The 72,089-nt window shown below is 33.7% G+C and overlaps 4 protein-coding genes across 12 annotated transcripts; 1 reads left to right on the top strand and 3 right to left on the bottom strand.

Annotated features, from left to right (window-relative positions):
* Positions 1-13,089: 13,089 nt before the first annotated feature.
* On the bottom strand, positions 13,090-33,724 carry LOC136041369 (zinc finger protein 235-like). 6 transcript variants are annotated; one of them, XM_065726026.1, is made up of 4 exons: positions 33,679-33,724; positions 26,226-26,401; positions 19,718-19,888; positions 13,090-15,376 (listed from the first exon to the last, which is right to left on the bottom strand). In XM_065726026.1, exons 2-4 carry the CDS (start codon positions 26,269-26,271, stop codon positions 14,685-14,687), a joined length of 909 nt encoding a protein of 302 aa, XP_065582098.1. In that variant the 5' UTR covers positions 26,272-26,401; positions 33,679-33,724; the 3' UTR covers positions 13,090-14,684. The 6 variants fall into 6 exon arrangements, with proteins under 6 accessions (XP_065582098.1, XP_065582094.1, XP_065582093.1 ...); XM_065726022.1 differs by lacking the exon at positions 33,679-33,724 and adding an exon at positions 33,578-33,659; XM_065726021.1 differs by lacking the exon at positions 33,679-33,724 and adding an exon at positions 33,027-33,230.
* On the top strand, positions 31,090-39,982 carry LOC136041367 (uncharacterized). Of its 3 annotated transcripts, none has more exons than XM_065726018.1 (2): positions 31,090-31,282; positions 38,634-39,982. In XM_065726018.1, the coding sequence occupies exon 2, from the start codon at positions 38,639-38,641 to the stop codon at positions 39,875-39,877; it is 1,239 nt and encodes a 412-aa protein (XP_065582090.1). In that variant the 5' UTR covers positions 31,090-31,282; positions 38,634-38,638; the 3' UTR covers positions 39,878-39,982. The 3 variants fall into 3 exon arrangements, with proteins under 3 accessions (XP_065582090.1, XP_065582088.1, XP_065582089.1); XM_065726016.1 differs by lacking the exon at positions 31,090-31,282 and adding an exon at positions 36,223-36,380; XM_065726017.1 differs by lacking the exon at positions 31,090-31,282 and adding an exon at positions 36,241-36,322.
* LOC136041373 (uncharacterized) lies at positions 34,920-36,008 on the bottom strand. The gene has a single exon (XM_065726028.1). It carries the CDS (start codon positions 36,006-36,008, stop codon positions 34,920-34,922), a length of 1,089 nt encoding a protein of 362 aa, XP_065582100.1.
* An 80-nt stretch (positions 39,983-40,062) lies between the features above and the next one.
* On the bottom strand, positions 40,063-44,634 carry LOC136041368 (uncharacterized). Of its 2 annotated transcripts, XM_065726019.1 has the most exons (4): positions 44,365-44,634; positions 43,342-43,453; positions 41,969-42,046; positions 40,063-40,962 (listed from the first exon to the last, which is right to left on the bottom strand). In XM_065726019.1, exons 2-4 carry the CDS (start codon positions 43,451-43,453, stop codon positions 40,205-40,207), a joined length of 948 nt encoding a protein of 315 aa, XP_065582091.1. In that variant the 5' UTR covers positions 44,365-44,634; the 3' UTR covers positions 40,063-40,204. The 2 variants fall into 2 exon arrangements, with proteins under 2 accessions (XP_065582091.1, XP_065582092.1); XM_065726020.1 differs by lacking the exons at positions 43,342-43,453; positions 44,365-44,634 and adding an exon at positions 43,237-43,277.
* Positions 44,635-72,089: the final 27,455 nt, after the last annotated feature.

Below are 72,089 nucleotides of genomic sequence, written 5' to 3'. Positions count from 1 at the left end.
GTTCAAGGTATACTTGACAACTCAGGAGAACTGAGGGTATTGGTGTACCATTAAAAAATACTATGAGTAAATATTTTAGAATTTCAAAATTCAACTTGGAACCTTCAAGGAAACACCATGGAAATAAAAAGTCTACTTTTAACAAGAGCTAAGAGCTCATATGGCACTAGTGACAAGAACGGAAGAGCTCATAAGTATGAACTCTGGCAAAATTCTAAGAATCAATAGATTGCTTTAAAAGGAAAATCAGAGGCTAAATGCCGGTTGGGATTTAAAATAAGAGCTCTGAGTCCCGAGGCCCTTCTAAATATCAAATTTACTAAGATCCAATCACCCACTCTTAAGTTAAAAATACCTCCATTTTTCTAATTTTTCCTCTCCCTTAAGCCCCCCAGATGGTCGAATCAGGGAAAACGACTTTATCAAGTCAAATTGTGCAGCTCCCTGACACGCCTATCAATGTTCATCGTCCTAGCACGTCCAGAAGCACCAAACTCGAGTTTGTGATTGCTATATGTCACTTGGTAGATACCAAGTGCCATAAAAATGGAAAAAAAAACCCTTACATATATTATTCCAAAAGTGTTTCATTTTAGAAAAATTCCAGGGTAGGGAAATTGCATGCATTTATACAGTTCAAAGTATACTTGAATCAGGGGAATTAAGGGTATTGGTGCACCATTAAAAAATACTATGAGTAAATATTTTAGAATGTCAAAATAGTCTTGACAATTTATTGTGTTTCTTTTAGCAAATGAGAATGCTATTCTGATACCAAAGAGAGGTTAAGCACAACAACCTTAAAAATCATGGAATGAAATATGGTATTAGTGTACAGTTCAGTGTAATCATAGAATGAAATATGGAATTAGTGTAGAGTTCAGTGTAATCATAGAATGAAATATGGAATTAGTGTAGAGTTCAGTGTAATCATAGAATGAAATATGGTACTAGCGTGTAGTTGCGTGTAATAAGACGGAAACACAGTTAGGTTCAGAAAATAGCTTTAACAAATAAGAAAATTTGTACTTAAATCAACCTTAAAAGAAGTTTACTTTACCCCCAACCCTCTTTAATTTGCAAATACACAGCAAAAGTTACATATTAATAATACAGTTTTGTGTTTCTTTCATATTGTAGATGTTGCTCTAACCTTAAAAAACTCTAAAATACATACAGTACAAGTATCATTACCAAGTGTTACATATTATTGTATCCTTTAACCTCTGCTAATATAAAAATATATAGCCAAGCCCAATTTATGAATCATTTACACATATTCACTCTTTTGCTTCAGCACAATATATTCAAGTCACCTGATCAGTCAGCACATATCTTCCCTGACAGGTAGCTACATGTTCATCATAATTCTGGCAAGTGTGATTTGACATAATACCTATGAATTGAAGCTGGACTAAATCCAAAAACTTAACCAAAAAAAATAGATGAAATTCTTACTCCATAGTTTTAACCTACTATCAGTGAATTATATTTTCTTGTTTTCTCCTATTTTATCTATATGGTATTATTACGGAAGTTGGGGGAGGGGTTGCAGGAGACAAACTGTCCAAATTACAAAAATAAAATAAATTGGAAAAATAAAATTATCCCTGTTTGTCCTAGCATGTCACCTTCAGAAGACAAGCTATTCTGACCTTTAGCTATTTTGCCAAATTAGGCAGAAAAAAGTGCAAATATAAGCTAGAGGTAAGGAGAGATTATATTTAGACTTATGAATAAGATGTTCAACAAATACAAATCTCTCTTATGGGTAAATGTGCAGTTTAAAACATAATTTAACTAGCATAGAAATGAATACATTACTTGATGCCTTACCTTATCTCATGGGGTCTAGAATTGAGAGGACACAAAAATATTTTTCAGTCCATAGTTGCCAAAATTTTAAAAGCATGTCTAAGAAATCTATCAAGTGAGAAAAAATGCTAAAATTCTAGTTTACCTATAATTTTTATCAATATGTACATGATTCTAAACGTAACATAGCAGCAAGTTGAACATACTATATAATTTCCCTTTCTAGGAAGTCAGTTTATGGTCTTCCCTTCTGACAAAGAGTAATTCTTCACATGCACAAAATAAATTATTAGGGCTATATACCAAACAGTTTGTAGTAACAAACTGTAGTAAGGAGCGATCTGGCTCAATAGTAACCAAAACTCTAAAAAATAGAATTTTGATACCAATAGTTACATCAAAAGAATCACATTTTAATGCTGAGTTTCAAATACATAAGTTTCATCAAGATTAGTTATACCCATCAAAAATTACAAGCCTGAGAAAATTTGCTTTATTTTAGAAAATAGGGGGAAACACCCCCTAAAAGTCACACAATCTTAACGAAAATCACACCATCAGATTCAGCATATCAGAGAACCTTGTTGTAGAAGTTTCAAGCTCCTATCTATAAAAATGCGGAATTTTGCATTCTTTGCCAGAAGACAGATCATGGATGCATGTTTATTTGTTTGTTTTTTTTCCCCCAGGGGTGATCGTATTGAATGAGTGGTCCTAGAATGTCGAGTGAGGGCTCATTGTAATGAAAATTAAAAGTTCTAGTGCCCTTTTTAAGTGACCAAAAAATTGGACGGCATATAGGCCCCCTCCCATGCTCAGTTTTCCCAAAAGTCACCAGATCAAAATTCTGAGATAGCCATTTTATTCACCATAGTCGAAAAACCTAATAACTATGCCTTTAGGGATGACTTACTCCCCCACAGTTCCAGTGGGAGGGGATGCAAGTTACAAACTTTGATCTGTGTTTACCTATAACAATGGTTACTGGGAAGTGTATAGATGTTTTCAGGGGGATTTCTTTGGTTTAGTGGAGACAGCTGAGGGGGGTGGTACGTGGGAGGATATTTCCATGGAGAAACTTCTTATGGAGGAAGAGAATTTCAATGAAGGGGGCACAGGATTTTTTAGCATTATTTGAAAAGACAATAAAAAAATAGATATGAAAAGTTTTTTTTAACTGAAAGTAAGGAGCAGCATTAAAACTTAAAACAAACAAAAATTGTTATGCATATGAGGGGTTTACCTCCTTGTTATGCCTCAATCTTTACTCTAAAGTAATTTTAGTAATTTCAACTATTTATTGTATGGCCTTTGTGATTCAGAGGTCATTCTTAAGGAATTGGGACAAAATCTAAGCTTTAGTGTAAAGAGCAAGGTATTAATGAGGGTTGAACCCCCTTATACACGCAATAAAAACAAACGAATATAGAAGGTCATTACGTAAGTTAATTTGTAAGTTACGTATATTTTTTACCAATGAAAACGTTTGTAAAAAATTACAAGTTCTAGTTGCTTTTTTAAGTAATCAAAAACTTGGAGGGCAACTAGGCTTCCTCCCTTACTCCTTTTTTCTAAAAAACCTTTTGATTAATTGCAATTAATTAATATGCAAATTTTGTTTTAATTATTTATGTGCAGAGCCAAGATCAAAACATGCATTAATTCAAAAATGCCCATAAATGAAAGTAAGGAGCAACATTAAAACTTAAAACGAGCAGAAATTACTCCATATACGAAAGGGGCTTTTCCTCCTCAATGCCCCACTCTTTACACAAAAGTTTCTTACTGTTTTAAAAATAGAGTTGAGAGAAAGAGTCAAACTTTAGCATAAACAGCAGGGCATTGAGGAGGAAAAGCCCCTTTCATATACAGAGTAATTTCTGTTTGTTTTAAGTTTTAATGTTGCTCCTTACTTTCATTTAAAAAAACCTTGTTTTTTTATTTAATGGGACTAAAGGATGGGGAGGGGCGCATTTAAAAACAAATGAATTGGTATAACTGAGAGGGCATACAAAACAAAATGAGTAGATTTTCAACTTGTCCCTGTGTCAAATATGGAATCTTATTAACATTAACCACATTAAGAATTCTGCCACAAACAATTGTTATCATTTAGGGATAACCAATATCTGGTTATCCCTATAAACCAATAAAAACTTAAAAAATTAAACTTATTACATATATGAAGGGAGTTGCCTCCTCCTCAACACCTTCCTCTTTATGCTAAAGATTTAATTTTGTCACAATTCTTTCAAAATGACTACTTAAACACAATGTTTGTTTAATTGGAACAATAAGAAGTTTTTCTCAAAAGTAATAAAAACTTTAACATAGAGTGAGATGTTGAGGAGGAAGCAATGCATTTTATATACATAAAAAATTCTGTTTGTTTTAAGCTTTAATGTTGTTCCTTACTTTCAGTTAAAATAACTTATTTTTTTATTTAATTTCTGATTGTTTTTTAAATAATGCTGGGAAATTTGTTGCCCCCTTCATGGAAAATTCCATGTTACCTTCTCCCCCCCCCAACAGAAAAAAATCCCCTCTGAAAATGTATGTATACTTCACAATAACCAATACTATATGTGAACAATAGGCAATGTTCATAACTTGCAGCCCTTCCCCCAAGGACTGTGGAGGATTAAGTCATCCTCAGGGCATAGTTATTAGAATTTTCTACTATGCTGAAAAAAATGGTTATCTACAAAATTTTAATCAGGTGACTTTGGGAAAAAATGAGCATGGGAAGTTGCCCTTCAATTTATTTGGTCACTTAAAAAGAGCACTAGAACTTTTTATTTCTGTTTGAAAAGGCCCTCTCACAATATTATAGGACTAATGGGTTGTATGATTACCCCTGGGAAGAAAAAAGAAACATCTGTAATCTTTTCACTGTAGTCTTAATTCCATATTTTTGCAGATAGGAACTTGAAACTTCTACAGTAGGGTTTTCTGATACTCTGAATTTGATGGTGTTATTTTCATTAAGATGATGTTTTTTTTAGAGGGTGTTTTCTCTTATTTTTCTTTTTTTTTGATTGGTTGAATTCTTAGTTGATCAGAATACAGACCTCACACTGCTGTCTACAGGGCTCATGGACTAATACACTTTGCTCTACAGATAATGTTATCTGTAAGCAAAATTGGATGTTTATTTTTTTCAGATACAGCTGGCTAGTTTAAACATAAAAGTGAAAGGGGAAAATCTTGGATATTAACATTAATGGATGCATAAGTTTTTTACTTCCTACTATACACAAATCATCAGTGATAACTACAATTAGCCTAGTATTTAAAATATAATTTGGGCAACTCCAACTCTCTCTGCTTCAAAGCCCTGCCAACTTTATACAATTTTAGTTTGCCCCACAGAGGAGAAGGGTCAACCAGAAATGGGTGCATTTCTAGAATTAGCATTCCTAAGTGCTAAACACCTAGTATGGAAACTATGCTGCTCTACAGTATAGGGTAAACCAACCGGTACTCAGTCACAGACTAATTCCCGGGCAGAATTTTTGATTGGATTGCAACATGCCCAATAATGGGTCTCTCGAGCACCCGATCTCAGTCAGAGACTTGCTTTTTCTGAGTCACTTCCGAAAAACCTGTTTAGATATTCTTTGCTGAGATCTATGACTCAGGCTCTTTGTCTGGTTATTAGACATTTTAATGTCTTGAAATTTGTTATTTTAAATTGGATTTTCAGAGAGAAAATAGTGGATCCAGGATTTTCTTTGGGGGGGAGGGGTTCACAATAGGTTGCTTAGATAAACTTGCAAACAAAAAATGCCCGCAAAATAAAGGGAACCTCAACAATTATGCGCCGTAGGGTAGAGGAAATGGTCTAAAGTATTGAAGAGTTTGGCCTTTATTTTAATGTTTTAAGATGAACAGAGGAGGTGATATGTTGTATAATGCGGAGCATTGATTAGATGAAAATAGGCAGTAAAGTGGCCATCATTTCTCACAAAAACTTAAATTAATAAATTTTGCGCTTCTCATGCATTTATTTTCTATTATACAAATTCGCTAAAAAACTACTAGGCTGTGTTGTAAAAGCCATCCATCTTTGCAAAACAAGCAAACCCAAAAAACCAAAACAGACTACCAAAAAAGTAATGATAGGCCTATCAATTTCTTTGCCTTAGTGCCATAGCAAGACAGACTCAAAAACAAATTTTTGACAGTAAAAAGAAGTTATGATTTTAATTTCTCCTCCTTGTTACTACAAAATGAAGATCTTCGCCTTGCAGTTGGCTTTTGCAGTAATACGGACAGATTCCGTTGATAAACCTAAATTTAATTAAATAATTTTTGGCGGTATGCGACATTAGTAAAACTTAACAAAGACCGCACAAAGTGACTAAAATCTTCTTTCAAACTGGTTTACAAAAAAAAAGTCTTAATATTGAAAAATTTATGAAAAACTCAACTATTAAAAATCAATTACAAAGAAAAATTACTTTCGTCCAGGCCCAAACCAGAGCAAGCAGTCCCAACCAAAAATACAACATCATGTCATGGGGGGGGGGGGGGGGGTGCTCCTGTGCCCTCCTTGGATCCGCCCCTTTTATGAATGAAAGATTTAGCTGTCATTTGAAGACTGGGCTGCTTTGAGGTGAAGACGCTCACATGAGTGAATTGCAAATGCTTAAAACAAATTTAATCAAACAGTTTATGGTAACAAATTGTAGTAAGAAGCGACCCGGCTCAATAATAACCGAAACTCTTAAAAACGGAATTTTATATACCAGTAGTTACAACGAAATAATCGAATTTTAATGCTGATTTTAAATATATAAGTTTCATCAAATTTAGTTATACCCATCAAAAGTTACGAGACTGAGAAAATTTGCCTTATTTTAGAAAATAGGGGAAAACACCCCTTAAGAGTGATAGAATCTTAACGAAAATCACACCATCAGATTCAACGTATCAGAGAACCCTATAGTAGAAGTTTCAAGCTACTATCTACAAAAATGTTGAATTTCGTTTTTTTTTTGCCGTATTTTTTCCAGGGGTGATCGTATCGACCCAGTGGTCCGAGAATGTCGCCAGAGGACTCATTCTGACGGAAATTAAAAGTTCTAGGGCCTTTTTTAAGTGACCAAAAAAATGGAGGGCACCTAGGCCTCCTCCCACGCTCATTTTTTTCCTAAATTCACCGCATCAAAATTCTGAGATAGCCATTTTATCCAACTTAGTCGAAAAACCTAATAACTATGTCTTTGAGGACGACTTACTCCCCCATAGTCCCCGTGGGAGGGACTGTAAGTTACAAACTTTGACCAGTGTTTACATGTAGTAATGGTTTTTGGGAAGTGTATTGACGCTTTCAGGTGAATTTTTTGGTTGGGGGAGGTTGAGCGATTGTGGGGAAAAGTTTCCGTGGGGGAAGAGAATTTCCATGAAGGGGGCGCGGAATTTTCCAGCATTTAAAAAATATGAAAAACTTTTCAACTGAAAGTAATGAGGAGCATTAAAACTTAAAACGAACAGAAATTATTACGCATATGAGGGGTTCACTTCCTTCTAATACCTCGCTCTTTACGCTAAAGTATTTTTAGTATTTTCAACTATTTATTCTACGGTCTTTGTTATTCAGGGGCCATTCTTAAGGAATTGGGACACAATATAAGCTTTAGTATGAAGAGCGAGGTATTCACGAGGGGGCGAACCCCCCTCATATAAGTAGTAAAAACATACGAATATAGAAGTTCGTTACGTAAGTTAATTCGTAAGTTACAAAAACGTTCGTAAATAATTAAAAGTTCTAGTTGCCTTTTTAAGTAGCCGCAAATTGGAGGGTAACTAGGCCTCCTCTGCTCCTTTTTCTCTAAAATTATCCGATCAAAACTATGAGAAAAACATTTAGCCAAAAAAAAAATATAGGCAAATTTCGTTTTAATTATTCCAGTGTGGAGAGCCAAAATCAAAACATGCTTTAATTCAAAAACGTTCAGAAATTAAATATATAAAAAACAAGTTTTTTTAACTAAAAGTAAGGAGCGACATTAAAACTTAAAACGGACAGAAATTACTCCGTATATGAAAGGGGCTGTTCTCTCTTCAACACCCCGCTCTTTACGCTAAAGTTTTTTAATGTTTTAAAAAATGGAGTGGAGAGAAAGCAGAAAACATTTACCAGATAACCTAATTTAATCCTCACTGAAGCAAATTCATGGGTTAGCCTTGTGCAGCCGAGTGTCTGGCGTAAAATTATTAATTTATTTAGAATTTTTAATATTTATTTTTTCATTAGCGATAATACTTCGATCACAGAAATTGAAACAGATGATATTTGCAACACAATGGATACAACCAATAATGGAGCAGCAGGACCAGTCCGTAGAATCTACCAAAAGAAGGGCCCAAACCGTGAACGAAAATATCATGAAGAACAAGTCCAGCAAGCGATAAGGGATCATTTTATAAATCGTAAGTCAATCAGGGAGGTCGCTAAATTAAATGAAGTTCCAAGAAGTATGCAGACTGATCAAATTAAAAAAATTAAAAAAGAGGGGAAAGGCTGGGAGGAGCCATGGATAAAGCCAAAACGAGGACCTCCTCCTATTTTTGGTGAAGATATTGAGGCACAAGCTGTAACCTGGGCGAAGGACTGCCAAAAAGTCGGGTTTCCAGTTACAAAGGAGCAATTACGAAGCACTTTGGGACAGGTAGCGAAAGAAAAGGGTTTGTCTCATAAATTTTCAAAAGATGGGATACCAGGGGTAAGGTTCATGGGCAACTTTTTAAAACGAAACAATGACCTGACAGTACGTATTGCGGAACCGACACATGGGGGGAGGGCGACCTTGACAAAAGAGAGAATTCTCAATTTTTTCACTACCTCAAAAAGAGTAACTTCTGACAGACAAAACTTTCTGAGAATGACTACAAATCCTGCTTTATGGTTTAACTGCGACGAGACTATGATTAGGTACGATCCACCTTTGCCGGTTTTAGCACAGAGGGGATCTAAAAATTAAGGTTTTGCTGCATAAAGAATTTCGTTAAAGTAAAAGAATGCAGGGCTAAAGTCTATGCTATTTCAAAATTAAATAGAGTAGTGTGGTATGTTAAAATACTAAAAATGATTTGATTCTATAAATTGTCGTTTATTTTAATCTATAGCGAGCGTAATTATCTTTTTTGTCCTAAAATAATCTGAGTATTCTAAAAAAGGAAAACTTTCACAAATGCAATATTTATCAATATAATACAAAATAAACAAATATAAGCAAAATATATACATTTAATTACACTCTCTGGGCTAAAGATTATTAAACAAAGTGGGATATAGTAAGCGATTAAATTGGAATGCTGTAAATATATAGGCTACAGCGATAGAATAGTCAATAGTCCCAGTAATTTGGGGAAATCCAACCATTAAGAATTTAAGCCTGAATTTTTCGATGTAGGCCTGCGACAGATATCTTTATACTTTGTTTCAAAGTCTTAGCGAAATTTGTCATTTTATTTTGTTTTAGTTACGTCTGAATTAAGGCTTAATTTAGCAATTTGTCCTTATTGGTTTAATTAAACACGATGAAACTTTATTTTTGGTAATAATTCTTATAGGCTTGCTTTTTTTTTTTCGTTAACTGTGGACCCAAAAAGATTTTGACGAAGACACTTTTGACTCTAGGTTTGCTACGAAAACAGATGAAAATTTTTGACATATATTTTGACAAAATGACTGATTTAGTCTGCACAAGTTGTGTGCATTGCACAGAGACCACACCCCATTTTCTCCCCCAAAATCAGTGGCGCCTCACCGTGACGGGGAAGTGTAACAAAATGGAGTTAAACTGGGTAAGATTTGCCATTAGAGAGAAAACATAAAATAAAAGAATATAATGGCAGAAAAACTGGGGGAGGAGGCAGCTGCCCCCAGGCCTAGAACTGCCACTAAATAAAATTAGGAATTTTTCACCCAATGATATTTTAACTCATTTTGGACAAGTACACTGCTTAGATTTGAAGCCTAGATTTAATTGCTTATTGATTTTTAGAAAAGCTTATATTTCGATGACGCACCGTAGGCTATAGTGTTCACGGTGGAACACTACATTTTCATAAAGTTGATCACGAGTCCATCACTAGATCTTCAAGTCTACGAGTTCCAACAAGAGTCCATCTACAGTCCAAGCATTTCATCGAAAAATTTGCCATTGACCACCGAAGTTTGAAAACAGAAGATTGTCTTGAATTTATTAAATAAAAAAAACAAGTTTTTTTAACTGAAAGTAAGGAGCGACATTAAAACTTAAAACGAACAGAAATTACCCCGTATATGAAAGGGGCTGCTCCTTCTTCAACGCCCTGCTCTTTACGCGAAAGTTTGACTCTTTCTTTTAACTCTACTTTTTTAAAACAGTAAAAACTTTAGCGTAAAGAGCAGGGCGTTTCGAAGGAGCAGCCCCTTTCATATAAGGGGTAATTTCTGTTCGTTTTAAGTTTTAATGTCGCTCCTTACTTTTAGTTAAAAAAACTTGTTTTTTTTAATTTAATTTCTGAACGTTTTTTAGTTAATCCATGTTTTGATTTCGGCTCTCCGCAGATGAATAATTAAAGCGAAATTTGCATATTTATTTATTTGGCTAAATGGCTTTCCCATAGTTTTGATCGAATGATTTTGCAAAAAAAGGAGGGGAAGGAGGCCCAGTTGCTCTCCAATTTTTTGGGTACTTAAAAAGGCAACTAGAACTTTTAGTTTTTACGAACTTTTTCATTAGTAAAAGATATACGTAACTTACGAATTAGCGTACGTAACAAACTTCTATGTTCGTATGTTTTTATTACGTATATGAGAAGGTTCGCCCACTCGTCAATAATTCTTTGCATTAAAGCTTAAATTTTGTCCCCTGAATCACAAAGGCCGTAGAATAAATAGTTGAAATTACTAAAAATCCTTTAGCGTAAAGAGTGAGGTATTTGGAGGAGGTGAACCCCTTAGATGCGTAATATTTTCTGTTCGTTTTAAGTTTTAATGCTACTCCACACTTCCAGTTGAAAAAAACTTTTTCATATGTATTTTCTCATTGTTTTTTTAAATAATGCTAGAAAATGCTGCGCCCCCTTTATGGAAATCTTCTTCCCCCATGACAAATTCCTCCATGGAAAATTTCCCCCACATAGTCCCCTCTTCTGAACCCCCTCCCTCCTGACCAAAAAATCCCCCTGAAAACGTCTCTACATTTCCCAATAACCATTAATATATGCAAACACTGGTCAAAATTTGCAACTTGCAGCCCCTCCCACAGGGACTGTGGGGGAGTAAGTCGTCCTAAAAGACATAGTTATAAGGTTTCTTGACTATACTGAATAAAATGGCTATCTCAGAATTTTGATCCGACTACTTTGGGAAAAAAATGAGGGTGGGAGGGGGCCTAGGTGCCCTCTGATTTTTTTGGTAACTTAAAAAGGGCACTAGAAATTTTCATTTCCGTTCGAATGAGCCCTCTTGCAAAATTCTAGGACCACTGGGAAAAAGGAAAAAAAGATAGGTTTAAGATTTCGTCAAAAGTTTCCAAAATACCGTTTTCTCCCCATTTTCTACCACCCTATTTTCAGCAAATACAAAGATGCTTGATTGTGTAATTCTAGTATATTTATACAAAATTTCGACCGTGAAAAACCGGTTAAATCTGTTCGAACCTCTGTAGCTACTATGACGTATCTTAGAAACAGTGACAGAAAAAATTCTAACTTTGCCATTGCACCCGCCGTATCAAAATTGATTTATTTCCATCGTCAGCTCAAAGCTGAAATCCGGGGTTTGGCAGAAGACAAGTGTTACTGTTACAGACAAGTGTTAAAGACAAGAGGAACTTTGTCCTTTCTACTAAAACTCCCTTTGATGAAATAAGTCATTATTTATTTTCTTCTTTTTTAGTTTGCAGAGTTGATCACTCTGCAAATTATTTTGCAGCGTACATTGGAGTGTACCCTTTTATTCTATTTTGCAGATTAGATTGAAGTGAGGATAGTTGAGGGAGTTCTTTTATTAATTTTGAAGAAGACATACTATTGTAGCAACTTGCAAACTACATAACACTGAATAAGTTATGATTTCATGGTATTAAAAAAAAGGCATGTGGCATTTTCAGAATTTTATAAGAAGGTGAAAAATATAATTGGAAGGTCGTGGCGAGGCAAGTTTTTTCTTCAAAGATTTGAATACAAAACAAGAACTAAGAGCACTTATGGCACTTGTGATGAGGTCGGAATAGCCAAGAGCTCATATGATATGAGCTCTAGCAAAATTCTAAGAATCAATAGGTTGCTCTAAAAGGAGAATTAGAGGCTCACGGCCTGTCCGAATTTAAAATATGAGCTCTGAGTCACGGGTCCTTCTAAATATCAAAAATTCAAAATATCAAATATCAAATATCTTCCAAACATCAAATTTCATTAAGATCTGATCACTCCTTCGTAAGTTAAAAATACCTCATTTTCTCTAATTTTTCAGAATTGAACCCCCCCCCCCCAAAAAAAGATCAGATCCGTTCCTGTTATATCAATCATGTATCTAGGAATTGTGATTATTTTTCCCACTAAGTTTCATCTCGATCCCTTCGCTCTAAGCGTTTTCGAAATTTTAGGTTCCCCCCCACTCCACTCCCCCCAATGTCGCCAGATCCGGTTGGGATTTTAAAAAAAATAGCTGAGACACGATATCCTTCCAAATAAAAAATTTCATTAAGACCCGATCACTCCTTCGTAAGTTAAAAATAGCTCATTTTTTCTAATTTTCAGAAATACCCCCCTAACTCCCCCAAAGAGAGCGGACCCGTTCCGCTTATGTCAATTAAGTATCTAGGACTTGTGCTTATTTTTCCCATTCAGGGTAAATAAAAAAAATATAGATTGAAAAAAAAATAGAATAAAATATATATGTGATGCAACATTTTTGTATTTCTTAAGATGCAATCATTACTAATAACTGATATCCTTGTAGAGTAAAAATAGAAAGAAATAGACCGACTTTGTTTTATAGTTCATGTCTTTGGCTGGAAAGTGGTGATTTTCCGTTCTCAAGTGTGTCTGGCTAGTTGTCATTGTCTTGACAACATAATTTAAGAACTGTTTCTAGCTGAGGAAGCGTCTGAATTTAGCTGTGGCAAGATGATCTTACGATCATTGACTTATTTTATAGAAATGTAACTGACAATGAATGCCTGATTTTATCAGATTGGAAATTTACAATGGAAATACGTATTTTTTTCTGAGTCGCAAAAATTTGCCCATCCTAGGAAAATTTTATTACAAACACTGAAGTTTCGCATGTGATTAGAGTACAAGAGTTCAACTATCTTAATTGGAATTTTACCAGATTTTAGGAGACAAGTCCTAAGATTTTCCATGTCATTTTAATCTTTTATCTCAGAACTTCGTAAGTTCAAGGGAAATTTTTCATACAAGATTATTCGCAAGCCAACTGTGAAAGCTAAAAAAGCGTATCGCACAAAGCTGTTTTTCTCAATTGCTCTTAGTTAGCCTTCTGATTCTTGTAACTTTAATTTTATGAGAAATATCTAAACTGATGAAACCTAGTTGTCTTAGGATAATTTTTGGGTGGTTTAAAGGCCTACTTATCATGCGTTTAAGTTCCATCTCTGTTCAAATCACCAACTCAAAAAAAAAATATTAGAAATTAGACATTTGAACGTTTTTGCTCGCGTAGTTATACAAAAGCAAAGGTCGCTGGATGGAAAGTCTTCACTTGCCAAATAAACAGAAATACCAGCAAAGCATATGCATGACCAAAAGGCATATTGAATATAGAATCAATTTGCATCAAACAGCTTTAATTCAACATTAAATTCAGCTTTAACTCAGCTCATTAATATTCAGCATTAATAACAATGAAACAGATTTGATTTTTAAATGTCAAAACAGAACCGAATTATTCAGAATATTCTTTTGTATACATTACATTTAAACATTGCATAGAATACAAGCATTTCTTACATCTACCACATTTGTATCTAGTGTGCATCGAATTTGTACCCAGCAAATTGATATTAGTAATTTTCAAGGGATGATCATGAAATTGTTTAGTAAACCACAGACAAAAGAAAACCATTGGAAAGCAAAATCTAATTCAATGTATTTCAATTCAAGTATTTCTTATTACTTGCGAAAATAAAGACCACAAATCAAGAAGGATCCAGCTTATATTATTGCAATCGGCCTAAACTCCTGCACATACTCTTGGATTCCACTTTTAATTGCTCAAATAAGAAACGTCTTCCTTACAAATTTCACATTAAGAAGTTTTCTCATCTGTATGCAGTCATTTGTGCGCGTTCAAATAGTCTTTTCAAAAAAGCCTTTTTTACATATATTAGATTTAGAAGGTTAATCACCTTTACACAGTCTTTGTGTTTAAAATATTCAATTGGGAAAAGTTTTTGTGACATACATCACATTAAAACGGTTTCTCACCCATATGCACTCTCGGATGTGGTTTTTTTATTTGTTATTTTATTTGTTAAGAATTTTGTTATTTGTTGTTGTTATTGCTTTTAATTATTGTTATTGTTCGGTTAAGAAGAGGGGATGAGCAGCACTGTCACTGAAAGAAGTACAAGAAAGAAAGTGTTATGAATCTGAATTTTGAATCATTGACAACAAGGATTGTTTTGCTTTTTTCCATATTAAATGCGAGTCAGATTACTCTTTTGTATACATCACATTTAAAGATTGCATAGAATACAAACATTTCTTACACCTATCAAATCTGTACCACATATGTGACAGGTTTTGTCACATACAGCACATTTAAACGCATTCGCACCTGTATGTACTCTTTGGTATGTGTTTAAATTATGCGCTAGACAAAAGATTTTGTCATATACATTTCATTTAGAAGGTTTACCACCTCCATGCAGTCTTTTATGCTTGTTCAAAGACACCTGTTGAGAAAAACATTTCTCACATACATCACATTTGAATGGTTTCTCACCCGTATGCACTCTTTGATGCGTGTTCAAATTTGATGCTTGAGAAAAGGTCTTGTCACACACATCACATTTAAGCGGTTTTTCACCCGTATGCACTCTTTTGTGCGTGTTTAAATTTTGTGCTAGAGAAAAGGTTTTGTCACACACATCACATCTAAACGATTTCTGACCTGTATGCACTCTTTGATGCGTGTTCAAATTGGCTGCTTTAGAAAAGGTCTGGTCACATACATCACATTTAAAAAGTTTTTTACCCGTATGCACTATTTGATGCGTGTTCAAATTTCCCGCTTGAGAAAAAGTTCGGTCACATACGTTACATTTAAACGGTTTTTCACCCGTATGCACTCTTTGATGCGAGTTCAAATTTGCTGCTTGAGAAAAAGTCTTGTAACATACATCACATTTAAATGGCTTATCCCCTTTATGTGTTCTTTGATGTATTTTCAATTTTCTATACTTTTTACTGTGAAGGCGACTTTTCGAACATGTTATCTCTTTTTTTAAGCCTTTTACTTTAGATTCCAAAGCAAATAAATCTGAGAAACCACTGGAAGATGAATTCTTTGAAGCACCTAGTGACAAGTGACCTGAAAATAAAAAGAAGTCTACCGAGTTTAAAAACAAGTGATGAAGAGGAAAAAAGAAAAGAATGCACATCATTCGTTGAAGTCAAACATGTTTGGGGGTAACTGCAAATCTGGGTAATATGTCAACCTAGTGTTGCCAATGGTAAATTTAGTCACATTAAATTTTGATGTTTTTCATATTTTACCTTAGCTCTAGGGACCCCGTAAAATTGGTATTTTACCTCTTTTTCTCATTTACGTAATTTGCCGGTATTTTAGATATTTTACTGATTAAACCGATGTTTTACATATTTTGCTGTCATGTTTAACTGCACTTTATAGTTATCATTTTGCAATGCTACCCGAAGGCCGGGAAAACAGGTTTGGATATGACATTGTTACTGTGATTTTGACTAAAAACATTGCAGGGCAAAAAAGAAGCAATATAATTGCACTATTAATAGTATGGTAATCGCATACTATTACTGCATAAAATCTAAATAATGACGAAGACCACACTGCCTTTCCATAATACAAATACAGAAGAGAGAATAATGATGACTTTTTTCTTAAGATAGTGGACGAACAAAACCTGTTAGAATATTTTGGTCTTCAGCAAAGAGATAAACAATACAACACTTACAATAAACGTTCTTGGTTAAAAATCTATTTTTTTAAATAGCCTAGGCATCATTACTTCTCAACGAAAAGTTCAGCCAAGACTTTCGTTAAAAAGTAATGATGAGAAATTTTGCACAACAAAAAAGTACGGATCTAAAAGTCTTTTTATGAGTTACCGCAAACATATTCCAAAACGGAGTCAATGCAGGGACATGAGGCATCACAAAAGCGTAGTAGACACAGGCAAAAATACGCCTGCTAAGCAAGATTTACAGCGAACTAGTACAACAAACGCTTTTCTAAGTTTCTCCCTTAGATGAGAGCTAAGGAGAGGCCATGTCGTTTTTACGCTATCCCCTATCAGGAGACCAAGGTTCTTAATACAAGCAGATAACTGAACGCTCTGATTTCCTAACTGTACGTATCCAACATCACCGACAGATTTGCCGAAAGGAAGGACCACGCTCTTCGAAGCATTAAAATTGAGACTAATTTCGGCATATTCCCTACTAAGCACAGAAAAATTTTTTAAAACAGACGACACAGTTCTGCTTAAATTCAGAATGTCGTCAGTGTAATTGAGTATGGAAAGGTCCAAACCTTTAAAAAAAACTAATTCTAGCCTTTTTTCTGGGGTGCAACCACACTATTATACAATAGTGGTGAGGTAATCTCACCCTGGCAGAATCCTTTCCAAACTCGAGGTACGGCTTTACACATTACGCAACCATGACGAATAGGTACTTTCACGACATCACATAATCTTGCATACAGATTTTTAATACCTGCACAGCTGAATAATTGGGACTTCAAAGCTGTGCACTATACAGCAAACGGGAATGCACACCAGAATCGAAAGCACGAAAGACATTATGAGCAGCATAGACAGGAAACTCGCCACTACTCTCTATATCTTTCAGAACGTTGGCAAGTATATAATGCACGTGTTCCCGACTAAAGCCTTCCATAAATCCAAACTGGTTATCAAGAGTTGAACAAGCCTTATTCACGTCCTTAACCACTAGTAACACCAGCAATTTACATATAGCAGAAGAAACTTTTATAGCCCTACATGAACAACATTACCGGCTATCTTCATCTTTTTTCGGAACAGAAATCAATGTACCAACACAAAAAGAATCAGGACCAATAACAGAACTAAGAATGAATTGGTAAAACAAATGTAGAATCTGCAGCGGCTTATCACTTGCATTTAATAAACGAAAGCCACACAAATACTGATCATAATCATGCGCGAACTTTTTTCGAAGGTGAATGGTAGCACTATAAACATCAGAGGCCATAACTACGAAACCGATATCTGATACAGTATCAACTAGACTATCTACTAGTAGTGATTCATAGTGGGTTTCTAACACTGGATCAGGTTGATAAAATTCACTAATGGAATGGTTGATCCAGTTACTCTCACTTGGAAGCTCTGAAGCGACAACTTTTGACTTTTCCCCTGATGAATCTCTAGATTCCATTTAGGTTAGTTGTGAGACGCTCGTCCCTGCAGTCAATAATCTCAGCTTTATGATTGGCAAGACACTTGGCAAAAAGACGTTTGGTATATAACCGTATGTCATTTACATGACATACGTCATGTTAAATTGTGATGGTTAGTTGTGAGACGCTCGTCCCTGCAGTCAATAATCTCAGCTTTGTGATTGGCTATGATAAAAGGCCTTTTCTATATTCGTAAGAATGAATTGCAAGGTTAAAGACAGTAGATTATTTTTAACGGCACATAGAAATTCATTTCAGGGAACATTTGAAAATTATAACCCCATCTACTTTAGTTTATTCCATCGATTTCATACGCTTTGTTAAGTAGGACGGCCTTTTATGCCTGAAACACACTTGGTGTTTTTGACCGAGTGTTTCTTAGAGATGTATTGCCATGGACACATTGGGCAGAAAAAAGCCGTAATGGTAAAACAAACAGTAACAATGCGGCCGTCTATTATCAAAACAAAAATAATGAACGGCATTATTTTATAGCCTATGCCGAGTTGGGAGCGGACAAAATGCAAGAGGACACACTCAGCCTTTTATTTAGTGCTGATGAATGAGTGTGCTTGCAGAGGGTACATCATAAAAAAGTAATAAATTGGAATTCAACATTGATTTTTCAAAGATTTTTTTTTTTAATAGAGAAGGGAGAGGAAGATTGTAAAACGAATGCTAGATAATTTGATTGGGGAAACTCCAGACTCTCATAGAAGTTTAAAGAGTCAGGGGATTCAGCCCAAATTAGCCCCTGCCTTTGACCCTAAACAAATCAAAACCTATTTTTTTATAAATGAATAAAATGAGTATTAATAAAATTCGTACACTCAAATTAAATACTATTTTAGAAAAACTTGAATTCATTCGCGTTAAGTTAATTTCTACCTATTGCTTCTCGAAACAGAGGAAAGGTATTACCTTATTAAGTCAAGGAAAACAAGCATCTTTAAAAATTGTCATTAAAATCTAAAAAACACAAGCAAAAATAGAAAAAAAATTACTCAATTGGTCTTCTAGATACATTGCAACTCTAAAATAGCAATTTTACACAACATTTTCCTAGAGAACACCTTATTTTACCAATTTTACCAGTTACGCCAGTCTTACTTACCAGGTTTTATTTTGTGATAGTCTTACAACAATACGTCAACTTGGCAAAGAATATGTTTATACTTTTCAGAAACCTTTTTTATAACATTAGCGGTGAAGTTCCTCATATACGTCGCCATTTTAACTATTTCTCATAAACTTCAGTCACCACTATTGATGAGTAAGGTGTAAGATGCCACCAGGACATAAAGGCTATGGAGGATTGCCACCAAAAAAGCTGAGCCTATGGGGCTCTTTCAATTACAAATCGAAGTTCTAATGCCCGTTTAAGAGTCAACAGCAAGTGGAGGACAATCAACCCCGCTACCGTGGCTGTTTTCCAAAAATTCTTGCCATCAAAATTTATAGAGAAATGCTTGTTCAAAAAAACTAAAGGTAGAATAAATATACTTCTGAGATTGATAATCCCCCTTCATACTTTGGGATAAGGGCTATAAGTTCAGCAAAATAACCATTGTTAACATACAGTGTTTATAGAAAAGAAGCGTCGTTCAGACTTTGGAAGGGACTCACTGAATTGAAAATTGGAAGTTAAAGAACCCTTTTTAAGGGAAAAAAGCGTTAAGAGGGCAACCAGCTCTTACTCCTCTCTTCCCCCCCCCCAAAAAAAAAAAATTCTCCAGTTCAAAAATTTTAATGCAAATTTTGTTCATAGTTTTCTATAGGTCAAATTACTATAATTAATAAGTTGACAACATATCCCACAGCTGCTAAGGCAAGGACTGTAAGTTTTAGAAGTTACTTTTTATTAACAGGTAAGTTTTTACAAAGAAAAGAGGGTATGTTAGATCCTAATATTCAATAAAGCTTAGAGTACTACGATGAATACAGATTTATATCTTAATCTATAAAGAAATATATACAGTAAAAAAGTAGATAGTGAAAACTACAAGGAGATCTACAGCTTATGGGCTGACTGTGAAGCATTTTGAAACAATATTCGCCAAACTACTTTCACGTGAAAGTTTGAAAACTTTCAGTTTAGGCAAAAACCTGCTCCTCGGAATAAGATAAAACAACTTCCTTCTTAAGATTAGGCTCTTTTGTCCTATTTCTGTCCACTAAACTATTATCCGATATATTTGATTCTGACAAAACCAAATGTTTAAGATATACCTTTGATATCAGAACCTGTGGGTCCTGATTCCTGGATTTCATATTCAAATTTACAAGGACTTGAAATGCTGGGTATAGTGGGCAAAGGAATATCTTCACGTTTCGGAGACAAAAATTGGTTTGGAATGTGGATTGGCTTTTCACTTTCACCTGGTAAAGGATCATCAATTTCTAAAACAAAATTTAAATTCAACAGACATTGAAAAAATTCAAACAATAAAGCTATCTAAACATATGCAACTGCTTTTATTCTTAGTCATGTTAAAAAAAAATACACAGACTTTACATGTATATTGAAGATACATATATACATTAAATAAGATATATTTGCAGTTTTTTTCACAAATCGTTTTTAAAATCTGTTTTTCATAAAGCAAAAGAAAACATCAAAAGAAAACATAAAACTTTCAAATTAACAGTAATTAATTGAATAAAACAAATTGAATATTTAATAATTAAATAAAGCTAAATAAACTTCTTAGTCATTAAAAGTTCAAAATCTTCCCGTTCATCTGCGAATCCAAGTGACTTGTGGGTCAATTGCCAATCCTAAAACACGATATTCCATCTAAGACTCTAAGTGGGGAAATCTATTAGGCTTAGGTTACTTGTTCACCAATGAGTCCAAGCAAATTCAGTCCGGCGTTTTGCATACAAGTCTAACTGATATTGTCAATTTCAGTCAACCCGAATACCTCAATCATCCCCATTACAATTCCAGTAGGCTTTCCTAGTAGGCATAGCTCATATGATGAGAAGAATCTTAGTTGCCCAATTGTCTTCAAAGTCCTGTAGACTTGGTCAGTCATAAGTCGTTGAAGACCTTATTTTATTTGGGATTTCCAATTTCCTTCAAATGGCTAATAGAAATTCATAAACTATTTGAATTAACTTTGTTCCATGACTATCTTCCTTAGTTCTGCCTTACCATAGGCTATATGAATGGATGAAAGTCATTGGATGAAAGTCAATGGATGATGTCATTTCAACAAGTGAAATGACATCATTTATATATAATTCTGAAAGAGGCTTATGTCAGCTTTGCCTCTCACTCAGACTATCAGATTGCCTTGGCTTTTCTCTAATTAGCCATCACTACTTGGGAATTTTAGAATTTGATTTTTCTAAGCTTAAAAGGTTATACCCCTACTCAATTTTAAAAACCAATAGGCAGAAATTATCTAAAAGTATATTCATTCAATTTTTGTTAAAATACTATTGAGTTTAGAGTGGATAATATTGAGTTTAGAGCAAATCATATTAAGTTTAGAGCAAATAAATTTGACGAACACTCTTTTTTTTATTTATAAAAAATAGGCTTTGATTTGCCTAGGGTCGAAGGCAGGGTTAATTTGGGTCCAGTCCCCTAACACCTCAAACTTCTTTGAATTTCTGGACGCTTTCTAATCAATATATCTAGCATATTTTTTTTTTAAATCGTCGTCTCTCATCCCAGGATAAAAAGAAAATATTTTATTACTTCCAGTTTACTTCTTTTTTTTTATGATATACCTCTGCAAATACAATCATTTATCAACTGTAAAAAAAAGAAGAAAAAAAGGCTAATTGTTTCTCCTTCCATTTTCATCTGGTTATATTTTAGCGTAAGCGGTAAATTGAAAGATCGTTTATTTGCCCTTTGTTTATTGTTTTGCAAATAAACGTCGCATTGCTGCCGTCGACGTTTGTTTTACCAAGCGTGTTTTTTCCATCCAAAGTGTCTATCGTAGCACTTTCTCAGAAACACTCAGTAAAAACACCAAGTGTATCTAAGGTTGCCAACTGCCGACGTGAAAAAAGAGTGCAAATCAAAGTCAAAAAAGAGTTCGTCAAAAAAATTTGCGGACCCAAGTTAGTAAATTAAGTAAATCGAGGTCAAATTTAGTATTTTTTTTTAAATATTTGAAATTTAGTAAGTTTTTTAGTAAATTTTCCAGAAAGATGGAAACATTATTTAATGGCTTTTGTGTCGAGTTTTAAATCAATTCTGCAATAAGTAATTCATTTTTAATTACGGTTTTGAATACAATGACAGGTGTGTTCGAAGCACATGGGTGGATGGTCGGTTTCTCCTGAAAAGTGGTGAAAAACTGAACAAAAAAGGATGTACAGAACCCACTGGTGTGGTAAGTCCTCAAGAGAGAGGAAAAACTAGCCCATGAAACGTTTTATATTTTTTTTTCTAATGGGTGGACAGAAACCGCAAACTATTCAGCCCGCCAAAAATTTTTACAGGTTTTTCTAACGCCTGAGTCCTTCCAATGTAAGTAAAACACCCACTAGACCTGTCATTGTGATGTGGATGGATAAATGGTTCATATATAGGGAATCCAGAGAGCAGATAGGGAATCAATTAGACCTGTTATTGTGATGTGGCTGAAAAAAATGGTTCAAATGTAAGGAATCAAGATAGCATGTAATCTTGATAATCTTGATAACAGCAGATATGATTTTGATAGCACTATATTAAACTTTGTTAATAGGTAATGTGATTCTGATAGAACCATATTAGATTTTGGTTATGACAGACACGTTTATATTATATTTTCAATTATTTTGTTAATGTTATTTTAGATTTTGATAATGCCATGCAAGATTTTGTTGATAACTTAAAAAATTTTTAATATCATGTAAGGTTTTTATAATACTGTAGAGAATTGTCATCATATCAGTCGAGATTTCGATAATGCAGTGTAAGATGTGTGATAATATCATACAGGTTGTTTATAGTATCATAAATAATTTTGGTAATACTTGGCAAGATCTTGACAATCTTGATAATAACAGAAACGATTTCATTGTATTACATTACATTTTCGTAATAGCAGACATGAGTTTGATGACACCATGTCAGATTTTGATAATATCAGACATATATTGATAGTACAAGAAAATATTTGTTAACGCCAGGTAATATTTTGATAATACCACTTCAGGTTTTGATAATGCAATAGAGGATTTCTTTTATATCAGGCAAAATTTCGATAGTGTAGGGCAAGATGTTTGATAATATCACACTAGATTTTGATAATACAAGACAAGCTTTTGGCAATGCCTGATACTATTTTCTTAGTCACAGATAGGATTTTGCTAGAACCATTCTGGATTTTGATAATAACTTGCAAGATTTAGGTGATGTCCGAAAGGATTCTCATAATATTTCACAAGACTTAGATAATGCAGGACAAGATTTGTAATATTTAACAAGATTTTTTTGCAATAAAAGCTACTGTTGACGACCAGCCATAAATTAACATGGAGCAGCAAAAAAATCCTGAAACCGGCGGAACTGGGAGTGGAACTGGTGGAATCAAAACTGTTGGATCCAGGAGAAGAAGTTATGTAGCCGGAAGTGACGGAGCCAGAATCGGTGGAACCAGGACTAAGGCTAGAACCGGGTCGGAGCAAGTAGAATCGGAACTAGATTTGCTGTAAGCGGGGGCCAGAAATTGGGGAAGCGGAATTGGATATCACATTAATAAAAAAATAATCTAAAAAATGTCTTAGGAATGATGAGGGGTACCATAGAAAATGCCTTAGGAATGAAAATATGCATCATAGGGATGTCACGGACTGGCCGTAATGTTGCATGATAATATGTATCACAGGGATGCCATGGGCTAGCCACGGCGGCGTAAATTACCATGGAACATCGCAGTTTCACAATGAAATCATAAGTTTCCTCTGTTCAAATCAAAAGATGGTGATTTTTAGTTTATAAAGTTATTTCACGGTACATGAATAATTAGAACAAAGTCTGCGTTTTAGTTTTACTTTTTTGGGTTAAATTCCTTTCTCAAAATTTTGATCGGAAGATTTTGATAAAAAATGGGCGGGGGAGGGAGCCTAGTTGCCCTCCAATATTTTGGTTAATTAAAAACGGTCACTAGAACTTAATTTTATACGAGACATTTTTTTTAGTAATAAATATACGTAACTTAAAAATTAACTTATGTAACAAACTTCTATATTTGTATATTTTTATTACGTATACGAGGGGTTTTGCCCCCCGTCAATACCTCGCTCTTTACATTTAAGTTCAAATTTTGTTACATTTTTTAAGAATAACCCTTAATCACAAAGGCCGTTTAATTAGAATAAATAGTTCTTTTGAAACTACTAAAAAGACCTTAGCGTAAACAGTATGATATTGAGGAGAGGATGAACTCCCTCATATACGTAATAATTTCTGTTCGTTTCAAGTTTTAATCTTGCTCCTTACTTTCAGCTGAAGAAGCTTGTTTTTTTTATTTAACTTGTGAATGTTTTGAATTAATGCAGGTTTTGATTTTGGTTCACTGTACATGAATAACTAAAAAGAAATTTGCATATTAGTTTTACCTTTTTTTGGCTAAATGGCTTTCTCAAAGTTTTGATCGGACGATTTTGAAGCAAAAGCGGCCAGGTGGGGCCCTAGTTGCCTCCTAATTTTTTTGACTACTGAAAAAGGCCACTAGAACATTTAATTTTATTTATGAGTTTTTTTATTAGTAATAAATATATGTAGTTAATAACTTATAAATTAACTTACATAACGAACTTCAATATTCGAACATTTTTGTTACCTATGTGAGGGGGTTCGTCCCCTCGTCAATACCTTGCTCTTTGTATTAAAGTTAGAATTTTGTTCCAATTGTTTAAGAATGAACCCTGAATCACAAAGGCCGTTTAATTAGAATAGATGGCTCTTTTGAAATTACTAAAAATAGTTTAGCGTAAAAATCAAGGTACTGAGGAGGAGATAAAACCCCTCATATACACAATAATTTCTGTTCATTTTGAGTTTCGTTGTTGCTCCTTATTTTCAGATGAAAAAACATGTTTGTTTATTTAATTTCTGTTTTTTTATAAATAATGATGGAAAATCCAGCACCCCCCTCACGGAAATTCTCTCCCCCCATTAGAAATTTCACCATGGAAAGATCCTCTCACATAAACTCCTCCCCGACCCCCTCCTCCCACCACCAGAAAAAATCATCCATGAAAACGTCTGTATACTTCCCAGTAACCAAGACTATATGCAGACAATGGGCAAAGTTCATAACTTGCACCCCTCCCCCCGAGGACTGTGGAGAATTAAGTCGTCCTCAAAGACATAGTTTTAAGATTTTCTGAATATGCTGAAGAAAATGGCAATCTTAAAATTTCAATCCAGCGACTTTGAGAAAAATGAGCATGAGAGGGGTCCTAGTTGCCCTCCAATTTTTTGGTAACTTAAAAATGACAATAGAACTTTTAATTTCCGTTAGAATAAGCCCTTTCAAAACATTCTAAGACTACTGGGTCGATTCAATCGCCCTTGAAAAAAAAATAATAAAAACACATCTGTGATCTTTCTTTTGGCAAAAAAAACAAACAAATTCCACATTTTTGCATACAGGAGCTTGAAACCTCTACAGTAGGGTTCTCTAATACGCTGAATCTAATGATATGATTTTCATTAAGATTCTATAAATTTTAGGGGGTGTTTCCCCCATTTTTCGGAAATAGGGCAAATTTTCTAAGGCTTGTAACTTTTGATAGGTAAGACTAAACTTGATGAAACTTTATATACAACATCAACATAAAATCTGATTCTTCTTATGTGCATATTGGTATCAAACTTCCGTTTTTTAAGATTTTCGGTTATAATTGAGCTGGGTCAATCCTTACAGTTAATTACCATGAACTGTTTAAAAAATGAAAATTTGGGCTCTCAAAAATAAGTAGTTTAATTCAACAACTTTAATCCTTTCTTAAATGTCTTGTAACTTGATCTTCTCATCTGAATTTAGCATTAGTTATATTATACAGACAAAAGATTTTGTTGTCTGATCAATACCCCGCGTTGGTGGTAATATTTTGTTCATCATACCTAGATACAAGGGAGAGTGGGAAAAAATTCTTCTCTCAAATTTTAATATAAACAATTTTATAGTCAAACCCCCTTAAACAGTCATGCCTATCAGTGGCTGTTCTCGTCATAATAAAAGAAAAGGCACTAAACATACAATCATCACAGCTATATAAAAAAATCACAACTATAGCCATCGTCATACAAAATTACATGTTGACTCAAAATATCAGTCAAACTAAAACCTGAGATATCGAAGTATCCAACCATAAGTAAAATAAAATTTGAAGCTCACTTGAAGTTCAGATAAAAGAAAAAAAAAATGAATAGACGATTTGTTGTCTCCCTAAACATAAAAATTATGACTAATAAATTGAGTCTAAATGTGCTTTATGTCACAAATTAGCTAATTTTATTATCCCTCAGGTTTTAATGTTTAGATCCAAGCGTATACAGAGTTACCAAGTGTATATGTATATATATATATATATATATATAAATATAAATATATATATATATATATATATATATATATATATATATATATATATATGTATATATATATATTATATATATATATATAATAAGGACCCTTTAATAAAGAGTGAAAATTATTTTCAAGAGCAAAGCAGCTTTCCTTCATTCTGCAACAGAGAATTTAACTCAACAGCTTACCTTTTTTAACGGAAGTATACTCAGAAGCTATGATGAGTTGAGCCATATTCGGATTTTAAGGCAAGTCCATGAAAGATCTTGGAATTGAGTTAAGGCCATTTATCAGAGAAATAATACTTTTATCAACGATTGATACTGAACTCAGAATCTAGTCAAGAGGGTAGAAGCAGAAGTCCCTAGAAAAAAGAAAACCAATAATGACTAATAATATCTTTAATCCACTCTAACCACACCTATTAGCTTGCTCAAATCTCAGTTGAAAGCTGAAGGTTCAACAACTTCACCAGTCAAAAGTATTAGAATTTGATTAGTTTTGTTTTTGTGGCACTTGATATTTACCAAGTGACACATAGCAATTGCAAATTCTGTTGGTCTGTCTGTCCTGGTTTTGCTAGTTTGGGCACTTCCAGATCAGCTAGGACGATGAAATTTGGCAATCGTATTAGGGACCACACCACATTAAATTAGAAATAGTCGTTTTCCTGATTCGACCATCTAGGCGGGGGCGGAGGATTGGGAGGACGGTTAAATTGGAAAAATTAAAAGAATGAGGTATTTTTAACTTACAAATCAGTGATTGGATCTTAATGAAATTTGATATTTAGAAGGATATCGTGTCTTAGAGCTCTTGTTTTAAATCCCGACCAGATCCGGTGACAGTGGGAGGAGTTGGAGGGGGAAACCTAAAATCTTGAAAACACCTAGAGGGGAGGTATCAGGATGAAACTTGGTGGGAAAAATAAACCCAAGTCCTAGATACATGAATGACATAACCGGAACGGATTCGCTCTCTTTGGGAGAGTTGGGGGAGGGTTAATTTTGAAAAATCAGAAAAAATGAGGTATTTTTAACTTACAAAGGAGTGATTGGATCTTAATGTAATTTGATATTTATATGAACCTCGTAACTCAGATCTATTTTTTTAAATATTGACCGTATCCAGTTTCATTGGAGGAAAGGGAACCAGAAATCTTGGAAAACGCTTAGAGTGGAGAGATCTGGATGAAACTTGGTGGGAAGAAAAAGCAGAGGTCCCAGATTGACAAAATCCGTGAAATATACGTGATTGGCATAACCGCGCTGGATCTACTCTCTTCGAAGGAGTTGGGAAGGGGACCTAATTCGGTAATTCGGAAAATTAGAAAAAATGAGGTATTTTTAACTTATGAATGGGTGATAGGATCAAACTGAAATATGATATTTAGGAGAACCTCGTGTCTGAAAGCTCTTATTTTAAATCCTGACCAGATCCGGTGACATTGGAGGGGGAGGGGGAGGTGTTGAGGAGGAACAAGACAATCTTAGAAACACTTAGAGTGGAGAGATCATGATGATACTTGTTGGGAAGAATAAGCACAAGTCATAGATAAGTGATTGACATAACCAGACCGGATTGGCTCTCTTTGGGGGAGTTGGGGGATTTCCAGTGTTATGGTGAGTTCAGTGGTTCTGGACACACTAGGATGATGAAAACTGGCAGGCATGTCAGGGACCTGCACATACTGACTTTTGGAGTCAGATTTCAGAGAACCGGAGAAACAGTTATTTCTCTGAATCAACCATCTGGGGGGCTGGAGGGAGAAAAAAAATTGAAAAAATAAGGTATTATTAACTCACGAATGAGTGATAAGATTTTAATGAAATTTAATAATTTAGAAGGACCTTGTGCCTCAGAGCTCTTATCTTAAATTCCGACTGTATCCAGTGATAATGGGGAGAGGTGGAGGGGGAAACAGGAAATCTTAGAATACACTTAGAGCAGAGAGATTGGGATAGAACTTGTTTAAAGTTGAATACACAACAGGTTTCTTTTTTCTATGCTCTTTCCAAACATAATAATCAATTGACATTCAAATAAAACCCTGATGGTTCTACACAATCAAATGAATATCTTAAATACTAAAAGAAATGAGTAAAAGAATAAATTTCTTGCTTTAAGACTGTTTGTACTAGTCAGATTTCGCTTCCTACCATTGTTACACCATTTTTAATATTACATTTTGGTAAATTATACACTCAATACCCTGTAAAGATAAATAAGAAACTGAGGAGATAACAAATTTAATGTAGGAACTAGAAGAATTGACTGTGCTGATGAAACAGAAGCATTTGGTGCTAATGCATATATAACGCTCTTCAGAATGAAATGTGAAGTGAGAATGAGTTGAAATGTCAAAAGTTCAGGAATATACTTAACTGATCATACAGTTAAGTACAATCAGAAGAAAACCTAATTAGACTCATAAAGTAACTTCAAAAATACAAAGTGCTTACTTATATCATTACCTAAAGAACTTCACTTCATTATACCCCAAGCCTTCCTTAATTTACAAATACATATACAAGTTACACATTTCTATTACATTTTCTGCTTCTTCATTTTGTCAATGTAGCTTCAACCTTAAACAGCCTAAAAACACTTAAATGTATCATTTACTAAGTGCTTCACATTATTTTAACCCCTAACCACTGCTAATATGCAAATACATAGCAAAGCCCCAATTATAGATCCCTTGTGCGCCTTGCAGTACTTAACTCTTTTATTCCAACCCAATTCGTTCCAGTCCTCTGCTCAGTCAGCACATTATCTTCACTGACAACCAGCTACAGGAACATGCTATTGCAAGTAGGTATGATTTGACATAATGCCTAAAAATTGAATCATCATTGATGATTTCAAGTAAAGAAAGCAATAAGGGGATATAAAATTTGTGTTATTTGTTTGATTTTAAGATTATCTGAAGATTTAAAAGTTAAGTTAACTCTTTTCATATATCTAAGGTAAGTCCTATTATAAAGCCCTGATTCTGCATTAATTAAAATTACTTATCAGTTACCATTTATCACTGCTAATAGCCGCATTTAGCCTTAGGCTATTAAACAACTTAACAAAAACAAGGACGAGATTCTTACTCTATAATTTTAAGCTACTCTTAGTGAATCATATTTTTTCTTGTTTTCTCCCATTTTATTCTTATGGCTGTATGACATTAATTTAGCTGAAGGTCCAAATTAGGCAGAGAGGAAGCACAATGTAGGCTAGGCTGAAGGTCAGGAGAGATTAGATTTAGAGTTATGAATGGGATGTTCAATAAAGATCAATCACTCTTATGGGTAAATTCATAGTTCACAATAAAATTTAAGCACTTTTTAACCTAACATAACCTAACCTTAATATAAATAATTTTAGCACCGAGAAAATGTAGAATTGTTTTTTCAAAAATGATGGAAAAGATGGAAAATGAGGGATAAGTCATACTTTAATTAATATTCGTCATTTTTAAGAGCTCAATAAGTGCTGGAATTTGTGGTAGAAGCAGTTATTATGTTTGTAAAGAACATAAAAAAGGCATCAAGTGGTATCTTTGCTTCTCACAAAGAACATAAAAAAGGCATTAAGTGGTATATTCATTTTATAGGAAAGCCAGTTACATGAATACTATAATTTTACCTAGAAATATTTGGTGCTAATGCAGATATAATGCTCAGAAGAAAATATAGCATCAGTGTACATTTCAGTGTAAGCAGAAGAAAACACAATATATTTTGAAAAAAAAAACCTAAATTCTTACTTATTTTGTTCATAAAAGTGTTGCTTTCCTTTACCTCCACCCCTCTTCAGTGTGCAAATAAAGAACCCAAATTACATATTTCAATTGCATTATTCTGTTTCCCCTTTCTGTCAATGTTGCTTCAAACTTACAAAAAAGCCCTAAAACAATTACACACGGTATGTTACCAAGTGCTTCACAGTTACTTTACCCCCTAAACTCTGCTTATGTGCAAATACATAGCCAAATTATACATTTATTAATCAAAAAATAAATAATTTTGGGTTAAATAATCATTTTCACAAAAGGGAAAGAGACAATACATTGTTAAAATAAAGTAAATCTGTTTCACAAATGATATGAGCAAGTGTATTAGGATTATTAAGAGTTTTATGGTCTTTCCTTCTGACAAGGAATAAGTCTAGATATGCACCAAATACATTAATAAGTTTTCATTTTATTCTATAGTCCTTCCCAAGAGAAATAGCAGTTTGAACCATTGAACTGGCTAGGCTAGTCACCAAAAACCTGTCATTTGCTTTAGATGTCATGTGAATTCCCACAAAAAACAAGAGTCTTCAATTTTTGGTAAAATTCTAGTTTATTGACTTTTGGCTATCTCAGAAAGGGGTAAGGTTAGGAAAATGAAACTTTCAGGGATGGGTCTAAAGGCTAAAGTATATCCCAGGAAGGTATATTGAAGCATCTACCTCCACTCCTTCTCCCTCTAGAGGGTCCTGAAATATGTGTGTTATAAAAGTAAAACCTCGCAAAATAGATCTACTGCTTGAATGAAGTACAACAAAATTGTTTACAGCTTCACAACTTTGCTCAATCCCAATTTATAAGGTTTAAAGATATAATAATAATGATAATAATTTATTTTTGACCTGCTAAAAAAATTAAAGCAGAGTATCAATTAAAGAAACAAAATAAACACTACATAAAACAGAAAGAACAAGAAACTAAAGCAAACAAGTAAGGCCTCTGTGGGCGGGCAGATACTTATAAGTAGACTGGGGGATTTTGTCAGCAAGCTCTGTGAGCTTTGACCCAATATCCCAGAAACTATAAACAGATATGAGGCTCCTATTCCTTTACAATGGAGGCAGATACAATAGAAAATGGGAAAACCAGAAATAATAAGAACAAATTGAAACTGATATCTTTTTTATGAAAAATAGGGTAAATACCAGAAAGAAACAAAACCAAATGATCTGTAAAACCCAAATATAATTTAGCAAGAGACTTTCTATTGTATCTCAGTTTCTATTGTATCCTCAGTTAGCAACAATTTTAGAGTAACTTAATTGGATTTTCTTCTTGCAATCAACAACAGCAAGAGAATATGCTCTCACTATCTCTCTCACAAGAGAATATGCAAATATATTTCCTAAATTTTGAAAAAAAAATACATTAATATGACTCAGAATTCTACTCAAATAACAGGAATTATGCTTTCAGAACTAAAGGCAGAGAAAAAGCAACTGGTAACTGAAAATTAAGGTAAAATGTTGTTTTGTCAAAATTTCAATAGGTATAGACCAATAATCTAGGCAAATTTCAGGGCCCTCTAGAGGGACAAGGAGTGGAGATGGGTACTTTAAAACACCTTTCCTGGGATATACTTCAGCCTGTAGACCCATCCCTGAGAGTTTCATTTTCCTGACAAAACCACTTTCTCAGATAGCCAAAAGTTGATAAACTAGAATTTTACTCAACTTTTCTAAATTAACAATAATTTTGAGGGGTTTAAAACTCTTTTTAAAAATTCCAATTTCTTTCCTAAAAAAGGTCTAGCCTAGCTTTTTACTTTTAACACTAAGGGCTTGAAATGGGAAGAAATGCTTGATAGAAAAGGCATCAAGTGATATAGGCCTATCAGTTTCATACTATCTAAATTATGCTGTAGACTAAACTGCAAATTGACCAGTTTAATAAAGCCCATAAATCTGTTGATTCTCAAGTCTTAGCAACTAATATTATGATTTGATGATTTTGGTAGGATGCTTTAGATTAAAACTGGGGCATGAACACTTAATGTAATCATTTTCTATTAGGTATTTTTTTATTAAATAAGAAATTCATGAATAGATACAACCATAACAACAAATGGATGCTAGTACCAAAAAGTATCATACAATATATTTCCCATTGAACAACTGCATGAAACAAAGTGGCTTATAACCAAAGTAGGTTGAACAAAGTAACCTACTGCTAAAAATCAGTAAAACAATGTATAAAACATTGGGAGGGGAACAAGGAAGGTTACAAAAATAGTTATTGTATAGTTCAATAACAATAACAGTCCTACTATGAATGCTTAATGTTGTTCTATGATGTTATTAGAGGGGGGAATAAGTAGGCTAGGGAGTTAGAAGAAAACTAGCTCAAGAGGAATGGGAGTAATAGATTAACTATATGATATAGTAGATTAATTCAGGATGATCCAAATCACTTGAATGTAGGCTATTATGTTTTTTGAAAATAGTTCCATTGTTCAATTAGTCTTATTTAAGCAATCAACAGCATGCCACTAATTCTGTAGCCTAGATTTGATGAGATGTACAGAAATGAATATACTCGCCACCTGAGTTGCGTTTGATTCGACTCGCGAAAATTAACTCAAGATATAAGTCAAGTATTTTAAAGTTAAATTTAATTGTTTTGTTTTAATTGTCATGGCCCTAAGGCTTTAGTATAATAAAACCTACTTATATCCATTTATTTTCTTTAGACAGACAGGAGTTCAATGTTTCCTAGCTTCAATAAATTTATATGCAATTTTGAGACCAGGGGTTAGAAAGTAAATCAAAACTTGCAAATGGAACTGTGGTGTGATCAATTAATTTGTAAGAAATGTATATCAATACAAAGATAAAAAAAACAATCATGTAGACATCAAACAAGACAAACAAATAAATAAAAGTATCCCTTTACAACCATTAAATGAAGAGTCACAAATGTAGGTACCAAGTAAAAACAGTAGGGACAGTATCAGGTGTAAGTAACCTTCTACTTAGCCTACATACCCAGGGGAAAATCATGCAGCTCTATAATAATTATTGGTAATTTTTTTGTTGTTCACATATCAAGACTTTACAAATGCCTTTTTTATGTTTTTTATAAATATAACAATTGCTTAGATTTCAAGTTCAAATTTAAGCACTTCTTGAGCTCTTGAAAATGACCAAAATATTTCTAGTTTTTGGGTATAAAAAAAGCTTAAAACAATTGGTTTCAACCTTACTGTTTCATTATTAATCCATTTTTGAGTGTTCTATAATCCACAAGCACTGATTTTCCACAACTAAGTTGGATAAAGTTTATAATATTATGCTGTTTTCTTCTTCCTTGACACCAAATTTTCAATTAAAGTATGTGTTTTTTGTCATTTTTGACAAAATGATGTACTATGTTTTCAGAGCCAAAATTTGTTAGGTTAGGTCAAAAATTGCTCAATTTGAATTTGCAATAGAAGCAATTACTATATTTGTAAAGAACATACAAAAAGGCATCAAGTGGTATATTCACTTTATTTATAAGTCAAAAATATGAACAACAAAAAAATTCCCCCAACCTGCCTAATAAGCAAATATATAGCCCAAATTACATGTTTCCAATGTATTCTGCCATCTGTTACTTTGGTTTTTCAGTTCTTGTTTTGCCATAGTTGCTTCAATTAACAGCTACTAGGGTTGAGGGATAGATTGGCAGAATCAAGATATAGACCTATCATGTAAGCAAATTTCAGGAAAAGCAGTGGAGGTGGGTACTTAAAAATAAATTCCTGGGACATACTTTAGCCTGTAGAAACATCCCTGAAAGTTTCATTTTCCTAACCTAACCTCTTTCCATGATAGCTATTATAGGTATACATTTATTCAGAAAAGAAAACAAACACTATTCGCCATTCGCCTGCCAAGAAAGGCAATAAGCTTGTAAAGGCAAGCGAGGTTACCACCCTCAGCTAATTAAAAACACATTCATATCACGCTACTCAATACAAAAGAAACTCAACTGATGAAGGAAGAAAGGAGAAAAAGAGAAAGAGGAAAAAGACAAGAAGAAGACAGATAAAAAAATCAACAGAAATTAACAGCAAGTAAATCAGGGAAATGCCTTGAATAGAATGACAACCTGGAACAGGGCTTACATCAAAATTATTCACGAGATAAAAGAAACTTCTTTACCCGTGACTTGAAAGCCAGAAGACTAGGCGCATTTTTCACACCCTCGGGCAAAATATTCCAAACATGGGGACCATAATGGCGAATCACAAAAGATGCCCAAGTAGTACTCCTAAACTCATGAGTCAAGTTATCAGCTTTTCTTGTATTATGATCATGATGGTCTCTATTACAAGTAAAAAGATTTTCAAAAGTAGGGTAGAGCAGGTGATTCAAATATTTATACGAGAAAATCGCAACCTGGTAATCACGAATTTGAGATACATCCATTAACTTATTCTATTCCGATAATAATTTTACAGCTCTATTTTGAAGTTTTTGTACCCTTTTGAAACATGTTACAAAATTACTTGCCCATATAGAGCATCCGTAGCTAATATATGGATAAAAAATAGAAAAATAAATCATTTTTAGAATCTTTTTTGGGACTAGATTTTTAATTCTTCGCATCACCCCAAGACCTCTGCTTAATTTTTCAGCTATAGCATTTGAATGGTTTTTCCACGACAGGTTTTCATCAATTAAAAACCCCAAATATTTTGTTGTTGCTACTCTTTTTATCACATTTCCTAGAACCATGATTTGATCATTCCCAACACTTGACGAAAGTCTTGAGAATATCATGAAAATAGTTTTAGAAAAGTTTAGGGTTAACAAATTTTGTTGAGAAAAATTTAGAAATTCAGAGACAGCATTATGAATTTTATTATACAAAACATCAAGCCAAGGCGCAGCTAGAAAGGGCAAAGCGTCATCTGCAGATAGGATGACATTAGCCTCCAACAGGTAATGCTTCATTCGATCAATAAAAATGATGAAAAGGAGGGGTCCCAGGATTGACCCTTGTGGGACCCCGCACTCTGTTTTCTTTTTTGAAGACAAAAATGATCCATTCTGTACTATCTGATACAGGTCATGTATATATGATGAAAACCACTCAAGGCTTGAACCCCTCACCCCAATCGAGGCAAGAACTTGAATGAGCCCTGAGTGGTCCACCGTATAAACGCTTTTCTCATATCCAAAAACACAGCCGCAGGTATAAGACCAGCTTCAAATGAATCATTAATCCAATCAACCAATTTCAGAACTGCCATATCTGTAGATAGCCCTTTTCTGAACCCAAATTGGTTTTCCATTAGCATTTTATTCTTTTCAATATAATAACTTAACCGTGCATGTACAACTTTCTCATATAGCTTAGAGAAAAATGGAAGAATAGATATAGGTCTTCGATTCGATGGGTCATCTTTTTTCCCTCCTTTTTGAAGAGGAACCACTCTTGCAATTTTTAGTGCTTTCGGGAAGACTCCATGATCCAGAGAAAGGTTGATGAGATGCGTCAAGACAGGTAAGACACTCGTTTTTGCGGCTTTTATGAGTTTCAGCGAAAACTCATCCATCCCACTAGAACTCGATTTCATCGTATCCAGGAATTGTGCCACTTCCAGTTCCAAACATCTTGCAAATTCCAAGGAATTCTCATTTACAGGCTGTCTTTCAATAACAGATCCAAAACTCACAGAAGTGCGTAAGCTAGCCCGCGCTTGATCGCACAGTCTTTTCCCTTCATTTGCAAAATAATCACACAAAAATTCCGCTATGTGTTGAGAATCAGTAAGACGACCTTCCGTCGTCTCCATGGCTCTCACCTCCTCCCTACTGTGAAAATTACCCAAAAGTTTATTTATTGTTTTCCATGTATTTTTCATATTACCTTGATTTTCATGAAATTCATTTTGGAAATAAAGTTTCTGAGCTTTCCGTTTTACTGAATTTAAAATATTCCGAAACTTTTTGAATTTTATAAAATTATCATTTGAACGATCCATTAGATAATTCACATAAAGTTGGTTTTTCTTCTTTATTGAAACTAGAATGGCTTTTGTTATCCATGGTTTCTTAGGAAAATTTCTATTAGGGTTAATTCTCTGTAAGGGACATGTTTCATTCATTACATTAGTCACTATCTCACTAAAGAGGTCATATGCTGCATTTGGACGCTTTTCCTCTATTACACGCGAAAAATTCGTTTCATCCATCTTATTTGCAAAACTGTTTAGGTTTTTACTTTTCATTTCACGGTAAAACGATGCCCTTGCACACCGTTTATTTTCCTTTCACTGATTCAGCTTTATTTTACTTATTAAAACAAGAGCTGTGTTTCTCTTAAAGTCCGCACGGATGACTGACCTATTGCGGAGATCCAAAAAGTCGTTTTTCTTGCAGCGGAGAGTACAATAGCGTACATCAGTTGGCAGTGCTAAGAAAAACGTGAAGAAGCGACGGACTAAGCAAACTATTCAAATCCAAGAAAACGTTGAAAGATTTAATAAACTTTGAAAGATTTAGAAAGGTGTAGCTGTATACCAAGCAGCCTAGGCTAAACTGAATATAATAGCCTATAGTGTGAGGTATAAGTTATTTTATGTTCTAATGGGCATCAAAGCTGCACCTTTATAACTCAACAGACTAAATAATGCACTGTGAGAAATAAATTGCTCTTTGTTGTGGTGAGCTCTCCTGCTTTTTTGACCAGCCTTTGACAGTTGACAACAGATGAACATAACTAATAATCTCTGTCAAATAATGAAAACCAAGCTATACAAGATTTAAGCATACCACTATATTTGCTGTCCATTCTATCTAAATATAAATATCACAAGTAGAGGTGCAGGGGAGCTGCCTATAAATGACAGGTGTAGTTGTACTTCCCAGTAGGCTAGGCTAAAGTGAATGTAATTTTGTCCTATTGAGGCATTAGTTATTCCATATGCTACCTCTATTGGGCATCAAATCTGCACATTTATAACTCAACAGACTAAATAATGCACTGTGAGAAATAAGTTCTTCTGTGTTGTGGACAACAGATGAAGAGGTAAATATATGACTGTCCATATTATTGGCTTACCAATAAAGTGAAGATACCACTCAATACCTTTTTTTGCAACTTCCTTCTATTGCATAATTCACATTTAAGCACTTTTCAAGCTTTTAAAAATGATGAATTTTCAATTAAAATATGAGTTATTGGTTGTTTTCTGACAAAATAATGCTACTTTTTTTCAGCACTGTTTTCTTGGTTATTTTCAACAGAATAATACTAAATTTTCTCAGTGCCAAGATTATTTATATTAAGGTTATTTTAGGTTGGGTTAGATTAGGTCAAAAAGTGCTTAAATTTAGATTTGCAATATAAGCAATTATTATATTCATAAAGAGCATAAAAAAGTCATCAGGAGGTATGTTCACTTTATTGGTAAGTCAATAATATGGACAGTCATGTATTCACCTATGAAAATATCTAATCATATCTGTCAAATAATGAGAACTAATGAGTTATACCAGATTGAAACCTACCACTATATTTGCTGTTCAAACTCTGTCTCTAGGAACATGTTTGTTCTTAACTGGACTATTGCATTATTCAACCCTTCTGGAAGTATGCCCCTAATTAGTACTGGAGGTGAATAGTGCAGTAGCTAGGAAATAAACATACTATATGATTTTTAGCTCAACACTATCTAAATATTCATTTCCATCATAGGTGTACTTTTGGCTATTATTTATCTAGCAAGCATAATGAGCCCACACAAGAATGTTAATGGTAAAAAGGAGTCACAAGTCTCCATGGAAGGTATAAAATTCTAGAAAAAAAAATGTGATGGTTCAGAACAAACAATATTATGTAGTATGACCTAAGCAACTTTAAAGCCTCCTTCTGGGGTCTAGGGGGCAATTCTGCATTTTTCCATGGTTTGCCAACAACATAGCATAGGTAACCTAAAAAGCAATGCAAGTTTCTGTCTTTTCCATTGAATGCTTATAATTTATAGTCTCAAGGCTCCAGAGATGGTAAACTTTTCCTTGCCTGCCTATTCACTCAAATCAAATGATAATTACAAACTTCTACATGTCATTGGCAATATATGGCAATGATGAATGCAGGAAACTTGCACGGTGCCATTACATGATGGATAAAACACTGCATTTTCAAGAAACTGCACAGTTTGGCACATCAATTTGTGCAAGAGAAAAAGACTACCAATGTGGAAAACAAGACATCTTTGAAACAATTCTCTATTCTACATCAGATTTTAGTACTTATAGCTGCAGATAATGAAGTCAATGCTGTGAGAGAATTATTTGATCTATCTGCTTTTCAAACTAAAAAAATTAGGATTATTTTTTAATCTGCATGCAGATACATATGATTGGGCTATCTAATCAACTCTGTAGGAAATACTGCATGGTTTTACATATCATGTGATAGGAGGTTTATTGTCACCAGAATTCTAGTTCCTCTCAGATCTCACTCTCCCCCTTTTGTGGTGCTAGTAACTATGTTCCATCTTTATAATGAATTTTCGTTACTTTCGTTGCATTGTTGCCAACTTCTGTAAATCATGGAATCTGCTACCTAGGAGTTCTTGAAAGCAATATTTGACTCTTGTTGAAAATCTGAGACTCACAAATCTACAAATAGCTCTTAACTAAAAATTACAGTTTTAAACAATTCATTTCTTTGTTATAAGGTTTCCATCATAATGATGGCTGTAATTCTAGTGTATATCATATATATTAGCCTATATAAATTTGAGAATGACCTCCCTTTCAGCATATATTACATTGGCTTAAAAAAAGATAATATTGTTGCTTTCTTGCAGGCCCTATGGAAGACCAAGAAGTTCTACCTTTGCATATAGTCTATGAAATGTTCAACCTTCTTAACAGCCCTGTTCCAAGTGAAGTTTTTGAAGATATCAGAGTTCATTCTCTAGCAGATATTGTAGCTGCAGCAGAAATAGCTGTAGAATGTTTGAATGAAGCTCACACAAAAGTTGATGACTTTGTCAGTGTTGTCAACCAAATGTCAGATAAAACATTCAAAGAAAATTTCAGGCTTGAAAGACAAACATACAATGCTCTGTTAAAGGTGATGAGATCAAAAGAAGACCTAATGGAACTTTTCTACCCTAGGGAAAAAGCAGCAGTGAATGCTGAGGAGGGTGAATTTACTTTTCCACAATCTGGAACTGAGATTGTCAGAATGGGGACTGCTATCCTCATTGCATTGTGGTACTTGGCAAACCCTGATTCAATGAGAGTTGGTGGAATCTTATTTGGTGTTGCCAAGTCAACTGTTTTTAAATGTGTACACAAATTCTGCATGTTCTTGACAGCAATTAAGCATAAATTCATTACATGGCCAAAGCCTGATGAACATTTAAGATCAAGTGAGCAAGGTTTTTTCAACAAGGGATTTCCTGGAGCTGTAGGTGCCATTGATGGCTGCCACATTGAGATCTCTTGCCCAGAAAAACACAGACATAGCTATACAAATAGAAAGTGCTGGACCTCTATGATACTACAAGCAGTGGTTTCTAGTGACAAATTATTTATTGATGTTTTTGTTGGTTATCCAGGGAGTGTACATGATGCTAGAGTCTTCAGAAACTCTGGGCTGTATGAAGACACTTCATCAAATCCTATCAGCAGGTTCCCCAATAGGGAATTGTACATTCTGGGTGACTCTGCCTATCCATTGTTACCATGGCTGATAACACCGTATCGTGACAGTGGAAGGCTTACGCAACAACAAAAACACTTCAATTATAGACACTCAGCTGCACGTATTGCAGTAGAGCATGCGTTTGGCTTGCTCAAAGGTTGCTGGCGGGTGTTGCAACATTTAGATGTAAGCCTAGAGTTCATGCCCTATGTAATAATGGCCTGTTGTGTCCTACACAACCTATGTCTTATGGATGGTGACCTTGTTGAAGAATGGCAATTTAGTGAAGACACTACACCTTTGACAGTGAACACTGATGGTTACTGCAATGATACATTTTCAAGGACCAACATCAGATTTGCAGAGCAGAAACGTGCTTCTCTCATGGAAAATCTATGACACATTCCTATCCTACATCCTACCAAGACTATAGCTCTATGAGTGTAAAAATACAATTTTTGTCATTGATCAGTAAACAAAAAGAAATCTAAATTGTTCTACTTATTCATTGGGTTTTAAAATAGCTTAAAGATTAAAGGTTGAAAACAAATGAGCTAGTTAAATCAAACATGAAATTTCAGAGTTTTTATTCATAAAACTTAGGATAAAGGCATATTGACTTCTCATTGTACCAGAAAAAATAAAAGTGTAGGTAAAAATATAGGTAATAAAAAACAAAGTATAGGTAAAAACTTCAAGTAAATGAGACATCAATATTGCACAAGTTTAATTTGATGGACTTCGGGACCGACGTCTTTTCTGCTTTCTGTCTTTCATTATATCTACATAGCTTTCAAATACTGTTAAAAGACGGTTTGATGCCTCCTGCCTCATGTATATGTCTTTTTCATATAGGTCTTTCATATCTTTCCTGTATTTGTTAGCCTTTTCACTGTCCTCTTGCATAAGAACTGTGGTCACTTCAAGTAACTGTAATGCATCTTTGATTCCTGACCGCTTTTCTTTTTTTTTCAGGGGGGGCTGTCCTTTAGTCTGAAACTTTTGGCCTTTATGCTCAGCCGAGTGACTCCATTCTTCTTCATCTCCACCTTCCTCCTGCATACTAGAACCTTCTCCAGCTGATTCTCTTGGCTCTCCCAATTGCTCTCTCATTTTTTTTAGGTCAGCTCGTTTGGTCGAATCGAGCACTAACTTAGGAGACACGCTGTGATCATCCCTCTTTATGTCATCAATTTCGTCAAAAAAATCAGGTTTCTTTAGAGCGCGAGCACCTGTCTTTGTGGAATTGTCTTTCCAAGCTCGGTAGTTTTTTAGCAAATAATTATAACGGTCTTGAACCTTCCTGCAGGGGTTAGACCCAAGGTCATATTTTTCACTTACAAGTCCAGCAACAACTTTCCAGGTAGAACTGTCAACAAAGCCTTTTCCTTTGAATTTTGGGAGCATTTCCGAGCTTTTTATTATGCTCAGAAGCTGAATTGTTGCAGCCCTGTCATCCTCTGTTTTTCGTCCAAACCAAATGCCTAAAAAAAAAGTTTTAATTGTAAAAAAGTTAAGTTGTATTGTAAAATGTGAAAGTTAGCTTTGTGGACAAAATGCTTACACATCATCTACTTGAAATACTCCAGATTAATTAGGCACAGTATAATATTCAAAATGATGAGGTTTCAAGGGCAAGTAAATAAAAAATAGCCTGTACTAGCATGAGTAGGCTACAAAACCGTTTCAAGACATATAAATGTCTCTTTGTAGGAATGATATAATGAAGTATAATATACATATTAAAAAAACAAGCCTTAAATGTCATAAAACTCATCAAATCTCATTAAAAATTAAAACTGAATACAAATAAAAAAAAATATAAGAATTGCAATGTTCAATAAAATAAAGGACAAATGACATTATATCTTTCATTAGCTTAAAATGGATATTGGGTCAGCTCTAATTTATTAGCATTCTGTCTGTTTAGTCATGTGTCCTTCTTATCAGTTGAGGAGTTTTTGCATTCAGGTAGTATGACTGAATGATCTTAGAGTTCAGGCATTTAAAGCCAATTCGCATAATAAGTTTGTGAAAAAAATTATAAGTCTCTAAAAAAAAAATTTATGTTGTTCCAGCCCATTTTTGTAAGTGGTGTATACTGGTCCAAGTATTATTTTCAATGCTCTTTTTTGAATGGATTCTATTTTAAAAGATAGACTCTATAAAGCTCTATAGCACAATATAACTATGACGAATATGTCAGTATTTGGTGCTTTTAATCGCTAGGATTTCAAAAAAGTCATTTGTGATGGAAGCTTGAACCCCCTAAAAAACCTTGGGTGAGCAAATACCCCTAGGTTTAATAAAAAAAAGAGTTGTTTTCTCTTTCCCAATGTATATAAGCAATGCAGTCCCTTTTTTCATATTCTAATAAATTTTAAAGCCTAGACTGCTTTTTTCTTGAATTTTCCCATCCCCTTTCTCTGGAAAATAAACTGTATGAACATCCCATTCCCTTAATTGTGGTGAAATAATCTTAAGATTTACCAGGTTTGCAAGAGCTTCCAGGAATCACGTTTTCCTTTGTACCAGGATCTTCAACAACAATACAGGGGTCTTCAGGGCCTAAAAATGGATTATACTAATTATTTAAGGACTGTCAGCATTGGAAGCCTTTAGAAGTTAAGGGTTATAATTTTAGAGCAGAAAGGTAGCCTTCAGGTTCAAAGAAGAAGAAGCTTAAAAGTAATACCAGTTATACAATTTGTCAATGATCCCAGAAATTTTGTCCAAATTATTAAGGTGCAGCACCTTTAGCCAGACGCTTATAAGGTGTATAAACTGGGTTAAATTTTTGTTTTTTTTGTCTACTTTTATCTTTTGTCGTAAAGCTGTTTTATATCAACCTATAAAAATGTTCCATTTTGTCCATGAGTCTTGCAAAGAATAATGCATAAAAAAATTGAGTCATGCCACTTCTGGAACTTATTTATTCCGAATAAATGAGCTTGGAATTCAAAATACAATTGATTTATAAAAAACAACTTTATACAAATGAAAGTAAGGAGCAACATCAAAAGCTTAAAACGGACAGAAATGATTATGTATATAAGGTGGTTGCTCTTCCTCAGCACCTGGCTCTTTATGCTAAAGTTTTTAGTACTTTAAAAAAAAAGCTTCTTATTGTTCTTATTTAACAAACACACATAGTGTTTCAGGAGTTGTTTTTAAAGAATTGGGACATAATTCAAACTTAAGCATTAAGGACGAGCTGTTGAGAATGAACAACCCTGTCATATATGTAGTAATTTCTGTTTGTTTTAATATTTAAAGTTGCTCCTTACTTTCAGTAGAAAAACTTTATTTTGTTTATCTATTTTCTGATCGTTTTTTAATAAATGCCAGGAAATCTGGCTACACCTTCATGGGAAAATCTCTCCTCTCTACAGATTTATTTTCTAGACAATTCAATCCTGGTAAAAATTTACACTGGACAATTGCCCTTAACATCTCAATGCATTAAATTGAGAAGACAAAGGGAAAGCAAGACATGGCGAATTTTGTACAGGAATTCTGGCAAATTCCCTCAGTGTAAAATTCACTCCCTGCAAACTTCCCTCCCTGTGGAAGATCCCATCTGCAGAAAATATGCCTCCCCCCTACCTGCAAAATTTTGTAACTTAAAGTGTTTGGCCTTTCAAGTATGCTGAACAAAATGGCTACCTCAAAGTGCTGGCCTATTACCAGTAGGCAGGATAGGAAGGTTGGGATTTTCCTTCCTCTATTAATTTTGAGCAATTATTTTAAGCTTATACTTTTTCTTAGTTTCTTCAAATTCATGCCTTATTGTTTTTTCAATCACCAAACAGCTCTCAAGTCACATGAAGATTTGATTCTAGCACGACAGTTGTAGAATTTACCTGGTTCTGCATAAAGGCTAACTGTCCATTGACAGGAATGTCCAGCAAACTCACTCTCGGATTGGAACATCTTGCTACATTCCGAACATTGGATCCATGTTGGAAGGTCCATCTAAAACAGATATGGGACTTGTTTATGCTATGCATGCCATGATATTTGAGAAACTAAGATTTTGATATCCTAGATTTTACATATTAAAATGTAAATTTTTCTTTTGTTTAAATGATCAATTTCAAAAGACCCTTGGAATTCAAAACCATTTTCAAAAGACCCTTGTTTTTTTTTAACATTTTGAGTTCATATTAAGGAAAAAATAGCATATCAAGGTCATGGAGTATTATGTAATTTAGCCAATAAGTTGAGCCTCACAAGGCTCAACAATCACGTTGTGCAATATAATGTGCTGCATAATGAAAATCAGTGTCAAACTTCTGAGGTTAGATTCATACCAAACTTGCATAACTTTTGCCATATTGTATTGAAACTGTTTTTGTTTTTTCCAATATTGTTGAAGCAGTTCCAAATATATACTTATTTGATGACATGGAAAAAATTATCCCCCAGTAAAAAAAAACTTATAACCCAGTAGCAGATCAAAGATTTCTCTCAAGAATTCTCCAAAGAGTTCTGTTATAGTGCAAAAAAAAAAATGAATTGAAATCAGTATTCTCTGCTGCAAAGCATCAGAAATTTTCTAAATACCTTCATTAAATGTGTAATGTTCCTGATACATACATCTCTTAAACACCTATTATGAAATAGTTAAAGCTTAAAACTGATATTGTTAACATTCAGAAAAAGCTAACAAATAGAAAGAGTGATAGGTCTAGATAACATTTGAAGCCACACTCATCATAGTCTAAATGACATAAACAAAGCAAACAAGATACTTTCTAAATATCCCTTTCATAACATCTTAATGAGATACACAACATTACTACTAATAACTCACTGCAACTGTAAGAAATAAAAAATGGAACTATTTGGAGGTTTTGTTTTTAAAGTCTTGTTTAAGTGCCTACCTCTTTACTTCTCTTTTCCTTTCTTTACTCTTTACTTTTCCTCTTTACTTCAATTTTCACCTTTCAGAAGTTTTGAATTCAGTGCTTCTTTCTATTGATCCGACGGACGTCGGCCCCATTCACAGCGGATAAAAATTTAGCACGCCAGCGGACGACTTAGGTAAGTAGAAGCAACAAAAACGACTTCAGAGATCTAGCGGACAAAGAAAAACGATATTTATCTCCAAAGTAGTCCGCGCGTGGGTCGGCGGAGACAAGAGAAACACAGCTAAGGTGATCCGACCCGTCGGACACAATCACATCTGCTTGGGATCTTTCGAGTAATTAACCATTAACGAAGAAATTATCAATTAAGGTGGCCGAAAGATGCGAAATCCGAGTTGGAATAGTTACAAGAGGAAAACCATCATGTGACACCATCATATTAACAAAATCTGAGCTATTCACTTTTTTCAGTAAATCAATATTAAAATCTCCCATCATAAATTTATTTTTATTTTCATTGTTAATTTTATCTAATAACAATTCAAATTCATCAATAAAAAAAAAACTAATATCACATGACGGATTTTTGTAAATTAACCCCGAAATCAAATCTTTTTCCCTTATAGCCAAAGTAGAATTTTACCCCAACTTTACCTTAAAAATCCAGTTGAAACAAGAATCTCAACAAACATAGACTATATAATATATGTATTGGGCTAATCGTTCTACTTTTTTCAACTAAAAATTAGCCTATAGTATGGTTTAGTAACTAGGCCTGTTTAAGCCAGCATATGGCATGGGGTATGCCAAACATTAGAAATATAATGCAAAGAGTATGCACTGGGTATGCCAAATGCTACAAATAAATCTATTTCTAGGAACTGCATTTTCAGAACTAAAGGCAGAGAAAAAGCAACAAGTATATGAAAATGTAGGAAACTGCTGTTGAAATTTCAAAATTTCAATAATAGTAGACCTGTCATGTAGGCAAATTTCAGGGCCCTCTAGAGGGAGAAGGAGTAGAGCTGGGTACTTTAAAATACCTTCCCAGGACATACTTTAGCCTGTAGACCCATCCCTGAAAGTTTTATTTTCCTAACCTAAACCCTTTCTGAGATGGCAAGAAGTCCATTGTTTTAACAGGTTTGTCAAAATTGAAATGTTGACAAAACAACAGTTTATCTTAATTTTTGTTACCAGTTGCTTTTTCTCTGCCTTTAATTCTGAAAATGCAATTCCTGTTATGAATAGAATTCTGATCCATATCAATGTTTTTTTTCCAAAATTTAGGAAATGTATTGGCATATCTTTAAAACCTTATAATTTGGATTGAGTAAAGTTGTGAAGCTGAAAACAATTTTGTTGTACTTCATTCAAGCAGAAGATCTATTTTGCAGTATTTCACTTTTATAACACATATTTTAAAGGTCATCAAAGGTCAGGGCCCTCTAGAGAGAGAAGGAATAGAGGTTGGCACTTCAAAATACCTTCCCAGGACATACTTTAGCCAGTAGATGCATCTCTGGAAGTTTCATTTTCCTAACATAACCCCTTTTTGAGATAGCAAGAAGTCAATCAACTAGAATTTTACCAAGTGATTTTCTTTCAAGTAAAATTGATCTGCCCTAAATAGGGTGATAATCCTGTCTTCAAGCAATCATCACATTAAAGCTGCAAACCCATTGTCAACATCACAATGCAAATAAGCTGAAATAGCAGCATAGTTGACTAAGTATCAGTGCAGTATTAGCATTTTAAACATGGTCTAGCTCCTTTAGAATTATGTTTGAGTAACCTGATGTGAGCTACCTCTTCTAATCAGGATAGGGCTTTAAACTAATTTCCCAGGGATCAAAAATATGATAGCGTTTCCTTTAACTACATATCTTTAACTATATTGTGTATCAGACACAAATTTATTTTAAGCTTTTTGGTCTAAAAGATTTTTTTAAACTTGGTCAAATATCAGAGACAAAACCTTACCTATGCTTGAAATTATACTAAACAAATCTGATAAATTCTAGTAGGATCCAATTTGGTAATATTTTGCTATGTACATTTATTCCATCTTTCATTTAAATTTGATACTCCTTTCACTAACTTCAGCAAATCAACAAAAAAATTATACTTTTTGTTTATAGAACCCCCTTCTCTTTTCCTATTTGACCTAAGGTCAATGAAAAAAACTTTAAAAGCCTTAGCCTTTTTGACTTAGGGTCATAGTCTCAGAATCTCAATCAAACAGATGGATGGACAAATAGATATTGCAATGTCTGTGTTATCTATAGCTAACACATTTGATCCCAGAAAAGATTTAACAAATTTTATCATTGTCACATCAAATTTAGCATGCTGATGAACCTGATCTTTGCCTTGTAGTGTCCTTTTTCAAATAATATTTATCAAAAATAAAAAAAAAGTCTTTTATTTTTGCTGTTTAAGATGTTTATGATTTTACAGAATGTTATATTTGAGTGTGGGTGTGTGCTAGGATTAACAATGCTTATGACAGCAAAGGTCCTTCCATTTGTGGCACCACAGAGTGAATCCCTAACCCTGAACTCCTGAGTCAACTGTCATTTTTGACATATGTGAAAAAATGTATTTAATTTTTTTTTACTCCTAAAGGTGTGATTGAAAATAGTCAGAGCTTTGGGGTGTGAATCCCCTTATTTGTCCTGTTGGAAGGAGGCTAGTACTGTACCACTTCAATGGTATTCTATGAACCTGTTCTTGTTCTTTGTAATATGCCTTTACTGTATTTGGGATATACCTGTAGACTTCTCTTTGATACCCTACAATAGCATCCTTATTTACATCAGGTTGCATGCAGCTTTTGCTAAATGTTGTCAAGTCTCTTAATTCATTATACCTGATGCTTTCCCCACTGTTTTTAGTTGTTAAAAAAAAATCAAAAGAAAGTTCCCATTGAAAAGAGCCCAAAAGTAAGATTGAATTTGTCAAAGCTTTAAGGTTTGCCCCTTCAGTCTGTTTAAAAAAAAAAAACAGATTCATAATTGAAGCTTTGTTCATTTCAATCTTAAGAGTGACCTACATTTGTGACAATTCATTAAATTGTTATAAAGGGATACTTTTATTTATTTATTTGTCTTGTTTGAATTCTAAATGATTGTCTTTTAATCTTTAAATTGATTTGTACTTATGTTTAATAAGTTTAAAAGAAAGCTTATATGGCCAAGTCAGTAGGCCAGTAAAGGACCAGGTGTTCCTTTAGCCAGGAAGTACAATAGGAAGCTAGGGGCCAGCCATCCTATGCTTTTGCATGCCCTTCCTGCTTACTGCTCCACATTTCTTTGGTTAACCTTTTAAAGTTGGGCCAATTCTAGCCAAGCTGACAGAGTCACATCACTGATCCCAAAACTAAATAAACTGGTAATGCCAGGAATTAAACCTGTGCCCTTTGGACAAGGATTCTCAAGCTAGAGAGCCAGCCACTTAGGAAAAAACACAAATGTGATCACAGAACAACAATTGTTTGAAAAAGAAAATATTGAAAAAAACTCAAGCCATAGTTGCTGCCCATAAACAATATGCATTTTATTTAGACAAAGTAAATTTAAGACAGGTATCAACAAAACTCCATCAGGAATTGTATTTACCTAAGATACAATAAGCAATATGAAAGCTTAGTTTTGTGATATTCTAGTCTTGAAATAATGCAAAATAAGAAAAATTATATTTCCTATTTGTTTTCCATAAGCTCATTTGAGACTGCAATATGCCCATGGTGCACTTATAAACTCTCTGAAATTCTTTTAACAGAAAGAATTGTAAAGACAATTGTTCTGATCAGCAAGAAAAATATTAACATAACTCTCTAAACTTGGCACTTTTTAAGACAACTTTTTAGCAAAGCAAATGCAAAACATAAGAATTCAGCTAAAAGGTGGTGAAATATACGACAGATCTTATTGGTCTAAATAATCAATGCCTATAAAAACAACAGCTTTCTATTCATAATTCTTTGTGTTTCTGATTCTTAGCAGCAGCTTGGCAATGGACAATCTCAGTTCTATTAGCCTACTAGATATGGTCTAGATGGTTATGGAGACATTTACATTTTATTTTCTCTAGAGGTATATGTAGCGCATAAGTGGATATGCACTATGTTACAAATCTAATGATCACCCAATTTGCATGACCACTAGATTTCAAGGGCCAGAGAAAATTTGATCCTTGAATCTTGTGATTACCTTCGATCTTGATTGACATCATAAGAAAGTCTTGGGCCTTACTTATTGTTAGGCATAGGCCTACCAAAGACTATGGTAAATGCTAGATATATCCAGTGTCTGACCTAAGCTATACAAAATCTTGACAATTGTGCATGCATTATCTGTAAGAGAAAAATTGCTCCTCCATCAGACAGAGCAAAAGCATGTCCAGTACTTTAATTTGCAGTAGTAGCAAAGTGATTAGGAGCTAAAGGTGTTTTCAATCTGATGGTTGATTTCTGTTTCTTCTCCTACTACTGAGTTGCTGTTGAGTAGAGATTTTAGCTTCAAAGAACAAATGACAAAAACAGCTTTCGGACTGAGTATTCAGAATTAACCCTGCATCTGGATGCAGCATTCTTTAGGCCTTTTTTCGCGTCAACCAGCTGGTTTAACCAATGACAGCTTTGGTTTAACCAGCTTGTATGTTTAACGCAAAAACGGAAAAAATTACATATGGTTGAGCTCAAACAAAACTGGTTCGCGAAAACACTTTTTACTTGTCGGTTTGGGCAAAAAATTTCAAACATAAAACATCCGTATAGTGTTAAGAGTGTCATTCTGTTATAATTAAATGATTTAGCACTGGCTTAATTTCCTCCGGATTTGACATATTTCACATTAGTTTGAGGTCAGAGAGAATTGAAAAATGATCTAGCATACTCTGGTATATTTGGAGAGAAAGGAAGGGTCTGAATTAGTGGAATCTTGGGTTAAATTGTTCAGGTAATATATTGGAAAATGTTGTATTCATACTGTAAAAGCAAAATTATCTATTAAAAAGTCCTAAATGATAAGACTTTAGCTTTGTTGAGCTACCCTAAACAGAGGATAAAATTCTAGTTTGACTTCTTTTTGTTTTGATTTGGAATTCTACTAGCCTACCAGGCTATAGATTAAATTTCCAGTCAAATTCCAGTTTAGCTAGTTTTTGCTATCTTTGATTGGGGTTGTGTTAGGTGAATGAAACTTTCAGTGATTAATCCATAGCTAAAAACATACTCTGAGAAGCTATTGCTAAGCTTATGTGATTACCCTCTTCTGTTTTTAAATCTTGGAATTTTGCATACTGGACTGGTCTGTAACTATTAAAATTTTGGTAAAACAACATCTTACCTTAATTTTCAGTTAGCAGTTTCTGTTTCTCTGGTTTTAGCTTTGAAAATGCAATTCTTGTTATTTGAGTAGAATTTTAAGCCATATCAGTGTTTCGTATTTAAATATAGGGAAATGTATATCCTGAAAGTTTCTAAATCTTGGAAACTTCATAAATTGAAATTGAGCAAAGTTAGGACACTAAAAACGCTTTTTTCTTGTCATTTAAGTAGAAGATTTATTTTGCAAGGGTTTCACTTTTATAACACAAGCATTTCTAAGGGTGTGGACCAAATATTGAGATTTCCAACTGTCATCATCACTAACCAGCAATTCTATGGGATTTAATCCTTATTTCATTAGACAATGTGATTTAAGGTAATTTAAGGCAAACGTTTTTAAGAGAGAGAAAGAGTAGAGTTAGATGCTCCAAAATACTTTCCCATGATATAGTTTAGTCTCTAGACCCATCCCTAAAAGTTTCATTTTCCTAACCTAAACCTTTTTCAAGATAATACAAATTTATCTAAAATATAATTTTACCAAACAGAAGTTTAACCTAATAATTTGTAATAACATATTGTTCAGGCTAGCCTTTGCAATCCCTACAAATTTTGGCTCTTCACAATAAAGCACTATTACAGGCTTAGCCTAACAAAAGAAAGTAGCAAACTGCTTAATCTTAATAAAAAATAATCCAAAGGACTTTATATTTCTTCAATACAAAATATATATTAATTTTTGTTTTCAGTAGAATACTAGTTAAGTATAAACCAGCAAATGTTGAAGAATTTTTTGAGGGGGGACAGCTGCCTAAAATTAATAAAATATTTCTGATAAGCACAAAAATATAACAAATTAAGCTAAACTAGGAAAATAGTTTTTTTCTCACTGAACAGTTACCATAACACATAATGTGTTGTAAGATTTTTGCAGTACTTGTGCATTATAGCCACCACATTCAAGTTCTATTGAGAAGTTTAGTTTGGCTAATGTTAATGACATAAAATAAAATATGATGAATATATAAAACTTTATCAACAAAATTATGAAAACTACAACAAAGAATTTTGGAATTTGTAAATCAGCATCATATCTAAATATATTGTATCTTACATTGTGATAGATTGTTTTAATGCCCTACTGTACAGGGGTAAATATTTAAATTATGTATCATAGGCAATTATCTGAAGAGTAATCTATTAAAAGTCTCCTGAGATAACTAGGGAAGTTTTTTCTTTCTTTTTTACTTGCTTTCGCCTGTATCCAGTTCCTGATTGCCATATAAATTCCATATTCATAGTTAAATAACATAAGCCTTTGTATATAGACTATACCTTGTTGCTAATTTTTCTGGGCATAGAATGTTTGATTTGGTAAAGCCCTAGAGAAGGACCTGAAGAGAAAGAAACATAATAAAAAAAAAATTCATGCTTCATAATTTTTAGAATAATAGCTGGTAACACATTTTATATTCAACTTTGCTCTACTTTACCCCTCAATCCTCCCAATATAAAAATGTATTGCTGAAATTTCCTATTTTCCATTTGTTTTGTCAATCTGTCTCTCTAACTACATCCCATGTAGCTGTAAATTAAACAAATGTGACAAACAATAACTAGAAAAACAGGTGACAGGAGGTTAAATGCATTGAAAATATGAAATTTGAGCCATATTTCTGCACATTGGGAGGGAGATTGAGATAAAGCATAGCCTAACTTAATGATCTTCTCTTGCTATGTAGGGTAATTGGAAAGTAACTTGTATATCATGCTGTCCTTTTCAGTTTTAGTTGGATAGAAAAAATCCAAAGAAAGTCCCCTTTGAAAAGATAGGAGCCACAAAGTGAGATTGTATTTGTCAAAGCTTGGAGGTTTGTCCCTTCTGTCTGTTTAAACAAAACAGAATCTTAATTGAAGCTTTGTTCATTTCTATCTTAAGGGTGCACAACAATTATGATATAAGGTACTTTTCTTTATTCAATTGTCTTCTTTGTTGTCTAAAAGACTTTTTTTTAATCTAGATGTTTCATAAATTGCTCATTTTTACCAGAAGTTCATTTGACCTACTTTGAAATCCCTGGTCTTAAAATTACATTTGACTTTGTTAAAGCTAGGAGACATAGACCTTGTGTTTGTTTAAAGAAAGTGAATAAACATTAGTAATTTGTATTGCACTAAAGCCCTAGGGCCATCACAATTCCAAACAAAAAAGAAACTTCACTTTAGAATATTCAATATTGTCTAACATAACAGAAACAAAGAAAAAAAATTACCAAATTTTACTTCTGCACTCTACTGTCAACATGAGACATTGTCCAAAATTTTAAAATCTTGTAAAACATTCATCCCTCATCACATTCACCAGCCATCTCTCATCAAGCCTACACTTCATTTCTCATCTCACTCAATCCTACAAATGCATCAAATAACCCACTCTCTCATTAGTGCTTCCATAGATATGGTCAAAGTAAGAGCCATCTTGCTTACATTTTATTATATCTAGAGGTTTTCTGTAGCTAAGTCAGTACTTAAATATTTCATACACCTTTGTAAACAACCTTAAGATGGTAAAATAGGTTGGATTATCCAAATTTTTAGTTGCCACAATATATTTCAATCATTATTGTAATATAAAGGGCAGCCAATAGTAAAGGACCTGAATAAATATTTTAAGGTAATTAAACAGGTTTATTACTCAAAAACTTGATAAGACTAAAAGGGACTTCTTAATGATTGATTACTTTAAAATATCTACATTATACACAACAATAAACCTTTGCTATAAAGGGAAAGTCAGTAAGGCCCAAAAACTATTCAATACTAATTGTGGTTTGAGACAGTTTGCTAAATGTCTAAATGATTTTAGATAGTAATGAAGATAAAATGTGGGCAAACTCAACACCAATATGCAAGTAAGTAAGTATGGCAGCACTGACACATCAAGGTCTAAACTGGCAGTGCTAATTTCCACTTTGTGACCCTTTGGCCAAGAATTGCAATTAAGGGCTGGGGGCCAGAAATCTTGTGCTTTTGTACACCCTCCCTGCTTACCTTTTGCATATTTCTCCATTTGCCTATTTAGAGCTGGTTTAGATCTGTCTAACATCACTGACCCCCATTTAAAACAAATAAACAGGCAATACTAGGAATCAAACCTGTACCCCATGGACAAAGGATATCTTACTAAGAGTGCTTTCCACTTAGCCAAGAACATTAATACAACCAGAGTAGAACAACTATTAAAAAAAAATATTGAAAAAAAAACAAGATGGATTTACAGCCATTTTCACTAATCTTCAATACACATTGTATTTTACTTAGACAAGTTATTGTAAGGCAGGTGTCAACAAAGCTCCAGCAGGGATTGCTTTACTTAAGATGCAAACTAGCATGGTGAATACTTAGCTGGTAAAAACCCAATACACTAGCAATGCCAGGAATTAAACCTGTACCCCTTGGACAAAGGATTCCCAAACCAGAGTGCCAACAACTTAGCAAGGAACACAAATGTGACCAGAGAACTATTATTTGAAAAAAGAAATATTGAAAAAAACTCAATTCATGGTTGTTGCTTTTCTCTACTGTCCTATAAACAATATATTTTATTTAGACAAATTAATTTTAAGACAGGTATCAACAAAACTCCATCAGGGATTGTATTTACTTAAGATACAACAAGCAATGTGATTGCATAGCTTTCTGATATTCTAGTCTTAAATAATGATAAAAAAGCAAATTTACATTTGCTATTTGTTTTCCAAACCATTTGCAACAGCAATATGTCCATGGTTAGATTAGTGTCTATCCAAAATGCTTTACAACAGAAGGGACACATTTCTTGCAAAGCAAATACTCAGCTTTAATGCTATTCTGTGTCATCTCTAAAAAATTAAACTGTATCAGGTGTATTTTGATATAAGATACTTCTAAGACTTTTAGCAAGGGGGCAGGCATTTCTTCACAAATTATACAATGTGTAAAAGAGCACCAGGGGGTGAGATTGAAAAAAAAAACTTTCAGGGATGGTGTTACGGGGTGGTTTTGTTGGATTATTCCTTTGTGTTGTATGATTTTATCTTAAATGGGGTTTGCGTTGAGTTGCTTGGGACTTTTCTAAATCTTAATAGCTTGATGTGGATATGGGAGCTAAATTAAAAATAAAAAGGCTTCATATATAATCCCCGGTAACCTGGGAGACAGAAACATCTCAGTGTTGTTTGAGGTCTCCTGAAACAAATATAGATTCCCTTGGGACCGTACCTGAAAGCTAGAGGAACTGTACCTGATGCCCTAATACATAGACAAAAGATGATTAAATACAATAAGGTTTATTTACTTACAATATACAACTATTGACAAAACAGCTTCAATGACTTATTGCATGAAAAGGTGAACATGAGCAAAATTCATCTTGACAATTCAAATCCTTCCTTAAGACTAACTATTCGCCCTTGCGTTGGGCTCATATATCCAACGCGCGCACTTGCCGGACAGGCTTGGTGACCTGCGGAAGTTGACCTCCACTACTATTGGTAATATTTAATCATGTGACTAGTCACGCATCCAAAAGCTATTCTTATGGCAAGGATTTCTCTTTTGGTTTTGAGAAAAACCCATAGGTCAGAATAACTGGTTACTTGACTTGTTAAGTAACCTTTCACTTATCTAAATGCACGTAGTCTAACTGCGTAGGATTATGCAGACTTGTTAAATTTAGCAACTGTTAAATTCTAAATGATTTTATTCAAACCTTTTTCAAATTGAAATTTACTAAAGGGGTGTGACTGAGAAATTTAGTCCTGAATTTAAGAGTTCCTAGAAGAGTATGGATGAGAGATTTGGTCCTATATTTGAGGATTCCCAAGGGGATGTGAATGAGGGATTTGGTCCTGAATTTTATAGAGGGGAGGGGGCTGGTCTATATGTTACATATCCCCTTTCCCGTTGTAGATTGATGTCCCCATCAATCAGTCTGATCTCTTTCCTTAAATATTGTATTTATTCCTTATTGTCTATAAAAATTTTTATTATAATTCCATAACCTTGTAAATGATGATTAAAATTTCAGAAATATTTTCCTACACCTTATATATATATATGTCCTGCACCTAGCACTAAAAAAATTATTTAACCACAACACTTGACATTAACTGTTATTACACTCGAATACCTGGTTCCAATTGTTCATTTTTACTTGAAGTTTTAACTGTTATATCTGATTTTTAATTGATCCCAGGTATTTTAACAATAAAAAATAAAAATACACGACGTAATATAAAAAGATTTTCACTGGCACTTTTATTTACTTAAACTTATAATTCACCATTTGGCTTAAATGTTCATCACTTATTAGTTCTGGATATTAGTTTCACACCAATCACAATTTTCGTGTCCTTGCCCTATTTACTGATTGAACAAATATATTGTCATTTTTTAATTTATCACCATTTAGCAAAAGTAAAGATTTTGTTTTTACGCTTTTACAAAATGGGAAGCGCGGGACTCAGAATCACCTATCCCCAGCAGTTTAAGTACAAATGTACGGCCGGTACTACAGTTCTTCTGTCCTGCTCCCGCTCTCTTCTGCATTTAAGCGTTATCTTAATTGTCTTTGGCGTTATCTTAATTTAATTCAATAGATTGGAGTACTATCTAACACCTTACTTGTTAGTTGATTCCTAAGTTAAAAAATTAGGACTTAGGATCTCTTGTTCCAAAACTTCATTAGGTCTGTGAGGGTTTCCATATTGAATTGGGTTCACTAATGGTGTTTTTTGCGTACCCGCTGGCTGGATGTTTCGTCTTCTCTAGTCTACATCGTATAGTCAGAAATTAAAGATGGGTGATAGTTGTCCGGTTGAATCAGATGTGTCTCGGGCATTCTTCGGTGGTTGATAAATCATGATAGGTGTTTTGTAGTCTTTGATCATGACATTGTTGGCCAATGTTAGCAGCATGCCAAATTCTGTAATAAAAATTTCCAAGCAGAATCATGTTGTTAACATATAAAATGGTACTAGTGATACTATAATATAAAGTATTATTTTAAATTGCATAATAATAGCACATAATTGCAGAACAGTAATATTATTTTTTTTTTTTTCGAACATTCAAAGTGAAATCGAATGTACGATTTCTTAAAAGAAGTTTTAAATTCTAATAATTCTCAGGTACATTTGAAGTAACGTGAGGTATATTTGGTCATATAGCAACTGAAAATAGTTTTATTGGTACTACACTATTACTATATTATTATGATTACATGTAAATATAAGAACACGGCACTAAAGAGGGTTATATATATATGTAAGATTATATAGAGGTCTTAATGTTCTGGATCATACTTTAATCGAAAAAAATTTGAACCTTCAATGCGTGATTAGTCGAAAAGTAATACATTTTGCATCATAGCCTTTCAATTATCACGCCTTGGAACGTTTTTTTTTTTTTTTTTTTTTGAAATAGATCAGGAAAATTACAAGAGATGACCTCTTAAATCTCTTGCACATAAAAGATAGGAACGAATTTTTTCGTGCTTGTTAGAGGTCTATATTTACATAAAGATTTTCTGCCAAGAGTATTTTTGATGTATATGCCAAAAAGTAATACAGTATGTTGTATCATAGCCTTTTAGCTGTTATACACCAACAATATTTCTACAGTAGGGAAAGGATGTCACGTACGGAGAAAGACCTCTTAATTTCCCCGGATTTTTACATCCTCCCTGTTAATATGGCTTAAATATCATCAGGAGCAGTAGGGTTCAATTGATGCATCTCTTGTGCTTCAATTGCATCAGTATTTATCCTTTTTCTCATTAGTAGTTTCCCATAGTTAATTGTTAGTAGCGCTCTTATTGTTAATGAAATAAGAAATACCATGAATATTGTGATTATAATATTATACCATGAGTTTGGTGAGAACAAACCGTATTGGCTCTCCACGTATTTCAATCTTTGGTCTTCGTTGGTGAATAAGGGTATTTGCATATCTAACGCTTCCTTTATTTTTGTTAACTGCATTGTACCTTTAATCTTTTCTATTTTTGGCCATATAGATGTTTTAGATTCTTCATCATTTATATTCGGAATCGTGAAGGACAAGTTTATTCCTTGAAAATTTATTATTTTTGGGCTCATGACGTTAGTGCTGGTTGTGATTAGAGGTGTTTGGACGGTTGTTTCTTTAGTTACAAGTCTGCAACCTTGTTTGATTGTAATAGTCCCAACATCTTGTAATAATATTTCGGTTCGATAGCTGGGGTCAATTTTTTCTGTATTATTATAACAGGATAGAGTTCCTACCGTCTTTTTAGGTACTGTAAATAACCATAAGTCGTTCCGTAAATTAATGAAAGTTTCTCTTTTGGTATTTCCTATTAAGGCTTCACAAGAATCAGGAATATTTTGTTGCTGCGATTCCTTTAGGAATAGATCTAGCATGCATGATCCTATCTTTACGTTATATATAGGTAATGTAAGTTGGCAGACCAAATTTTTAAATGACACGCATTCTTTTAATTCTTCGGTATTTGCTAACGCGTATTTTCTTCTATCTTGATCTATTAACATATATTCCGCTTCTGGGATGATGCTCATGAAGGAGTTTGTCTCCTTAATGTTGATTGGAAATGTAGATATTTTGTATAGGTCGTATATGGATTGTTGATTAATCAAAGGAATTGTGACTACAGCAAATAGTTGCTCATTGATCTCGGTAATATGCACCTTTAGTTTGGTATAATATAAAAACAAGTTAGCTACTTCTGGTTCTACTGGTAAGTGGAAACCAAATGTTAAGTGAGTCTTTATTTCGTTTAGGATGTTCTTAAGATCCGAGGGATCCACTAAGTCGTAAGAAAGAGTACCTCCTGTTAACTCAAATAACGCGAATTCAAATTTACTAACATCAGTGGCTAAGTTCAACAAAGACATAATAACAATGTCTAGTGACACCATTGTTAGGCTGGAATCAGAGATTACTCTGTCTACTTCATTTTTTAAATAGTTCATTGTGCTGACTGTTCTTGATATTTTTTTGGATATAGCCTCGATTTTGTCTTTTTGATAATTGGCGATACTTGCTTGTATTTTTTGGACATGTAGTGTTGTATTCATGGCTGTGTTGAGTCTTTTAACATTATCTCTTAGTATATTTAAATCTTCTTCGGTTGACAAACCGAATAGTCGGGAAGCAAGTTCTCCTACTATCGGGATTAGACTTGTTGATCGTTTATATTTACTTCTTCGGAAAAATACTTCAAATATACGCGTTGTGCTTTGTTTAAGTTTTTGTATTTCTGCATTGAATAGTTCAAATAACGCTTCCAACCTTTGTCTATATAATATGAGGAAGGCCTGATGGGTTGATATTTTATGAGCGTTTTCCATGGTTAATTCCGGGAGGGGTTCTAATTCAGTCTTCGCTGGTTCGTCAGCCATAGCTAGACGTGCGCAAGTTTTTTTACCATCTATAGTCCAGCATTCTCTCCAGTGACCTTCATCTTGACATTTTTTGTCTCCATCCACACATCGTGTTCTACCATAGTCTGTCTCGACAAAAGGGATTTGCCATCTAACTTGTATTCTTCCCTTTTTTGAAGAAGTCCATATCCAGCTAGTTGATTGCCATGGTTGCCTTACTGTTATTAAAATTTCATCGTTTTTAATTGGCATTAGTACACCAGGGATAGTACTTGTAGTAATTTCTGATATTGAGGTGTCTAACTCTATTGGTTGTGGGTCAGTCGTCGTGGGGTTTGACGAGGGGAATGTTTCTTCCACCTCTGTTATTGGGGTACGTTCAGTTTCGATTGCTGTTGGAGTAAAATCAGTTTCTGCTGTGGTTTCCTCGTTCTGAATATCGTATTTCCAGAAAGTAGTCGTTTCGTATTTTTTTGCGGTGCTTTTGGGGATTTCCATTAATCCGTTTGTGCTTTCTTCGGTATAAGAAGTAATACGTGGAACATGGGCGGTCGTGTTAATTTTGGTAGCTTCCGTTGTGACGTTTATTATTCTACAGAAGTATTGGCATTTAAACTTGTATTTCGGTTTGCTGGTGCCATTCGTGGAATTTAATCCCACTTCAATATTTTCTATGCCTCTTATTATCTCTGGTATTTTATTTGTTCGCGTTACGAGGTCAGATACAGTGCTTGTTGTTTGGGTTTCAATTGTAGCGGTTTGCTGTGTGTATGGGGAAATACTGGTTATATCTCTTGTTTCAACTTTCGTTGGTTTTATTTCAGATAAATTTATATTTTCTTGTATTTGGTTGTTCTCAGCCCTGTTAATTTGTTTTGGTCCATTCCATAGTTCTTTGAAGAAATTCCATACTGTGGGCAATTCGTTCAATAATGCATATTGTCCATCGTAAAATTTTCTTTGTCTAAGTTGGGTCTTTATTGGCTCAATTGTATCCTGGGTCTCTTTATCGATATTTGAGTTTTGGTTTTCGTTAATTGACCTCCTTTTTCTTTTTTCAATGGTTTTTCCGAATCCTATAGCTTTATCGATTTCGGCTATTTTAGCATCAAAATCATCTACTATTCTTTTTATTTTGACTTTGGGAAAGTTAGGGGATGTTTCTTTCTTCTCTTTATGGTTGTTTTTGCTTGTTTGTAGTCCCTTGTCTGACTTTAAAAATTGAAAGATTGATTCTTTTAGGTCAAATGTATTTTTCTCCAGTCTTATAACTTGTTGGAATAATGTTTCAAATGGTTTCGGGTCTAGCTTCATAAAAATTTTCCAAGCGTTGTTGCTAGTTAGAAGTGAATTTTCGTGTTTGAATATTATCCCATGCTTTACGACATCTTGTGTATGGGCACCTATACACATGGTCATCAAAAATGTTAAGATCATCATTTTTATCTGTAAATAACATTTAATAAATTATTTCTGAAAAAGTATGATAGAAGGAAAAAATGTATTGCGTGACGCTGAGATTTATTAAGTATTATTGGAGTTTTTGAAGATAGATTCAAGGGGCTAACACACTATTGTCATTAAGATATAGTGTTAAAAAAATCAATTTAACAAATATCAATAATTCTAAATTGGAGCTGAGAAAGGAAGTTATTATTTTTTTTTTTTATAGAGTCAATTAATACTTAAGTAGTTTGTGGAGACTAACACAAAAGAGCGATTTGGCTCAATAGTAACGAAATATTAATGTCTAATAGCAAATATTTTAGTAGTCTCGAGAGTAATTAATATATATATATTATCCGTGTACAGACCTCGGCATGGGTTAGGACAATTTGGCTCTAAGAAAGACTTCTTGTTGTATACATCGCCAAACAGTAAGTGTATATACTGCCTTGTTGGTTACAGGGCGGTAGGCAAAGTTTTCAGATGCATAGTTGAGCAAAAAATAATTAAAGAATTTAATAGTATGTGTTTTTTACAGCGAATAATGTTATGCTAAAAAAATTAGTTCAATAAACCTTAATTTTTTTGTTTAAATTGGGGATATGTAGTTTTCAGAATCGTAATGGTTATACTACTATTAAACAAAAGAAACGAAATAGAACCTTAAATGATAACAAGTTATTAGCGATCTTGGTTGAAATTTCGTTTTGAGGTCTGGTAGAGGATTAACTTTTATTTCTGTTAGTTTTTCATTTCCATCTGTTAGCTAATATGAGGAATTAGGGCAAAGCGAGTAAGCATATCAGTTCATAAAAAAATTATTATATATATATTTTTTTTTTTTAATAAAATATGGGGTAGGGCAGTGGTAAATGCTATTAGGGTTATACTACTTGATAATTCAGTATTTTAAGTTAAAAGTAGTATTTTTTTTTTTTCTTTCTTTTTTTTTATATCAGATAAAAGTATGAAATAATTATTTGTTTATTATGGCCTAAAGCTTAAGTTACTAATTTGTTATGGAGTAGAAATTTATTAGCCTATTTTTTTTTTTTACAGAAAATTTTTGATTTATGGTTTAAATTTGAATTTAGTTTAAATCCAATTGTAGATGGCTTAATATAGTCTAAAGCTTAAATTGAGGGTTTGTTATTCCATAATAAGATTATAAGGCCTAGTAACTATGTTTCTAACCCATTACAGCCATTGTTTTATATGCACTTTGAGAAACAATCATTTTACAAAATCGGCACAAATTCGAGAGGGTGTCTTATTGAGGTATAATAGTTTGACTTTCGATAAGTTAAGTGTTCTTTCTCATTTAAACTCCTTCCAGCTCTAAACTAATTAGCTTAGTTGTAAAAAAAAGAACAACTTTTGACTTATGGTTTAAATCGTCTTTAAATTTAGTAGGATCTTAGCCTAACTTAATTAATAAGTTGTAGGCTACTAGTCCTTTGTAGTACGAATCTATATTGTACTTATTTAAAATAAGTTAAACTTTAGATTAAGAATTTGAAAAGTTTCACAACTTGTTTCCTTTTTGTTTATTTTTTTTTTCTTGAAGAATCCTTGTTGTAAATCATATTGTGATAATTTGTAGGGTAAGTATGGTTTATATGTTTAAATTTATACACATATGTACACATGTACTAAGCATGTTGTTTAAATATAGCCTATAGTTTAAAATAGCCTTTATAATATAGCCTATATTTTAAAATAATAATAGTATTAAAGCTTAAAATGAGGGTTTGTAATTATATAATAAGATTATAAGGTCTATTAACTTTATCTCAAAGATATAGATCAGAGCTTTCCTGGCAAGTACTTTGGGGAGATAATTATAGCTATGCCAGACGGGCACAAATTGGCTGAAGGTGTTATATTGAGGTACAAGGGTTTAATTTCGACACGTAGCATCGTTTTATGCTTGGACTTCTTTCCGCTGAAAATTAAGTAGCCTAACTGGGAGAAAAGAGAAAAGAAAAACTTTTAACCAAAAACTAATTTAGAATTAGAAAAACTAATTTAAATTCGGTTGAATTTTAGCCTAGTTTAAGTGAAAAAGTCGCGTGTTGTTAGTTTCTTTGTATATACAATCTTATATTGTATCATAATTAAGAATAGATTGTATCACAATCATACTGTAATACGGCGCGCTTTCATACGATTTATTAAATGTTTTTTTTTTCTCATTAAGTTATTCCTTGTATAAAATTTTCAGTTTAGTTATGAAATAGATAAGTGTGTTATTTTCAACTTGATTGAATAAGAAAAAAAATAAGCATTTTCTCATTAGGCAGAAATACTCTCTTATCCCAATTATCTTGTCGGTTGAAGATGCGAAGTATAATTATGTCTTAGCGAAAAACCTTTAGATTTGAGGTTACTACCTTAAGTAGATGTAAAGAAGTAATAATTGAGGGTTTTATTACAGCACTTTGCATTCGGAATGAGAGCTAGTCAAATTATGAACAATGTATTACTTTGTAAGTAGCGATATTTCAATTTTATGATGCGACTATGTTGGCCTTTATACTAAAGGTTGTTTTCTTTTATCGTTATATAAAAGTCTCGTTTTACAATACATTGTTCAGTTGTTTAGATGGGAAGACTATATTCTGTTATCTAAGCGAGATACATAAGTATACTTTATGAACAAATGTTTATCAAATATAGTTATTGTGTTTTGATATGTTTTCAAAGCTTGTATTTTCAAAGCTTGATATTTGAAGTATTTTTCAAAGTTCGGACCGTGTCATGAATCCATGTAGATCGCATAAGGTAAGAGATTGAATTTTGTTAAATGCTTTTGGGACATTTTTGTTAAAATTATGCGAAGAAAAAATTTTTTTTTTTTTTTTTTAAGTAGTAGGTTAAAGGTTAGTAGGCTAAGTGTTAAGTTTAGATTTTTCGTGTGGTATATGCTATTACACTTATTTATAATATTTTGTAAAGTTCACAGGTCCGGCGATTTTGGTAATTTCTAAACATATTTATCTTACTATAAGTATATGAATTAAGATAGTTATACGGAGGTTATATATATTTTTTTGTAATGTTAGTTTTGGTAAGCGTAATTTATTTTGAAAAATCGTTTCCTTACCGCTATATATTTCCTGTTTCGTTCTCCTTTCTGTTCCTGAAACGTTTTTACTTCATTTGATTTTATTTATTTTTTTACTTTTAGCATTTAGGGGTATTTTGTGCAAACACTACTTCTGCTATTATCTCGTAATAGTTTTCTTGGCTTTTGGGTCCGAAAATTGATAGTAATTGCAACCCGTTTACAAGTTCTCTTCCAAATTTCATGTTTTTAAAATTGGAAGTTAAGGAGGGGTGAAGTTTTCGTGCCTCTTTCCTTAGCTTTTTTACTTTTCTTAGGTCAACTAACGTTAAATGTGGCTTCCAGTTTTCTTGATTTACAATTTGTACTCCGCTTTTGGTAATTTCTTTCGAGATTTCTTCTATGATTGGATTTAGGCGCGTTTTAACTACCTCTTCGTTCTCTAGTTTTGCATATATAATTTGCTCAAGGAAATCCCCGATGCCTTGAAAATCAAGATAAAGTTTTTCATTCGTGAAATTTTGTCTATATTTTTCTATGGTTTTGACAAAAGCACTTTTTACATGTTCAATTTCAGTATTATTTTTCAGATACAATACTTTTAACGTTAGATGGAAAGAGTTTTGTTTGATTAAGGCTTTTATTAACATAGGGTTTGTTTCAATTACGTGTTTTTGCATTAATGAAGCATTCATCCTTATCTGAGGGTTTTTAACTTGGATTGCGAGGAAGTAATTCGGCCGAGATTCCATTACTTCAAATCTTTAGACAAGTCCAATTTCTAAAAAAAAAATTAAATTGGGTTATATTAATAATTATTGGGTGGAGTTAGGCATGTTTTCATGGGTAATTTCGTGGGATTAGCTGTTTGTTACTCAGAGGTTTAAAATTTTTTTAAAGTAGACAGTTTTGTTCCACAGTTGATGTCGAAATTATTTTGCACGTTGAAAATTGGTCCGCCTATATATGTTAAAAAATTATTTGATCTAGGAATAGGAGCTGACCAAAAGGTTAATTCAGATATTTGACCTTTATTTTCTGAATTGTCTTCCGCGAACATAAGATATTTTTGTAAATTTTTAGGTATTTGAAGGCTCCATAGGGTATAATTTATATTTCTTTTCCGCATAAGAAGTCGGACGTGCCTTCTGCACTGTTCTTTTAAGGTTAAGAGTCCTGACACGTTATGGATTACTTTGAAAATTAATATCTTATGGAAAAATAGGGGGTCCTTACAGTTCATTAATTTTTCAAATACGATTATATCTGTTTGAGGCGCTATTTTTGACGCAAAGTTGTCATCGCATTCGCTACAGGTAAAGATTATTTGTTTCAGTTCATTGTAATCTGGTTCATAAATATGGAATTTTCGGCCGTTTCTTATCAAATTACTAGCTGAATAATGGTTCTTGTAGTCTTTATAAATTTTGTTTAGTATGCCTGGTTTTTCCAACAAGACATTTGTATTTCTTTTTATCAATATTGACAAAAATCTGAGAGGCCATATGATTGTATAGCCTCCGTCATTATAGATTCTCCAGAAATTTTCGCTGATCAATGTTGCTACTAGAGGGTATTTTTTGAGGGGGATTTTGTTAAGTAAGATCGTAAAAGTCCGAGACGCAAGTTGCTGTTTGTACTGGAAGTTTACTTTTCTCATTTTGCGTGTAAATGAACAAAATAACAAGATGATCAAAATTCTTGTTATCAACTTATTAGTGATGCTTACAGGAATTTCGAGAAGTAGATAGAGAGTTTGGTATTGTAATTCTCTTGTTGCTTTCTTAACGGCATTTTCGAAATCTTGGTCTAATAATTTGTGTTCACTTTCTGACAAATTTGGCAAACTTTGTGTTTTACATGGAAACCAAGCTGTTCGGTTTTTGAGGTATCTGGGGGGAGTTCTTATGGTTCTAGTTTTTATATCAAAACTGTCCCCATTCCTCAACCTAGTAGGGTTGGGATAACTTAAGGTTCTTTTTAATGGCATGATATTTCTTTTTCAATTTTTGTTAGTTATAAGCAGGTTAGTAAGTTAATTGGCGGTTACCTTGGTACTGGTTTCTTCTAGAATCGCGTATGACGTGTTTATTAAGGTATTGGTTTCTATTCTCTGCCAACCAAGTTTTTCATTTATTTTACACGGTTCTTCCTTGTCTACAAATTAGAAAAGTTACATAGGGGGGAGGAAAAAATAAGGGTGGTAAAGGGTAAAAAGGGACCGTCTAGTTCATAATTTTCTGTTATTCTTAAAATTGGCCCACTATTGGCCAGTAAATTGCACTGTGACTTTAAAAGGTAGGGGGTTTTAAATGTTAATTGGAAGTCCTTTTCGTTGATTCCAGGGCCGTTTTCCATGTACATTATGTATTTCTTTAGGAAAGTGGGAATATGGAGGCTTTGCATGGAATAATTAATGTCCGTTTTTCTTAATATTTGCCGTATTTTCTTCCTGCATAGATCTTTTAGACTGAGTTCATCTGAGGTCGTGTGAATTATTTTATAAGTCAATTCCTTACGAAAGCATAGTGGGCTAGCTGTGTCTAGGAATTTCTCATACACAATGATGTCTTTATCTGGCAAAATTTTTGATCCAAAATTTTCATCATTCTTGTAGAATTTTCTCGTTACACTTATTAACTCCATATACTGTTCATCATAAATATAATGGGATGAATTTTTTACAATTATTGGGTCAAAATTAGTACTGTATCTCAAATAGTGCTCATATATTCCCAACAATATATTTTCATCTTCCACAATTTTGTAATTCACATTTAGTAGTAAGTCCAGAAACTTTAAGGGCCATATTATTTTGAAACCTGATTCTTGTTCTATGTGCCAAAAATTTTCGCGTATTAAGGATGCTATTAGAGGATGCGCAACGGGGGGCATCGCTCGGAGTAGGGCTGCGAAAGTGTATGCAGCATTCTTGTGCCTATAATCGTAATCTTTGCTCAATATTTCCAGTGAAAATGATCCGTATAATAGGATGATTATTCCGTGTATTAGGAGATCCTCGTTAAAAATAACGGGAACTTTCAATAATGAATATAAGGTATTATATTCCAAGTTCCTTACTGCATTAGTTATTGCAGATTCGAAGATTATTTCCCGTAGTTCATAGTCTATTACTGAGAGGTTTGGTAAACTTAGAGTTTTATTTGAAATCCAAAATTCTGGTCTCGCAAACATTAGGTCTTGGTTGGTTTCTAGGGTGTCGGTATTACTTAAGGTTCTTTGTCTCGGCATTTTCCTGGTTAGTATTAGTCACACGTATAAGCAGGCTAATTATCTAATGAGTAATTACCTTTTTCCGCCTTGAGTCCTTATGGTGATTCGTCTAAAAAAAAATTGTAGATTTTGTTTATTGTTTGAATTTTTTTGATTTTAATTTACCTTTATATGCGTCCTTTTTTGCTTCTACCGATTTTTTTCTCTTTAAGAAAATGTTATTTCCCCTTACTGCGTAATTTTGGGACGTTGGATCATACATGAATTTGGCGTAATGTCGGATTTCATCTAAGGGGTGGTGAATTCCTTCGTACTTAATACAATTTTCATTTTCTTCGATCTTATAACAAATTTTAGGTGGTCTACATTTATCAATTAAAAGTAGATCAGTTTGATTTGGGCCCTTGCAAAACCAATAGCTTATATTAAATTTTTGTTGCAGTTTTCTTATTAATAGTTGAAGGCTTGTCAAGTTTTTTCCTTTCTTATTTTTATTTGAATATTTTATTTTTACTTCTCCTCTCGCGGGTCGATATTTAGGAGTATTCGCTAATTTTAAGCCAAATCTATATGTATGAGGTTCAAATTTTGTTAAATCGTAATTGAGGTACCATGTTTCAGCATACACCTCTTTACCATTCTCATCCTGCACTAAAATCGCGGCCGCATATATAATGTTTTCCTTAGCATGGATAATTGAAATAAATTCTGTATCTATAATGGCTTTGGACATATTTTGGTGGTAAATGGGGTAGTAAATTAAGTTAAAAGGGACTTAATAACTTGGAGAAATCGGAAATGAAAAAAAAATTCTTAAATCATGAATTACACTCCAAGTGATAAGCAGAGAAATACAACGTATATGGATTGAAGCAATGAAAAAATAGTAATTCGGGAAATCGCACGGATACCGCGTACGAACTTAGACACAATTCATAAGCAGTATCCGCACAAACTACCGACCACTGGCTCACGGGGGATTTGGTTTTGTCAAGATTCAATTTACAATTTGTTGCAAATTACTTTCGTTTGTTCACTTTACTGCTGGCTGTAACAATGAAGAAGTAGCTTTCAAGGAGTCCCCTCAGGTAGTACGCGGCAAAGCAAGTTGAAACACGCCAAGCCTTGCCACTACAACCCGCAAGGGCGCCTCGCTTTCTCTATTCAGGTCTCGTGTATAGTAGACTTCTTGTAATTTTGAATGTAATTCTATTTTTGAAACCTAGATCGTCTGTTTATGCGTAAGGTTTAGCAATATTAATAAGCTTTCTAATCAACGTTTTGTTACAGCTGAGTTATACTTGTGGTAAGATAGTTTACCAAAGCTACGGGTTATATTATTAGAGAAATTAAAGTTTTTAAGAATCATGAAGTGTCTCGCCTACTTATCTGGCGAAACGTTTAGTCGACGGGGCAGTTCTAATTTTAATTTTTTTAAGATAATCCTTAACTTAAAGGAATTATTTTAAGAAAAATGTTAATGAAGCAGTTGCACTCATGCGGTTAATTTTAGCAAAAATGTGATTTTGAACTCACTTAGAATAATGAGCACTCTTTGAAGATAGACCAATTTTTCACTTGGAGTCTTTCAGCTTTCCTGAAAGGTACTTTCTTTTAAGGATGTTTTATTACGGGATGGTTTCTTAGCGTAATTAATTGACAATTAGCAAAAAAAAATGATTATTTTATTATTATTTTTTTTTTTTTTTTATTTAGGACTGGTAGATTTTCATTTTTCTTTTATTAATAATCTAATTTATCTGGTTTTTTGATAACTCGGCCTGACCTTGTTGTTACCTTCTCTTCAGTAGACTCGGTTTTTTTCTTTGGCTTCGCTAGCGATATCAAGTCAAACTTTTTATATTGTTTTTTAAGAAATTTTTGACCTTTAATTTGTGCCTTTTTAGCCTGGGCAGTTGCACTCTGTGGTCTTGTTCCTTCCACATCTTTGGGCTCATTTGTGCCTGATTCACTCTCAGTATCTGAGGAACTAGTTGTAGATTTAGTATCTGGTTCTCTTGAAGTAGAAGTTTGAGATTTAGGTGTAGATCCAGCTCGACCTTCGTAAATTTCTTCACTTCGTGAAGTGGAGGGTTTATTGATTGACTCGTCCTGTTGATATCTGGGTTCGGGAGAATTGAACGATTCTTGGGAGCTTTGGGAGGATTCAAATGTCTTCTTGGGGTGCCTCCACTGCTTGAAAGCCATGTCTTCCGGGGGGTGAGGAAGTGTTTGTATTAAGGTTTCCTTCCAAGATACCCAGTCCTTTGGTTTTGCCTTTGATACGGTTATATCGTGATACTGTTGCTCATCAGTAGGTGGATCAGTATGAATTGTACTTTGTCTAGTCTTAATGGGGTAATTAATGATATCCATTGCTTCTCTTAATGTTTGTTTTTGGGGTTGATTGTCTCTTTGTGACTCTATGTCCCTAGGAGTTTGTATAGCCTTATTTAATTCATCATGTAACGATAAAGGTCTGTCTATTGGTGAAATAGGTTTCACCAAATTGTCGGGGAAACGTTTTGGTGGAAAAGGTGTCGAAATTCGATCCGGGAAAAATTGCGTTTGTGGAGAAATTGTATAGTCCAACTCTTCTGATTCTTCACTGGAAGAGGAATCGCTATTCCTCCGTCTCCGCGTAACGGGGGTACTTTTTGGGGGGGGGTGACCATATTTGTCATGGTTAGAAATTCATTAAATTTTTCTTCATCACTACTGTTTTCAAAATATCCTTGTTTGAGATTAAAAGGTTTAAGCTCACTTAATCTAGAGCGAGGTGGTTGATTTTCGTCCTCCGAGGTATTTGATGTTGAAGGTTGAGGGGTCCATGTTTCTGTGAATTTTGCCCTTTTTATACGACTAACATGGGATTTATAGGTTTTTCCTGTTTTTGGTTTTACTAGTTTAAATGTAACATTATTATCATACCTTTTAATTATTCTTAACGGTCCTAGGTACCGGTCCGAAAGTTTCTTGCCGTCTGATTTGTTTTCATTTTTTAAGTAAACGCAATCTCCTACTTGGAAATCGAGTTTACCTTTGACGTTAGGAATATTTTTTGCTTCTTGCTTTCTTTTTGATCTTTCTATTTCTTGTTTTACAAGTTTATAAGTTTTCCTCATTCTATTGATAAATTCCTGTTTATAATCTTGAGAATCATTATAAAATTGTCGTGACTCTATAATTTCATTATAAGGGATTCTAAAGTCTCGTCCGATTAATATATAAAATGGGTTATCGCGAATGACCTGGGAGTAAGCTGTATTTATTACATTTGTTAAATAAGGTAAGGTTTCATGCCAGTCCCTGCGATTTTCTTTCGTATAAATACTTAAAATATTAGAGAATAGCTTGTGTCTGTTCTCGATTTTCCCATTGGCCTGTGGATGATAGGGGGTCGATACCAATTTATTTATTTGAAGGAAAGACATTAAATCCTTGGTTACTTTCGCTACAAAATTAGGGCCATTGTCGCTCAATACTGTATTAGGAATACCGAAATTAAGGAATATTTTAGCGAGAGCTTTCGACGTTGTATAGGCGCTTTGATTTTTTAATGGTTTAGCAAAAGTGAAACCAGAAAAATGATCTATTACTGACAGTACACAGGTATGTCCTTCATTAGACGTGGGTAATCCTCCACTTGTACCATATAAATCAAAAGAAATTATGTCAAATGGAAACCGGGCCGTAGGCGTTCTTCCTATCGTTGGATTCGGGTAGACTTGAGGATTTTTTCTTAAATTACAGGTTTCACAATTATTAACATAATTCTTTAACTTCGTCAAGGCTGAAGTAACAAAAAAGTATTGTTTTAATCTATGGAATGTCTTATCTAATCCCAAGTGACCTCCTACTTCAGAATGAAAGAATTCAAAAGCGGGTTTTTCCATAATTTGGGGTAAAACTGGTATAACGGAAGTTTGATTTCTTTTATCAGTATCGGTTATTATCCTACATAGTATTTTTTCGTCGAAATCATAATAATAGTTATCAATTTCTTTTTTAAAAGATTTCATTTCATCAGGTAACTCTTTATCATATAAGAAATATTCTATTAGAGCGGCACAAGTATCATCTTTCTTTTGATACATTTTTATAGAGTTTAAGGAAAGTGGGCTGTTTTTCTGTTTCTTTTCAACCGAATTATTCTCAACCGATTTCATTTTTAAACCCTTCTTTTTTGGAACATACTTGGCTTTTATTGTGTTGATTTCTTCGTTTTCATTTTCTACTGGGGTATTATCTGGAAATCTACTTAGATAATCACATGGGGCATTTTGTTTTCCCTTAAGATGTTCAAATTCATAATCTAAGTCTTGAATTTTCAAAATCCATCTCGCGAGTATTCCCGTTGGCTTTTTGAAAGTTTGCAGATATTGCAGGCTTTTGTGGTCTGAACGCAGTTTAAATTTTCTGCCTACCAAATAATGTTTGAACTTATCCAAATGGTGGATAATCGATAATAATTCAAGCTGTGTAGCAGAATAATTACTTTCACCAGAAGTCAGGGTGCGAGAAGCGTACGCTATTACTCTTTCTTCCCCATTTATTATTTGGGAGAGGATCGCCCCAATTCCCTTGTTTGAGGCATCCGTTGTAACAACGAATTGTCCTGTTTGGAAGTCGGGTAGCGATAATATAGGTTCTGAGGTTAGAGCCTTTTTTAAATGATCTAATGCATTCTGAGCTGTATTAGACCACACAATTTTTTGTGGGTTGCCTCTCGTGAGGTCCGTTAAAGGTTTTGCAATTTGTGCGTAATTTCTTATAAATTTTCGGAAATAGCTCATTAATCCTAAGATTCCTCGTAATTGTTTAATTGTTTGGGGGGGCTTTATATTTTTAACGGATTTTATTTTTTCAGGGTCTGGGGAAATTTGTCCTTGCGTTACAACTACTCCTAAAAATTTTAGTTTTGTTTGAAAAAGATTTACTTTTTCTGGTCTACATTTTAAATTGCCTTCTCTAAATTTCCCAAACACTTTTGCTAGTGTCACTAAATGGTCCTCCACGTCTTTGTCCATAGCTATGACGTCATCAACAAAATGAATTATGTTATTTAGGCCTCTTAGTAAATGAAGGAGGGGTCTACACAATGCACTCGAACTAGTTTTTAGTCCAAATGGTACTCTTAAGTATTCATAAGAACCACATTCTGTTGTTGAAAAAGCTGTTTTAAAAACATCGCCCTCAGCTATTTTTACTTGATGATATCCTTGTGTCAAATCTAGGGAAGTAAATATTTTATTTTTATTTGATATTGAGTCTAGAATTTCGTCTATTCTAGGTAGGGGAAATTTGTCACTTACTACTTGTTTATTTAAAGCTCTATAATCTACCACTAGTCTAAGATCATTGTTCTTTTTCGGAACTAAAATAACGGGGGCAGAGTATGGGCTTATGCTTGGCCTTATGATTTGATTTTTTTCGAGTTCATGTATTTTGTTTATTAGCCATTCCTTATGTTTATAAGGAATTCTGTATGGTTGCTTTGCAACTGGCGGCCCCGTGGTTTGTATTGCGTGTTCATAAAATGGGATAAGTCCTATGTCGTCTTCAGATGTCGAAAAGACATCTCTATATTTCCATAATAAGTCGCATAATTTTTGTTTTAATGATACATCGGTTATGTGACTTAGTTCGAATTTCTCAAGGAATTGAGATCGCGTCAGTGGATATTCTGTGTCAACGTGAACATTAATATTATTCACGAAGTTTTTTTCCAAATATTTCCAATTATTAATATCAGATTCCGATACTACTTGTATCTCTACTAAACATGTACCTTTACTCAGGGTAATTAGGTCGTTTTCGTGGGTGTTCGTTACCCAAATGTAACCTTCTCCCTTTTCGTAATTTATAATTTGTTCTTCACAAACTACATATTTCGGGAGATTTTCCGACGGTGATGCTACCCAAATTTCATTTTTGTCATTAACTGGTTCTAACAATTGTGATATTTGGACCCTCTGCATTGATTTAGGGGGAATTTTTGTTTTACGCACTACAAATCCATAATATTTTTCGTGATTTTCTTCTTTTATTCAATTTAGAAGATTCTCCGCTGGTTTTTCTCCTGGAGTTTCTAATTTTTCAAGTTTTTTCCATAAATAACAAATTTCTTGAATTTGTTTGTTTCTATACTCTCTCATGTTACCTATATTTTCCCTTACTTTGTTTGCTTGTATGTTATTTATCATTGATATGGTGTCCGTTGGGTAGATAAACTTTG

Source organism: Artemia franciscana, unplaced genomic scaffold, assembly GCF_032884065.1.
Source record: "Artemia franciscana unplaced genomic scaffold, ASM3288406v1 PGA_scaffold_171, whole genome shotgun sequence".
In the NCBI taxonomy this organism is placed as follows: Eukaryota; Metazoa; Arthropoda; class Branchiopoda; order Anostraca; family Artemiidae; genus Artemia; species Artemia franciscana.
This window is presented reverse-complemented; position numbering and strand designations above follow the sequence as displayed.

Coding starts and splice junctions, on each gene's coding strand:
- LOC136041368 (XM_065726019.1), bottom strand. CDS start 43,453: ATGGACCTTCCAACATGGATCCAATGTTCGGAATGTAGCAAGATGTTC. Junction 42,047..43,341: donor TAGCCTTTATGCAGAACCAG/GTAAATTCTACA, acceptor ATCCATTTTTAG/GCCCTGAAGACCCCTGTATT. Junction 40,963..41,968: donor TGGAAGCTCTTGCAAACCTG/GTAAATCTTAAG, acceptor CTTTTTTTTTAG/GCATTTGGTTTGGACGAAAA.
- LOC136041369 (XM_065726026.1), bottom strand. CDS start 26,271: ATGGCTCAACTCATCATAGCTTCTGAGTATACTTCCGTTAAAAAAG. Junction 19,889..26,225: donor GTATACTTCCGTTAAAAAAG/GTAAGCTGTTGA, acceptor ATTTTGTTTTAG/AAATTGATGATCCTTTACCA. Junction 15,377..19,717: donor CACAGGTTCTGATATCAAAG/GTATATCTTAAA, acceptor TTTTATTTTCAG/GTCACTTGTCACTAGGTGCT.
- LOC136041367 (XM_065726018.1), top strand. CDS start 38,639: ATGGAAGACCAAGAAGTTCTACCTTTGCATATAGTCTATGAAATGTTC.
- LOC136041373 (XM_065726028.1), bottom strand. CDS start 36,008: ATGGATGAAACGAATTTTTCGCGTGTAATAGAGGAAAAGCGTCCAAAT.